Here is a 68,799-nt window from a genome sequence, read left to right as displayed (position 1 = left end):
TTTCTGCCCGATGGGGATACCCTTCTCTCTCCTCTCCTCTCCCTTCTCCATCTCTTGGCCATCATTTCATAAGGGATGGCCAACACACCCTTGAGCAGGTTAAGAGCATTAAAGACATCCATGGAGAAGAGCAGAGCTGGGGACTATGAGCTACTACATTGCAGGCACAACCAGGCTGTCCGTCAGCCACTGTTTTCTGGGGTTCAGAACCCCAAGATTCACCTTCCAGGCTTGCTCCTTCCTCTCACAGGGATCTATTGACTGATGTTGGGTGTAAGACCTGGGCTAGGTGGATATTTAGCAGGCCTTGGTATGGCACATGCTCACCATTCTCTATTGACTTCCATCAGCTCCTCCTTTGTTCCATCAGTAACGAATCTTTTCCTCCATCCATCCTCCTCCCTCACCTTTTTGATCTGCTGCTTGGTGGTGAACACCACAGCCCACCTTCCCCAGCTTCCCCACCTTTCCCACCACAAAGATCCTTCCTTCGGGCTCCCCTTGCCCTTGCTGGTGACACCACAAGGACACATTTCCGACTGCTTTTTCCTTCTTTGCCCTAAGTGCTATCAAATTGTCCTTTCTCTACCCGAAAGCACCCCAGGAGACAGAACTGTGAGGCTTTGACCATCTGTTTGTGGAGTGGGTCCCGATCTCAGCAGCACACTGGGGAAGGAGGTTGTGTTTAAGGTGATGGGCAATGACAGCAGAGAAAACCCCAGAGCAGGAGCTTGGGTAGAAGCAGCAAAACACAATGGCAAATTATAAATATTTGGGATTTTTTTGGAAAGAATAAAATGAAACCAAACTATCTTTACTTGGGCAGAGGTGGAAAAACACAGAGTGGTTTGGATTGGAAGGGCCCTTAGAGATCATCTGGTTCAAGCTCCCCTGACACCTTCCAGTAGACCAGGGTGCTCAAAGCCCCATCCAAGCATCTCTTGGAAGCTTGGCTTTAACTCTACAGCTTTTATTCCATGTTATGCATTTACATCACTTAACTTCAAAGGCAAAACTAATACAGAAGCTTATAATGTCATTGATTCCCCAGCCTGATGCCTCTCTCTATTATCTTACTGGGAAGGCAAGCTGCCTTCTGCACCCTGCGGACGTGTCCATGGGCCAGATTTATCTCGGGGAGAAGTGGTTACTTCTCAAGAGAAATACAGAACAGAAAGATCCAGGCGAGGGAATCACTTGTTTCGAACCACCGTGCTGGTTCCACATACCTTGGTCCCCCCACCCCAGGCCTCCCCCAGGAGCTGCAGCACCCAGCTCACGGGGACCTGCTCTGCACAAAAATGGGGAAATGCTGATTTTGGTGGGAACCTCACCAGGAGCCTCAAGAAGTTTCGGGTCCCAGGGTGGGTTTGCACAGTGTTTTCCTAAGGTGCAGGGCTAAACAGGGAATGGGTGTGGGAAGAGACCAGGGTTGAATAAGGAGAAGGGCACCCTTGGTTTAACCAGTGCAGGTGACGTCGCTGTCATGGAGAGACCAAGGCTTCTGGACATGGCCTCTGCAGCGTGGCATGGATGGAGGCCTAGCTCCAGTGCACCAAGGCATCTGATTTCAAGGAAACGTGTTTTCTTTATGGTCTCAGTGAGCAAATAGGTTATTGCTCAATTACAGCTCCAGCTTCTGAGCTGGAGCTCAGCACCACACTAAGAGGTAGATGCAATCCCCAATCACAGCCAGGTGCAAGCACTACATTCAGATCAGCTGGAGACCAGAACTGCTGTTGAAGGGACATCACTGACCTCTCCATCCAGATCTGCTCCACACACCTCTCTCTGTCCAAAGCATAGACTCAGAGAATGGTTTGGGTTGGAAAGGACCTTAAGATCATCCAGTTCCAACCCCCTGCCTCACACTAGTGCAGGTTGCTCCAAGCCCTGTCCAACCTGGCCTTGAACACTGCCAGGAATGGAGCATTTACCACTTCTTTGGGCACCCTGTTCGTGCCTCAGCACCCTCACAGTAAAGAACTTTTTCCTTATATCTGACTTGAATCTCCTTTGTTTAAGTTTAAACCCATGACCTGGCCCTAGGTCCTGCAAACATCTGCATGGCACAGCCACCTCCTCCAGCACTCAGCTTGCAAACAGAAGTCCCATCCACATGCTTTGCTCTCCAGTGTTACGGAGGCTGTCTCTGCCATCTGCCCTCCCTCAGCCTTGAGTTACAAACTATGGAGGATTTATGGCAGCTGAGCTCACAGTTTGGCTCAGCAGGACCCCAGTCAGCAGCAGAGCACAGCTGGATTCACAGCAGCAGCTCCCACACCCAGCCATTGTCTCCATCACTTCTTGGCTCACTGCAGTGGAGATGCAGGAGATGAATCACAGAACTCCCTTTGAAGAGCATCAGAAGAAGAACCACAGACTGCAGCACACTGGAGGTTGATACTATTGAAATCCATAGCCTGCTTACTCCATCATTCATACTCAGAATCATTCATTGTAAGGCGCTGGCACAAGGTGCCCAGAGAATCTGTGGCTGCCCCATCCCTGGCAGTGTTCAAGGCCAGGTTGGACACAGGGGCTTGGAGCAAGCTGCTCTAGTGGAAGGGGTCCCTGCACATGGCAGGGGTTGGAACTGGATGAGCTTTAAGGTCCCTTCCAGCCCAAACCAGTCTGGGATTCTGTGATTTGTGGTTCTCTGTAAAACATCCAGCACAGGTAGAGGAAGATTTACATAAGCCACATGAATTGCACTCCCAAAAAAGCTGAATCAACTTTTCGGAGCACCCAGCTACTCTCACACAATGGGGATGGGAAAAAAAGGAGGAAAGGGAATGATCCTCCCCCTTGGATTGAGTTGTTAATTGCCGCATTACAAAACTCTCTTCGTGCATCAGCCTGAAATGCCCTTTTGCTTCTTCCCATCTTCTTCCCATCAATAGAACTTCCCATCACTTCTAGGGCTGGGTCAAAGCTCTTCCATGTTACCCTTCCAAGGAGCAACAAAGGCCCAGATTACCTGGTACACACAAACTGTTTGACTCTATTTTACGGTTCCAGACACTTTGATGCATCAGGGTGTTAGTGTTATTACAAGAAACCACACACACTAAAACCAGGCTCAGAGCAGGACACACCATCTAGGTGCATGCAAACTGGAGGGGAAGGGAGGGCATTTCAGCCTGGACCTCCGTTTCACAGGCTTGGTCTCATAATAAACCCAAAGCTCTGACAAACCAACACAAGCATCACTGAATTTCTTCTCTTCTCTTCTCTGTGTATTTTTGCAGCTGTGGCTTGGGTGGAGCCTGTTTTCATGACCTTGTGCCTTCTGCTATGGCAAAGACTCTCAGGAGGAAGGGGCCCTCTGTCAAAATGGATGCAAGGAAATAAGTGGCTGTCACGCCTGCTGGAGCTTGGGATCTCCTTTTCCTCTGCGTGAGACCTTTCTGCAGCCAAGTTTAGCTTGAGGAAACACAAGCTGGCTGCCTCCCCCGGCTCAGACCCTGCAGCTTCAGCATCCTCATCCTCAGGTCTTCCCACTGCCCTTTCTCTTTTTGGACAGTCCTGATGGAGCTGGGATGCCCAGAGCTGCTCCCATTGCCTGCTCAGGTCTGGCTTTGAGTGCTGTGGTTTGACACATGAACCAAGTCATGGCCATGTAGGCGGCCATCCAAAGCAAGTGTGAATTGGAAGTGCCACATAACCGCTCATTGAGCACTCACACAACGGTGCACATCCCTTGAGGTCCACCAAAGACAGCTCCGGGTGTGTTATCCTTCCACTCTTCCATCACATGGCACCCCAGAGGTATCCTTGGTGATAAGACCACCAAAGGGGACACAAACACTTTGGAGATAAGCCCCCATACCTCTCTCTTGCCTTCCCAAAGGCAAGGGAGAAGATGTACCATCGGTGGTGACCATACGAAGGAGGTTGCTTCCCATATTACAACACGCTCACAGGAAGAGCCCAGAGATGCTCACCATGGACAGGCTGCTGTGCTGAAACGGGGCATTGAGCAATCAGTGCTGGAAACCCTGGTGTCTAGAAATAAAAAGCGACTGTTTGTTTTCTAACGCCTATGGGGGCCAAGCAGCAGCAGGTTGGAGGAAGCAGCTGTAGCTGGTGCATGTTGTATTCCCGAGCAGTTCAACTGTGAGCTGCGACCTGTGGTCATCTCTGGGTGCAGAGCACTTGGCCCCCAGAGATGGATGGAGGTATCTGCAAAGCCTCTCTGCTTTTCCAGGTTGAAATGGGCTAGATCTTAGTAGTTTTAGCTGGACCAGTCTTTACCTTCCTTCTCCCCAGCCCAGCAAGCCCATTCTCTATGCACATTTGTCACCAGGGAACTCCTCACACTGTGCTTCAAGCATGTAGGAGGAAAGGGTAGGAGCTGGTTGTATTCACAGACACTGAATTCTGCTCCTGAAGCCACACTCAGTGATCCTTTTTGTATTTGTTGAAGGGCATGTCATGGAAAACTACTGAAGCACATTATGAACACTAATAACACGGAGGGGTATAACCAGGCTTATTTTCTCCCAAGGACAATGCTTCATGCCTTGAGTCATGACAAATCTCAGAAGGCTGGCTTTGAACCCAAATAACACCCCAAGTCAGTGAAGAAAACATCAGGTGGGGGCTGGAGTGCTTATCAAGTCTTTTGCAGCACCCAGAAATCAAAGCGTTCCATGAACACCAAGGAGTAGATGTCTTTATGCTGGAAGACCTTAGAGACAATCAATAGAAAATAGAGACAATCAATAGAATATAGAGACAATCAATAGAAAATAGAGGATCAACAGAAAATTCACCCTTGCTGTCTGCCCTGGTCCATCCTTCTCTGATGGCTGATACAAGGATTGGGTAAGCACACTCCTCCTTCCCAAACACACTTGAGGAGAACAGTGTATCTCTTGCAAGTAAAGGTCACTCTTCCTCCATGGAAGCCTCCTTCCCATGAGAAACTTCTGCTCTGCCCTTCTGTTTCTGAAGGTAGGAGTTTATTATGGGCATATCCCAAAAGGCACCTTCCCATGTCCACTGGGATTGCAGCCCTCTCCAGAGGTGCAGCACGACCTGGTACCTGTTTTGGCCTCCACAGGAAGCAAGGAAGTATCTCTATATTAGGCAGGAGTTTCATGGTATTGCTGCTCCAACTCAAATACATGCTCCTACAGGTGTAGGAAACCACATTTGGGCAAGCAGCATGCATTCCAAGGAGGACAGCCTTTTATCTTCTCATTCCTGATACCCAGGATAATTAAGTGTAGAGGATGCAGCCTGTGCCACAGATGCAGTGTGCATCCCCAGGATTTGGAGGCAGGACCCTCAGATGCAGACACAGGACACCGTTAGTTCGTGACAACAGATAAGTCATTGATGAAGAAGCGCCAACACCAGGCACAAGGTTTCACTTCAGTGAAGTGATAGAGAAGAACCCAAGTGAACAGAAACCAACGAAAGTATTTGAGTCCCAGTCACCCAAAACCACTGAGACTTGACACAGATGCGCTTCGCAGCTCACCCAGGGCCAGGCGAGGTGCAGAGGTGGGGTGAGGATGCTCCCGGAGACCACCAGCACCAGATTCCCAGCCAAGGTGATGGGATCAGCAGTGTACTGCTTGCCTGGCCAAGGAAAAGCATGAGGGGTGGAGGAATTCCTCCTGGCTTTGACGAAGTCTGGGCCAGAGCATCCCTCTGTGCCATCTGGCACAGTTGCCTCAAACCTGCTCCTATCTGATGGAGTACCTGGTCCTTTGTGAGTAAGCATCAGCCTTGAAGGCTTCTCCCGCACTGGAAATGCAGCTTGGGACAGGTAATACCCAACACTGCAAGTCCTACCCGAGCCCTGAGCAAACAAGGGGACCCCTGCCCACAGTAATGCACCCCAACGTGTTATCCTTCCTGCATCCCACCTCTGCCACGTGATGCTGTGCCACAGTTTCCTTCCCATTCCCTCTACACCCACTAGTTGCCTCCTCTTGGACATGGCTTGGAAGCTGTTTGGGATGGGAATGGTGCTGCTGGTTTTGTGGAGCGAGGCACAGAAGGGACCCAGTCTGAGCTCTGGTGGTAGCACTAAAAACAAGCAGTGCAGCCGCATCCAACAGAAGGCACCTCTGCTCCCTGCTGCTTCTCCGTGGTCTTGGGGTGGAAATTGAAAAAGCCCTGAGGATGCAGCACGTGGCTCCAGGCAGCTCAGGATGGTGGTTTCTGAGGAAGGACTCGCACCAGCACATGTAGGGAAACCACAAGTGGCATTTATGGTGTCCCAGCCTGAGCCCGTCATGCGCTTCACAACAGGGCACACGTTATTCCAGCACAGACCATAGCAGGTCCTTGCTGCCAACTCACCCATGGTGGGGCGAGTCTTCCTCATGCTCTGAGGGAGCAACAAGGCCTGGGACAGGATTAAACCCCATGGGGACACTGTGGTGGTCCTCAGGAGCAGAGAAAGGCTGGGAGGGAACGGTGATGGTGCACCTACAAGGTGCCATCTCCATCTCTGTGACCAAGCATCCCATTAGTGTCCTGGTGCATCCTCAGAAATCTTGGTCCACACCATCTCCACTCACAAGCATCAAAGCCACAGGCTGTAATGCCAGAAAGGGATGTGCATAGGGGAAGAGGCAGGACTAAAAGCATCCCACCAACACGGTTGGGGCACAGAGCACATATTAGCCATAGAGAAGGCTGCTCATTGTATAAATACCTTGGAATGCAGGGCCCCCCTTAACCCTAAAATATAACCCCAAAATTCCAGCTGGGTCTCCCATCTCAGAGCACCTTTAAGTTGCTCTATGTGTGTCTCGCTGTGCACCTACTGTTCCTTGGGACTGTAACCTCAGGGGCTTGCCCTGGAGGGATTCAGGAGGGTCAGCTTCAAGTCCCACAAGAGCTGAGCACTTAATTCTTTCAGGGAGTCTTCATTGGGAAGACCAAGCTGCTCATCCAAACCACTTGTAAATCCTGCACATAGAACAGCCTCCTGGCAGAAGTGAGCTGTCGTCAACTCACCCCAAGTCCAGGTGTGTAAGTCACCTTAAACATGCCCTCCCCACACACTCATGCTTGGAAAGGTCTCACCCAAGCAAGGAAGACAGCTCTGCATCCATGATGCTCCAGCTGCTTGGATCTACAGGGATCCCCTTCGCAAGTGCCTACATCACCCAGGTACGTTGGGTACCAGGGTCACATCATGAGGACTAGTACTTCCCAGTCTGCTCCCGTTAGCAGGGCTGACTTAGAGCAGGTGGCACAGCCTGCTATGGAGATGGAGCCAGAGGTCATGTTTGTCCTTCAGAGTGGGCAAGAGACGGATCAAACGTGGTCCTCCCACCCCTTCCAGAGCCTCTTGATGCATTGCCCCAAACACAGCCCTGACATGAAGGCAGGCGAGGGTGCAGATGCTCTGCCTTCCCCGCTGCACCACTGACCTCATTCTACAGTGGTGTGACTCCCTTTTTGCTCTTGGCTCTGAACAAACACCACCATCCCCACTAAACAAGGCCCTGTGAGAAAGCTGGATGGAAAGGACAGTGGGGAAATGCTCAAGCAGGCAATAATGGGAGGAGGATCATAAATAACTGCCCCCACCCCATGACCCAGCTCAGTGCTGTGGAAGATGAGCAGGGATCTACCTTCACACCCCCTAGAATTAAGGCTCTACAAATGACACCCTTTTCTTCCTCCATTGCATTACAGCATTTTGGCTCCATCCCAGAGATGGAGCGAGAGGGAGGTGACAGCAGCTTAACACAGACCCCACTGCAGTGAAGACCAGGGCAGGAGCAAGTTGGAGATACCAGACTCCCATCAGGTTTGAGCTCCCACTCGTCACAACCAAGAACCACATTGCAAGAGAAATACAAAACATAGCACTTTAATTGAAAGGGGGATAAAAAAATACAAAAGAGTCAATAAACCTCAGGCATAAAATAAATAGGCAGCTTAGTAGCACGCACACATGTGCAGTCCTGGTTTGTGTCAGCTGCATGAACATGCTTTCTGTCAACCCACAAAGCATGTTAATGAGGATTTACACATGGATGCCACTGCCTGGTCATAGTTGGGAGAGACCAACACATGCGTTTGGGAGGGTGAAGTTAAACTATTCAACTACGCTGTGATCTTGAAAATAAAAGATATTTAATATTTATATAAACTCTGTCTCTGGTTAGGAAAAATTAAGATTTCTAAACTCTTATATTCAACATTCACATATATAATCTGTGCATTTCCAAATTTCAAAACACTTCAGTATTACATATAGCAAAACTAGAGGGATTTGAGACGGCCCTGCTTGGAAGGCATACCCTGGCTTCCATCAGCAGGAGTCTTTGGGGGGGGGAAGCTGATTTACAGAAAGAATTTCCTATATTGGAGCATCTTAATTTCCTATATTGGAGCCTTCTGAAGAGTTATCCCCTAATAAATTTCCTATATTGGAGCCTTCTGAAGAGTTATCCCCTAATAAATTGCTACTCTCAGAAAGCCCTGAGCTGCAAACCACTAGAGCAGGGCGTTATAGCTGTTGAGCTTTGGATCTGCTTGACTGGCCATGAACAAAGACAACACAAAGCCAGACACTCCCTCCTCCCTCTGCCATTAGCTACAGACAATGGGACTACCCTACTGGGTACAAGTCATTTCTATCAGCGAAGGTCATGTTGGCAGGATGGATGCTGAGCACCCAACCTACAGCAATTTTTACTGTTGTATCTATAGACTCTGGACTGGAAACAGCAGACAACAAAAGCCAACTTTCCAGAAAGGGAATTCAGGCACTAAGAGGACCAAACTGGGTCTAGATCACCCCAAACCACCACGCTATCACTGCAGAGAAGGAGGCTCAGACAGCAATCTGCTGGTTTTCCCTGAAGAGCGGCCACTGGTGCGTTGCACAGATGTCCTGGAAGATCCTGTACACTTGGTCATGCTGCGTCTCATCAGCTATGGGGAGCATGGGGCTGCTGCTGCAGGTCTTCCCAGCCTCCTCCACCACCTGCCTGACACACAGCTGCTCCACCTGCACAGGAAGAAGTCATGAAGACTACAAAAAGAGTCATGGAGACACTGAATGAAGAGGAACCTCTTTGGGCATCTCCCACTGATGGCATCCACCCGCATCAATCCAAGCAGTAGGGAAAAGGGTGGGAGAGACACAGCAGAGCCATTGTGCCACCAGACATGGGTGGCCAGGTCCAGCCAGGCTAACAGGTCCAACTGCCCAAGCCACCTTGGCACAAATACCTCTAGAACAGCAACTCCTCTCCCAGCAGAGCTACAGGGAGGTAGGAGACAGCACATGGAAAGCGCTGGTGCAGACACACAAAGCAAAGGGGGTGACCAGGGCAGAAAGATGTGCAGGAGGCAAAGGACCAGTCTCTGAACTTGTGAAATCAGGACCTCACAGACTTGGTGGGTCTGTTTGCTCAAGGGCAGATGCAGCTCCCTCCCTGTGTCCTCCTGCCATATCCCTGCTTCCACAGCCTAGTTAGCCCAAGGGGGTCTCACACTGGGTGCAGGCTTCAGAAACACCCTGGTTATTGCCCTAAGGCTTTGAGATCCCAGAATTGTTCCAGCTCCTCCAGGGAGGATTATCTGGCCAGAGCCATGGGGACTGCACCTCTCATCCCATCTCCTCCTTCACCCTCCTGAAGGTTTCCCAACCCCACTGCTGTCCACCATGGTTGTTCACCACATTTATTGGCTGTTCAGCTTGAAGCTTTCACTTAACCATTCCAGGGATTTATTCCACCATTTCCTAAATGGAAGGGCACTGGTCCCAGTGTCAAAAGGCACAAATAGAAGGAAGAGAACAGATTTCTAGGACTTTAAAGAAAGCTTTTTCCATTTGAGAGCTTTTTTTGCAAACGTGATCTACCCAGATCAAGCAGTCTCTGACAAGCAACAGCCTAAAGCACCTCTCAGGAGGCTGTGGATAAGCAGATACCCATGCCATGCCACCCCATCAATTCAGGCACCCAAATGACCATGGTTCTGGGGGATGAAGCTAGAGCCCTACTTGAGAGGGGAAAAAAAAGGGAATATGGTCCAGACAAGGTGGGAAATCCAGCATCACTGCTCCAAAGGGCAGCCCTCCATACCTGCACAAGGATGAGCTTACACCGCAATGGCACTGCATCTGGGAACTCCTCTCCGAAGCACAGCATGACTCTGCTCTCTGGGAAGCGGCCCTCGTTGTTGTAATACTGCTGCAGCTCTGCAAGGAGAGAACAGTTGGAAGCTGCCTGCCAGCCTTTGCTATGTGGGTCTGGGACCAAGCACCCTGCCATAAAGGAAAGCTGTGGGCTCAAGAGAAGCTGCTTTGTTGTGCAAAGCCTCCAATTGGGATGCATTCGCCAAGTGATGCAAAACATCAGGTTATTCCTCCCGAGATCTGGTAGCATCAGCTACTCATGCAGAACACTTGGGTAACCCATCAGTGACGGGCAGGGACGACTTCAAAGTGCTCTAAGGCAAAAGGGCTCTACCCTTCCAACCCCACCGAGGGGATAAAGATGGGAATGCTCCTACAAACCTCTAAAGAACATGCTGGTATCAAATATCTTCACCACCTCATCCCGGTCCAGCTTGTTGGGCCTGTCCTTGTAGACCATGGTGTTCCCACTCCAGAAGACCCTGCCCTGGCAGAGCCTCTTGATGAAGATGCCCTTCTTGTTGCTCTGCAGCAGGACCCCCTTCTCCAAGTGCCCAAAGAGCTTCTTGGTGATCTGCTTCTGGCGGTCATTCTGGATGGCATCAGCAGAGGGGAACCGCACGTGCTCCAGGCCATCCGGGGCATAGAGCTTCTCCCCATAGCTGGAGGGCTGGCTGAGCGAGAGCCGGCAGCCCTCGCTGCACGTGGTGATGCGCCCCACCAGCCTCCCGCTGTAGAAGAAGCTGATCACCATTGGGGAATAGCCTGGGGAATGATGGGGATGGGAAACACCATCAGCGGAAGACAAACCCTGCCTGCTCTTCACTGCAATGCACAAACCCTGCGAGAGCAGCACAATTTCAGGGGACAGAGTCTCACTTGATGGAGAAGATCTCCATCATGGAATCAACCAGGCTGGAAAAGACCTTTAAGATCAAGTCCAACCGTTCCCCAGCACTGCCAAGGCCACCACTAACCCATGGCACTGAGGGCCTCGGCTACATGGTTTGGGAACACTTCCAGGGACAGCGATTCCATCACTTCCCTGGGAAGCCTGTTCCGATCCTGATGACCTTGTTAGAGGACTTCTCCATCACCCAGGCTGGTAGCAGTGCTGATCAAGCAAGAGCTCCTGATACCAAACCCCTTCCTCTTGCCTTTGCTTCACACTTCCCTTACTGTGGGCAGATCTCTCCACGCCAAAGACATGGTTGATCCCAGGGCAACTCCCCGTGCCAGCGCCATGGCCACAGGACACAAAACAGGATGTGACCCTACTCTGCATGCAAAGCCTGTGCATACTCAGGAGGGTGCAGCACCCCCAAAGCAAAGCCTCCCCCAAAAAGGCAGGGAGCAGTCAACTTCTGCCACAACACACATGAGGCCGAACCCCAAAGAGGCATCTGATGGCCACAGTCTAGAGCCAGGCTGAGGACCTGCCTTACCTGAATGATGCTGCTCATAGCTGGAGTATCCATTCATCAGTGGTAATGCTGTGGGTAAAGAGAAAGCCAAACTAAGCCTACATGCCCAGCTCCCAAATCCCAGTCCCCTTCTCTCCCCCAGCCTCCTGGTTTTCTGTGCCAGGCACATCAGACTTCCCAGCTCCCACACAGGAGACACCAATAAACACTTCCAGGTAGACTTAATCTTGTGCAGTACCTGATTGATTGCCTGGTACCAAGCACAGTGCTCTTAATTAGTACTTTAAGCATTAATAAGAAAGATAAAATACAACCATTGTCCATTACACATCATCTCCTGCCTCAGCCATAAATCTCAGTCCCATCAGACATCATATAACAGCTACTTACCAGGGCTGGGCTGCTGCATCCACCAGTCAGGTATTGGGGGGTTTCTGCAGGTCTCCTGGGGTGGTGAGGGGCTTCTCTTGATGACTCCCAGGTATTCATCTACACAGGGGGACTGTGAGACAGCAGGCACTGAGATCAGAGCAGCTTCAATACCTCAGGCAGCCACTGACCTACACTGAAACACTTGCAGTGCTCAGAGAGGGTCCAAATGGCAACGCCAAGAGGATGCCAACAAATTTGGTTAGAAATATCAAGTTTGGCCTTCCCAAGGCTGTACACTCAAATAACACCCTCCAGGGCTACTGAGCAGAAGCAGCCCAATGCAACATGGCCAAGAATGGGATCAGAGTGCCAAATCAGCCTCCATCCCCCATCAAAGGTCTCACTGGCCCAGATGCAAATAAAGCACGAGGTGCTCATCACAACCATGTGCTGCCTCACATGAATGAGCTGCAATACCCAGTGCTGCTCTCCCCAGTGCTCGGCAGCCTGAACTTTAGGAAGGCAACAAACACTATTAGGCCATTGGACACAAGCCCACCTCCAGCAAGTGACCCACAGTGAAGGCTTACCTCTTTCATGAGATCATCGATTGCAGAGGAATTGCAGTCCATCTCCCTGACATCATTCAGGCTGCTCCCATTGACAATGCCTGCTTTGCCTGGAATGGGAGGCTAGGATGCAGTGAGGACACACACACCCCCCCCACACGCAGCTACAGCTTGTGTCACCACTGGGCTTCAGAAACCCTTCACCCCATAGAAGTTATGAAACTGAGAACCACAGGACAGCAGAGCCACATAACAGCACCTCAGGGAGCTCACAGCCCATTCCAGAGCTGCGTTTGCAAAACCCAGCTTGCAGCTCATTGCCCCATTGCACAGTGACCAACAGCGAGGCAAATCGAGTCTGGCCAGCAGCAGAGACAGAGCTAGAGCAGAGGAGAGGGATGGGGTTTTTCTGAGCACCCCAGAGACTGGGCCTGCTGCTTCTCCTTTTTGAACCAAGCACAGTCATGCTGCTGGTAGGAACCTGCAGTGCCATTTGCATAGCAGCAGCACGTCCCCCATGTGAATGTGGCTGAAGGGGACTGACAAGCTAAAGGCAGATTTCCTGACAGCAACACTTCTTAAGTATTTTACACTTAAAAGGAAAAGCACACACACACCCACAACCACAACGAGATATACTTAGTGTGACCTGTGCTGCACCAGACAGCACAGCAGCAACTGCTCTCTGCTGCTAATCACTGCTGCCAAGAGAAGGGATTTACTGCAGCTCCTGGACATCCACCTAGGGCAGGCATTGGGAAGACAAAAGGATGGGGCTCAAGTACCCTCATCAAGGGGGTGATGACGTTGGATTTGCCTCTGCACCATCTTTACCGGATGGATGCTCACAGCAGTGGGGTTGAACTAGATGATCCTAAGGTCCTTTCCAACCCTAACTATTTATGATTCTGTGATGCTGCAGTTATCCCTGATTTCCTAAGCAGCTGTTTAGGGGGATAGAAAAAAGCCTGCCCTTCCTTGCTACCACAGTGACACAGGGGACATGTGCAAAGCAGGACCAGCAAAGCATCATAGCACAAGAGCAGAGACTGGCCAAGAAGAAGCAGATGGCTCAGATATAGATCAGCAGCAGGAGTCTGTGTGAGTGCTGCTCACAGCACCAACGAGGGTCAGTCATTTATCAGGGCACTCACTTTTCTGTTCCTCCTCTGGCACGATCCTGTAGACCTTGTAGGGCTCAGAGATGTCAAGCTGGGACCTGTCTGTCACCTCCTCAAAGTCAGGGCTCTTGTTCAAAGCGCAGCGCAGCCGCGTCTTCCACGTAGCCGGTTCCGCTTTGTCACCTTCTTTGAACTTGCCTTTGAAAACAGCCCAGGCCTAAAACAAAGCAACCACCACCACAGAATAACCCTCCATGCGAGCTCCTAGACTGCAGACACGTGCACACACAGGGACAAGCATCTGGGTGCGGAGCAGCACCACCTGCCCCAGTGATGCTCGCAGGTGCGCAAAGGGCTGCAGCACCCAGGCTTTAGAAAGCAGAAGTCAAGATCATCAAATGTGGCCTCATCTCAAACCTACAGGTCAGGAGATGCTGGGGATTTGAGGAATCACTGTGGAAGTAGTGATAACACTGATAAGACCTCAGTTAAAATCAAAATAAACCTAATTTTCCAGCTTCTGGCTAATAAAAGAGAGCTGCTTTCTTTGTAAGATCAGAACATGCTCTTGGTGGGAGAATACATTTTATCATTGAAAGGAGATTGAAAAATTGGGGTTTTTCTACACATATTTACTTTTAATACATATTTCTATATTTTCAAATAGCTGAATTCAATGCCATTCTCATAACTCAGTGCTCCTGAACCAACCACTAACTAGTGGTCACTGCCTTGAAAGTGAACTTGCTCACCAGTACAGATATTTGGAAGTGGGGGCAGAGGAAGGCAATTCCTGACCTTTTTGGTTCAGGATGGAATTTTCCAGTTTTTCCCCAAAAGTGGAAATACCCCCCTCCACCTTCAGTGACATCCAAGACTTCCTTCCCTCCTGCAAAGTCCTTTTTGTAAATCCAGCCTTTTATCAGTAATAGCCTGGTAAGAAGTTTAGAGCAGGTTAAAAGGAGCACATCCAGCTCCTCCTCATGTCAAACCTAAAAGTGGTACCAACATTTGGCAAAATGGAATAGATACCCCCCAAAAGAGCCTGGGAGACCAATTGTGGGGTGAAGCATCTCTTCCAAAGGTTAGATATGCAAAAGCTATAGACAGCATGGACATCTTGCACCAGCAGCACTATCAGCATGGGGAAGAACAGCACTATAGAGGTCAGGAACTGTTGATAAAACACATTAACCATCTGGCCTTACCTTGAAAATAGAAGCATCTACCTCCTGGTTGTAGTCTTGCTTCCCAGCATGTTTCCATGGGATGCGGAACATGGTTTTCTCCTCATTCTCCCAGATAAGCCCAGGATAGAGCTCGCTGTCGATCTGCTCAATGAGCCACTGCCGCAGCCGCCGGCCGCCGTTGCGGTCGCACATCCTGCATGGAATGAGAGATCCAAGCCCCGTTAGCTCCCCAGGATTGTCCCAGCACAGCTGGGGTACAAGGGATTGTGTTGTGCTCATGTCCCATGTCTGCACAATAAAACATCCCCCTGCTTCTTTCATAATGAAAGAAAAAAATCAAGGCAATTTACTCTTGAGTTATTACATCTTCCTCCCGCTCTATAATCAAAGCTCTGCTCACAAAAACAGGGTGATGGTGCTCTTCTGCAGCAATAAAAGGAGTAAGTTACATAGGAAGCAGGTGGAAAGGGTCTAAAGCACCCATTTCTGCTGTCAACTGAGCAAGTGACTCTGGGCAGGTCATCCCAGGGCAGCCACCCATTAGCATCTGCAGGAGACAGGGATGGGGCCACACTACCGACCCTCTCCAACAGAGGATGGATGCCAAGATGCGGGATGAAGTCACACCCCTATTGTTGGGGACCTCTGGTCATTTTGAGCCAAAATCACTGAGTAACTTCATGGAGGAGCCATGGGAAAGCTTCTCCTGCCCAACTGAAGGCAAAGCACCAGGGATCAGCCTTCCTGGCATCCTCCATCACCACTATGGTAAGACCTATACAGACTTCGGGAGCTGGTGGCCTGGCAGGAGGGCTCAGCAGCCCCAGGACCAGCTTCGAGGCTCAAAGCCCTGCTCCAAGTTTTATAGGACTGCCTTTCCCCAATTTCCTTTTCTTTACTGCCCCACAGGAAGGTTTTGGGGGTGAAAACAAGAACATTTCCAGTACAGCCCATACTGGTGGTCCCTGCTTTGCTCACAGCAGCTCAGTGCCACCAACTTCTGTCCCTTCCCCATTGCCCTACAGCCATCAACAGCACACCCTGGTTTTGGGGATGGTGAGAGCTAATACCATCAGCCAACAATGCCGGATCCCAGATGCCCCTCCAAAGCTGGATACCCCAGAGCACATGTCACAGATGGGAGCAGACAACCTCTGTGCATGCTCTGGATTTATACCAAGATGAAGAGCCTCAGAAACACCAGTTGAAATGAGACTCTCTTCTAGACCTGCAAGCTTTCTAAACAGCTTGTTCCCATCATCACTGGCAGAAGCTAGATCTCCATTCCCCTCCATGGAAGGTTGCCCAAGCCCTCCAGGCTGGCCCCAGTGACAGAAATCAGCACACACAACACAGGCAAAGAGCCCTCCATGCAGCATGCAGGGCACCAGCCCCACACCAGGACAATCAGACAGAATATAGGGCTGGCAGAGGCAGCACTGCACCATGAGGCCCATGGGGATGGGTTCATCCCAACTGGGTTGGGATGGAAGGGACCTTAAAGCCCATCCAGCTCCAACCCCTGCCATGGGGAGGGACCCCTTCCACTAGGGCAGCTTGCTCCAAGCCCCTGTGTCCAACCTGACCTTGAACACTGCCAGGGATGGGGCAGCCACAGCTTCTCTGGGCACCCTGTGCCAGCGCCTCAGCACCCTCACAGGGAAGAGCTTCTGCCTAAGAGCTCATCTCAGTCTCCCCTCTAGCAGGTTCAAGCCATTCCCCTTGGCCTGTCCCTACATCCCTTGTCCCAAGCCCCTCTCCAGGTTTCCTGCAGCCCCTTTAGGCACTGGAGCTGCTCTCAGGTCTCCCCTTCAGGAGCCTTCTCTTCTCCAGCTGCCCCAGCCCAGCTCTCTCAGCCTGGCTCCAGAGCAGAGCTGCTCCAGCCCTCACAGCACCCCTACTGCCTCCCATGGCCCCGCACCCGGTACCCAGCACCCCAGTCCTCACCCTCTCCACGCCGCCGCACCGACGCCTCGCCCCCCTCTACCGCCCTTTTATAGGCCGACCGGAGGGGGGCGTGCTCGCCACACCCACACCGCCAGCAGCCCAGCCAATAGCCAGCCTTACACCCCTCTCTCCCGCCCCCACCCTACCCAATGGGGAGGGGCCTCCGCCTTCCGCTGTCCAATGGGAAGTCGCCGCCTGGGCATGCGCGGCTGGCTCCGCGTTCTCCGAAGCGCGAGCCCTTCCGAGAAATCAGCCGCTTTGGAGGGGGCGTGGTCTAGAGGGGGCGTGCCACGGAGGGGCGGGGTTTGTGATGGGGCGTGGTCAGCGAAGGGGTGGGGCCTCCACGTGTGCGTCGGGGGTCCATCGTGTCCTGCTTGTCCCCCGCTGAGCGCACGGTGCCCGGGGTCGGGCCGGCTCCGCAGGCTCCCGTTGATCCCTGCCCAGTCTCAGACCAGTTCCAGACCAGTCTCCCCAGTCCCAGACTGGTCCTTCACCAGTCTGCCATCGATCCAGTGCTAGACCAGTTTCCCCAGTCCCAGAGTTCCCAACCAGTCCATCCCAGCCCCGAGCTGGTTCATCCCCAGTCCGAGATCGTTCCATCCCCAGTCCAAGTTCAGTCCATCCCCAGTCACAGACCAGTCTCCCAGTGCCCAATCAATCCATCCCCAGTCCCCAACTGGTTCATCTGCAGTCCTAGACCTGTCTCCCCAGTCCTAGATCAGACTATCCTCAATCCCAGACCAGTCTCCCCAGTCCCTGGTTGATTTACCCCCAGTCTCAGAGCAGTCTCCCCAGGCCCTGATCAGTCTATATCCCAGAAATTCCCAGTTCCCTCCTGGATCAGCCCCAGCTCCTGGATCAGCTCCAGGTCCAGATCAATCCTTCCCTCACTGCTCCAGCTGGGATCAGAGCCCTGGCAGAGCACGGCAGCCCCAGGCCATCCCCATCATAACTATCTGGGGCTGCTGGATGTGATGGAGAATAAAGGATCCTCTGCAGCCTGACCTCAGAGGGGTTTTTTTTTGGGATTACCAGATTACACACACATTTCTTGGAAGAAAACCATAATTACTCCCATGTGGGTAATAGAGAGAAATGGGAAATGTATGGAGCTGCGCAGCTGCTACGATAAAAATAATGATCTAAGGTACACAACCTTTACTGTCATTCCTGACAAATAACATCTGTAATAACCCTTGTTTTTAAACACTCAACTGATCCTAATCAGATCCCCCACACCCCCATAAGATTTGAGGGGAGCCAAAAACTTCTCTTGCAATCAGACATGGTTGGGAGGGTTATTTTGGGTTTTTTTTTTACTGAGAAACAAGTTCAGCTTTGCAGGGGGAGCTGCATCTCTGCCCCCCATGGCACCAGTTCTATGCGGGACAGAGACACCCCCAGTTAAAAAAGGTTTATTTTGTAGAAGTCATGAGAAATTCAGGATATTTCCAAGGGGAATTGTATAATCCAGCTTCTCCATTGACTAAACGGGACCCTGCTGCCAGCGGGGTGATTTCATCGCCTTTGCCTTCATTCTGGCTTCACAGCTTCATGGGCAGCCTGGAAAGGCAAAATCTCACCTCTGAGGGGTAAGGGGAGTCCCAGTGGGAGGAGAATAAAACAACAACGCCCTTAAAACGGGGGTTTTGGCCGCTCCTGGTGCCGGCCGGCTGGAACGGAGCAGGATGGCAAAGGGAAAAGCGAAACACGCCCTGGGGCAAGCGGCAGAGCCGGGAATTTCTTGTAAACCACTTCCCTGTGTGTGAGCAGCACCATGGGAAGCTCATTTACACTTGAACAGAGCGGTTTCCCCTGCAGCAGAGGCACTTGGCAAAGAGAAGTCAGTGGGGTTTACCTCCTTCGGGGCTTGCCTTCCAGTGCCGAAAGCCCTAAAGCCAACACAGGTGGCACCGATGTAGGCCACAGTGTAAAAATACATATATTTCCCTGGGACACCCTCAAAACTCAGGGGACATTGGGTTTAGGAGATGCTGTTTGGGCAATAGGTGCTGCTGTGATGAGGGCACGGGTGATGCTGCATCTTACGGGGAGCATCCCTTGTGATTCCCCAAATCAGGGCGTTTTCCCAGGGGTAACAGCTGCTTTGGGGCTGCAGTTCCTCTGGGAATGTTTGAGCCCTGGATGGCCAGTGGTGGGATGGGAAGGGTGAGGTGACAGAACAGCAGCGCTGCATGGAGGTTATCACACCTACTGCAAATCTAACCCCTGCTTATCACAGATCTCCAATGACTTCCTATTTACACCAGAAACCAACTTTCTTCTCTTTTCCTCTTTTTTTATTTCTTCTCCTATGTGCAAGTTCTATTTTTTTCTGTTTCCTAAAATGATAACAGAGGCATTAAATCCAATATTGACCCAGTTTGCTCAACTTCCCTTCTGTCCACTCCACCAACAGCATTTATGCATTTATGGTCCTTGATCGCATTAATTGCTTTGCTTTCCCATGTGTGCTGCAGGCACAATCCACTGTGTTCTTCCATGCAGAACTGCAGCCAAAGGGACCCTTTCTCAACCTAAAAAGACAGGGAACAGCATTCACAGTCCTTTTTTTCCTGGAATCCTATGTTATGGCTAAACACTGAGTCCTTAAAACGTTTAATTTTGCTGGTGGTTCTCATCAAGAAAATAGGAAACAGGACATAGCAGCATGGCCATGTCAGTCCATCTCCCCATTCCCACCAAAAGCACCACAAATCAAAGCCAACTATCCTTATGGATTTAATCACTCTCCCCTTTATTAGGAGCTTGTCAAGTCTCCCCTGGCACTCTCATACTTAAGTACCCAGAAATTGAGGGAATTTCTGGAAATACTTTGCATGCTTTTTTTTTTTTTCCTCAGAATAGATATTTTTGAGAAGCCAAGCAAGGTATTTATAGCAAAAGGCAAAGAAGAGTTAAAGGTTTAAATATAGAAGGGCTGCATCTATGGATTAGGACCTTCCTTGTAGGGTGGATATGAAGACCTTGGCAAAGGAAGCCCACACTTTGGAAAATGATGGGTTTGGGATGAAAAAGGGACAAAGTCACCGTCTTCCAATATTAAACAGGCAGTTAGATAGGGACAGCGTTAAATTGGGCTGAGGGTCAACTGAGTCCAACGGAGCAACCGGCTTCTTTTGCAACCAGGGACATTCAGATTGGGCAGCAGGGGAAGCCCAAACCTGCTCTGGCTGCAGGGATGGAGGCGGTGGGGACTGAAGGCCTCCAGCACAGCTGGATTTCCCCCTTCACTGGGTAAAGAAAGATGCCAGATGGACATGTGTCAAGGATAGGCTGGACCAGGAGGGACATCAGCAGCACAAAGAGCCTCCAGCCCCTTATCCCCATCCCCTGGGTGACAACCAGGGCTCATCAGCACTTCCACATCCCAGCACTCATCCCTCCGAGGGCTGCATCAGCTTCCAGCTCCTCTGCAAAGCAGGGTACAAGGTGACCACCTATTCTATGACTCTATGATGCTATTACATCTCCCCATCTCATCCCACCGTGGCTTTCCAAGGTCTGCATTGGCATCCCTGTTCGCAGCCAAAGGAGCCCTGGGTACCATGCTGCTGGAGAGAGAGATGGGGTTTGCTGCTGCTCTGGGTGATGGGAAAGGGGCTGCGATCCACTGGGAATAGGGAAACAGATCAGATCAAGACACTGCCATTAATTTACTGCCTTGCCATGGGGAACACACAGAGCTGGCAGCCAATGGGATGGTCTGTGAGTCCTGACCCCCCTTGCTCCAACCCTCGAACCACAGCTGAGGTTGGTGCTGGCTGCTTTCTGCCCTAGGCATGAACCCCCAGAGGCACTTGGCAAAGGGAAGACCTGGTTTTCCAAGCCCCGGGGCCAACGTCTGCCTCTGAGCAGCCAGAAGCTTATCTGTTCATCCATCTGCTTCTGCTGGTGCCACCTGCATGGTAGGGGAGCGGGTAGGTGGGAGCTGGAGAGTGGAGCCAGGAGCAATCCCTGCTCCCCAGCTGCTGCTCCTTCTGCCTCTCCTCCTGCTGGGCCAGCAAGCTCTGCAGCTCCTCCTGGTCCTTAAATGGGTTCCTGCCATAGTCACGATGGATCCAAGCACGATACTGCCAGGAAAAAAGGCAAGAGAGGTTGTTAGAGCCATTGGGGGATGAGACACCCCCAGGCTGAGAGATGGGGCTTGCAACAGCAATGCCCACAGCATCCCTGTGAGGCCGGGACATCCCCAGCCACAACCAGCAAGCAGAAAGGCCCCAGTTTCTTAGGAGCTCACACACCACAACCACATCGTATGAGAGATGCAACAGTTCCCCCCTCAATGAGTGCTTCCCGCATCCCCAGCCCGGCACAGGCAGACCCGGGAAGCTGGCAGCATCCTCACGCCAGCTGCAGCTTTATTTACTTTACATTGCCAAGAAGCTGCTGCTGTTCCCTTGTGTGCCTGAATTCCTGTAAGGAAAGCTTACAGGAACAGCCTCCAGAAGCTGGACTCGCTGCTACAAGCTGCACGGCCAAGTCAGCTCCTGCATGTAGAGGCAGGTTTGTTTGCAAAGCACCTTGTTCCCTGCATTGGTTGAGGGGTACCTCCTGTCCTCCCTTTATCCCTGCATCCAGCTGTAAAGGCTGCAGGAGCATCTCAGTGCCTGGGGATGAGCTGGCGGCAGGATGACATCCAGAGGTGGGTGGGAAGTGAGAGATGGTCCATGGAAATGCTTCCTGCTTCCAAGGGGAATCCAATGGGCTCAGACTGCATCACATGGGAACATGGGCAGGAAGGGGCAGCTCTGCTGGACCCCACCAAGGCTTTGCCATCTTCCTAAGGAGCTGGAAACCAGCTGCTCCAGTGAGCAGGAGTTACTGGGATGAGTGGTAGCAATATATCCAGAAAAGCCCTTAAGGATGGAGGACATGGAGTCGGGAATGTGAAACCTGTGGATGCAAAGGGTCAAGAGAGGGAGCCAGGGTAGCACTGGGACAGGCACAGGGGAACCAGAGGGAGGGGGCAAGCAGCACCCCCAGAGTGAGAGGTCCCTGCAGTGGTTCCAGCTTCCCGGGGTGCCACGGCAGCAACCCATGGCCAGGAGCCATGGAGCTCATGGCAAAGGTGAAGGATGCAGGAAAATGGGATGGCCGGTTCAGCCCCATCCTGCCAGCACTGCTGCAGGCACGGGGACCATGAGCTGAGACTGACCCTGGTGGCATCCGCAGCTCCTGCAGCCAGGGGAAGTCAGCTCAGACAGAGGGGATTTCCACCAGGAATGTCGGGATTTCCTAAATCCACTCCCTCAGATAGTGGGATTCACCACTGCTGCTACACACTTGCCTCCTGCAAGGAGACAGACCCCTTGTTTGGGGTGGACCCTGAGAGCCAGACCTGATTTCTTTGGGAAGTGAGTCCCAAAGGATTTGGGACAGGATTTGAAACATTCCTCCTGTGGAAACCATCCAGAGGGATGAAGCTCCATGGGCAGACCAGCCTGGCCACCAAAGCTCAGCACCCACCAGGACTCAGCACACATCATGTGTCCAGTGGGAGCTGGCTCCCACCATCCAGCAAAAGGAGGGAAGGATCCATTAGGAGAATGGGGAAAACACCCTGCTGCTGCTGCCAGGCATTTCCCTTTAAAGTGAGAGCAAGAACTGGTTACAGCCCATTTCCTCCAGTGCTGACCACTTACCTGCTGCCTTCCTCTTCTCTCTGGAGCCAGGAGCATCCATCCCATGTGGGACAGCACCAGGGTGGGAAGGCAGCCTGGCCATGGTGTGCCAGCACCACAGGGGACAGGCCTGTCAACCAAATGCCCATCTGCACCCTCTCTCACATTCATGCTGTCTTCTCTGTGCTCACTTACTTCCTTTTCTGACCTTACCCATCATGGTGCTGCTGCTCTTGGTCTCTTCCTTCCTTCTTTATCCATTCTGATAAGCACCATTTGCCAGCTTGAAACCACAACTGCATGCTCCATGCACACTTTCCGGCCAGTCCCAGAGAGCATCTTCCCCATTTCTACTTCCCAGGGTCCCATTTGAGGTCCCTGCTCCACATCAAGGAACCTGAGACACTGAGGGATGCTTGTCCAGAGCCCTATGGAGCAGGGTCCCATGAGGATCAACCTGTTCCTCACGGGTTTTAACCACAAGAAATGAGGCTTTTCCTCCTGAGCAGCCTGCCTAGCCCTTATCCATGGCTGCTCCCATGCACTGTGTTTCCAAATTGATGCCTGATGGGATGGCAGCTGGGCTAAATGGGGAAATCCAGCCTCTTCTCTACCCTCATCAAGATCTGAAGCTCTGGTCATGATACCCTTGCTCTTGCATCCTACCTACACACAGAAAACAATCTCAAAGCCACAGGAACAAGGTGCAACCTTCCACAGCCAACACAAGCAAGCCAAATGCTGCTTGGCATGAAGAAAGGGGCAGGACCCATATGGTATCAGGTCCTATGGGCTCCTGGCCATACAAGTGAATACCTACAGCATCCACCACCCCATAGGACCCTCGGCTCATCTTCCTCTTGCAAAGGGAGAGGATGCAGGGATGTGCTGGGAGCAGTTGGAGCATCCATCCTGGCTGTTCTCCTTCTCCAAATGCAGCTGAGGGTGAGCAGCACTCCCTGCTCCAGCATCCAGCAGCAGCCCCCTTCCAGGGCCTTCGCAGCTTCCCTCCCACTGCTGGGACCACAGGGAATTCACGGTGTTCCAAGGAAAAGGCAGCTCTTCCTAAACCCCATCTGAGTGCCTCGACCCCTGGCTCTGCCTTTGGTGTCCTCAGGGAAACGCTTGCAAAGCTCCGGGCAAAACCTCGAGGAGATGAAAAAGCAGCATCCAAGGGAAAGGAAGGGGAATGTGGTGCCTGCTGAGCCCAGCCTGGCCTTTGGGGAGCAAGAGACAGCAAACCCCACACCGCAGCCTATGCTGGGACACAGCCAGAGCGTGGGAAGGGCTGGGGACCGGATGGGGGAAGCCCCATAGGGAATCTCCAGCGCCGTGGGTGTTTTGTAATCCCTTGGACCATTCTCTGCCCTCCTCCATGGGTGTTTTTGCAAGGCAGCAATAACGGGTCATGGCTGTGTCCTGCACGTGACAGCGCCAAGGGAATGGGTGACATTTGTGACCATGTCACATGCTGTCCCTGCTTATAGCCTGGGGGACAGAAACCTCCTTGACCCACTCAAAGTGGTCAGTGGGACCATGGGGACACTGCGTGATGCTCATGGCTGCTGTGGATGGGGTGGGCTTTGACTTCAGTGATGGGATCAAGTCTAGGGTTGATGTGGGCTGTGAGATGTCAGGCTGTGGGTTAATCTGTCCTTGCAGAAGTCCATCAGATGCAGTTTTGGACCCTGGTCCTCCGCAGAGCCTGAGAGTGGATGGAGAAGCAGGATCCAGTGTGGGAGATCTGCTTTTGAGTGCCTTTCCCTTTGCTTTCAATGGCTTTCTGGGTCAACAGTGCATCCCTGAGCCCTGCAATTAGTGCTGTTGTGATTAAACAAGCCACTGTCACCCCCAGCTGCCAGTATCAGGCTCAGCCCAGCTACATCATCCCGCCCTCACACTGGATGGGGATGCACTCAACCAGGGCTCTTGCTCTCCTTAACCCTGCTGCTCCTCATCATTTGATTGAGCAAAGATGACTTCTCCATCAACACTTGTCACTTGTCTGCCTCTAAAAGCAGTGGATTTGGTGTATGGGAAGCCCAAGCACACCAAGCACATCCCAAAGCTGTTCACAAGAGCATCCCTCCCTCTCCTTTCCCCCTTTTCCACCTCTCACTGTGCTGCATTCCAGGCAACCAGCCCAGCACCCTTGCCGTGGTTCCCAGGGAACATTCTGCTCACCCATCCCTCCTGCTGCATCCTAACCGAGCCCTCAAGAAAAGCACTGGGGGTTAAAGAGCTTTTCTAAGTGCATTCACACAATGTCAAGGCACTCCCTTATTTTTAAGGGTTTTTTTGTTGTTTTTGTATGCAAAACCCCAAAATCCCCAGGTAATAAATAGCACACACAAAGGCCAGCTCAGGCAAACAGCTGGCCCTGCATAGAGCTGCATGCAAAAGAGCCATCCCTGCTTGCAAACCTTGCAGACACGAGTATAAGGGGACATTGCAGACACACACATAAGGGGACATGGATGCGGGATGTACCTCCTGCAGCAAGGTCTCCTCGTACTCCTGCAGCTGCTGCTGGAAGCCGAAGTTGGGGCTCACAAAGGACCTCACGGCCCTGGTAGCGGCCAGGCAGCGCTCCCAGCCCAGCTCGGTCACCGTCATGAGATAAGCCACCAGGACAGTGGTGCTGCGGGATACCCCAGCCAGGCTGGCACGGAGAGAGGGAGCAGTGTCAGGGAGAGGTGTTCCCATCATAGCGATTAACACACGTCATTTGGGATGCATAGGGATGCACGCAACATAGGGCTGCATCTCCCTATGGACGCCCCTTCTCAGTGGGATGCTAGCAGGGCTATGGTGGGGGTAAGGAGCTGCATGAACATAGAGTGCTGCTGGAGGCTGTGAGTAGATGGATTCCCCCATCCCGCCTCTTTGGATGCTCTGGTTTTCTGTGCATGGAGCATACATCGCTCCCTACAACTACCTGAAAGGAGGTTGCAGTGAGGAGGGGTTGATCTCTTCTCCCAGATGAGTGATAGGACAAGAGGAAACGGGCTCAAGCTGTGCCAGGGGAGGTTTAGATTGGATATTAACTCTCTTATCTAACAACTCTCCAATCTAATCTGAATTGAATCTAAGCCAAACTTTTCTACCAACTCATCTTGTTGCTGCTATCCAAGTACCATAGTGGAGATGGCATTCTCACTGTGAAAGTAAGCATGGCTTGCTGTCTCCTTGTTAAATATAGGCTGTAGCTGTGAAAGGCAGCTGACATAGGAATAATCTCTTCACAGGGAGGGTGATCAGGCACTGGAACAGGCATCCTAGGGCACTGGTGGTGTCACCATACTGGAAGTGTTCACATACATGTACATGAGGGCCTCAGTGCCATGGGTTAGTGGTGGCCTTGGCAGTGCTGGCGTAAAGGTTGGACTTGATGACCTTAAAGGTCTTGTCTCACCCGGCTGATTCCATGATTCTGTGATCCCCATGGATCTCAGCAGCAGAAACCTTCCCCTATCACCCTCCCACTGTTCCTTCTCATCTTCCTCCCCACCACAGGTGACACTTGATGCCGAGGACCCTTTCTGGGACCCCATTCCCACCTCCCAGAGGACCGATGCCAAGGGAATGCGATGGGGTTCCGGCAGCTCTCACCAATGGACGAGGCAGGCGCCCCCACTGAGCCGGCATTCATGGATGAACCGGATGCACTCCCTAAAATGCTGCAGCCTGCAAGGAGAGAGACAGGAGGTGAGGATGGGAGGCTCCAAACCACCCCAGCCGCAGCCGTCGAGTGTTCCCCACAACAGGGCTATGGGATGGGAGCAGGGATCCTCCCTCTGCCAAGCAAAGGCAAAGAGGATAATGGTCATCTGCAAGGAAGGAAGTGACCTGAGAGGCTTTCCGGGGCATTTCCTGCCTCCTGAGGGCTTGGGAACAGCAGGATGCTGTCAGCCAAGGCAGGGGAGGGAGACAGCCTCCAGGGAATGCCGTCACCTTATGCCCAAGGGACATGCACATTCCCATGTCAGAGGCTGCCCTGAGCCATTGGCTCACCCCCAATTCCCAAATGATGCCAAAAACACCCAGTACCCTCCAAGGTGAAGATGCTGGTAGGGAAGAAGGCAGGAAAAGTTGGCTCCCAGGGTGCACTGCCTGCAGATCCCAGAATAGTGCAACTCGTTTTTCCTTCTCACCCAAAGAGCACATCCAGCCCCTTCCCACCCATTCCAGGGATGTAGGATTTAGGGCTGCCCGCCACAGACAGCTGCCTACATCCCTGAAAGCACAACCAGCACCCCAGCAAGGCAGAAGCAGCACATTAACCCAAACCAGAGAGTTTCACAGCAAAACAGGGCAGGGAGCCAGGGCTTTCTGCTGCAAAACCCTATGGTGCTCCTCTGCTTCTGACCTGGATGCTTGGCCCTATGGGCAGCACCCATCTCTTTGAAGGTATGGAGACATAGAGAACAGGATAAACAACTCCACATGTGTTGATGAGACAGAGATGGGTGCTTGTGGGAGGGTTATGCAGGGTCTGGTGAGATGCATCCCTCCTGCTCATCACTGGATGGGTTGCTGGACACTGCTGCCAACCCTTCCCAAAGGCAGCGAGCATCTCCAAGAGCCCACACAGAGTTAGGTACTCATCTCCTCAGTGTGTGTTTGCCATAACCTACTCACCCTCGCAGCTGCACTGAGCCCTGTGCCAGTTTTGAGGCAGAAAACCTGATTCTGAGTAACTTGGGCAGCAGTGACTGTCCAGCCCCATAGTCCCAGCTTTATGGGGAGGAGAAGAGGGTCCTTTTGGTGCCTAGCTGGGAGTGCAGGAGCAATCAGCGCTCTGCCACAGCTCTGGACTTCCTCTGGCTCCTCATGACAGGGTGGGTGTCCTCCTGCACAGCCTTCCTGATTTCTCAGAAGCCAAGGCATGAGCTAGCACAGAGCCCAGGGCTCGTTCCCAATGGGGCTCAGAGACAAGGCAGAACCCTCCTAAACCTCCTCCATCCCCGCTAGCCCATCAAAGGGTAAGCTCTTCCCCCTGTTCTACACCTTCAGAAACCAACCAAGGAGGTATTCAGTAACAGGAGGGGGCTCTGCTGGGATGGAAGTCTCCAAAGCTGTGGTCATACTTACAAATATGGAGCTTTTCAGACCTGGATGTTGTCAGTCTATTGCTAATCATGGCCTCCTTAACCACTACAGCAAATGCAGCATCACCATCTGGGTGCCTTTCCCTGCCTAAAGCTTATCCCAGAGCATTTCAGCTTATCCTGACCTGCAGAACATTCCCCAGGGCTGCTGCATGTGGTGCCTACACAGATCCAGGCTCTCCGGATCCCAGTCCTGCATCCTTGGCTTGGACCAACAGGGATGCACAGTGCTTGCACAGATGTGATGCTCTCACCTCCAGCTCCCTCTGCCACCCTCCAGCCCACTCCATGCAAGCAGCATCACTCTCCCACCCCATCCTGGAGGGAGGTGAGCACTTCATCCACCCCATCCATCCTCACCCACCCCACAGGGGCTTTTCCCCCTCCAGGCATAGAAAAGCTCTCTCCATGCTTTCCCAGCCTCAAAGCATGGAATTGGGGCGTGAAGCCAGCAGTGCTGAGAGCCGCAGAGATCCGGAGTCACAAGCATCTCCTCTGCAGGACACAAAGTTCACCAGGATTGTGAAATTCAAGGCATAAACTGGCAAGCAGAAAATAGTTCCTTGAATAAGTCTTCCTTCCGGCAGCCACTCTTTTTTTTCCCCTTCTCCCTTTTTTTCTCTTTCCCTTTTGGTAGATATGCCTCAAACGCAATGAAATGGGAGAAAAAAATAACACCTAAAAAACCCCATTTCTTGCTGAGGCAGGGTTTTCTTGTAAAGCTCCTCTTTCCGCTCAGCGGGAGCATGAGCCAGCAGAATCCCATCCCGGCACAAGGCTGCTCAGAAGGATGTTGGAAAACTGGTATTTCCACAATGGGGCTCTGTCCAGTCACTTTGCATTAAGATTTGATGCTTTTTAGTTATTGAAGAGGAAAAAAAAATGCCCATTTTCTGGTTGAAGTGCGTGGTTTATGGATGCTAAAGCAGCATCACAGTGCTGCAACCCCCTGTGCCATCACACCCCAGCACCACATCCCATGAAAGCCTGGGGCTTCCTTGCAGCACTTCCCACCAGCTTCATTCTCAGAACATTAGGAGTATCTGTGCTTTGCAGCGTGGGTGAAAAGGATGGTTTAAACAAATATTTTACTTCTCTTTCCAAGGAAAATGTATGGAAGAACACCACAAATCACTGTCTTTCTAATGCTCCAATTCTTAACCTGCCCAGTAGAAAAAATCCCAGATTTCATGGAAAATAGAATGCAAACACACACAGAAACACATTTTAAGCCCTACAAATGCTATTTAACCTGAGAATGAACCACTGCTTCTGTCAAGCTCTGCAACAATACAAAGCTTTTACAGCACAAATTGAACCTTCATCCTGCAGAATCTGAGCTTTTATTGATCAAAAAAGGTCAATACTGAGGAAAAAGGACGGCAAATGACTTACAGGTTTTGACTGGAAGAATCTGAGGCCGAGATACAGAGATAGGTCATGTCCTGCAATATAAAAATGGTTGAAGTAATAGGATAAGTAATAAAATACTTGCAAGAAACACAAAAAAGCCTTAATTTCTCTCTTTTTCCTCTCCCCATATGACCCTTAGGTGAGGAGGAAGCCACAGTGAGGTGTTGGATACCACCACCCTGCTCCCTATGGACAGAGAGAAACACATCCAACCCACCCCAGGGTCTTACCCCCCATTTCATCCCATAGGAGAATCCAGGCCATGGGAAACTGCTACAGGAGCCCCTCAAATCTGAGCCACCCCTCTCCTGGGGCCCCAACCAGCGAGCCCCATGAGAAAGACGTGTATGAACAAGCACTGACGAAGCCCCTCTCATCAATGAGTTATTTCCTGCCAGCCCTTTCTAATACACAATAAATCATCCTGCCGCATGTTGGCGTAGGTCAGATTACTTTCCTTTCCTTAAAACATCGCTTCCTCGAGCCTCCCTGTTCCGAGCTAAAATTAGATCCTTTTCATCTGAGGTTCTTTTTTTTTCCTCTTTTTGTGTTTTTTATTCCCTTTTCTCAGCAAAATAGATGGAAATCCTGACAGACAGAGCCAAAACAGCCGAGCACAGGGATTGCCCCATCTCCAGTGGCATCATAGATTGGTTTGGGTTGCAAAGGAGCTTAAGATCATCCAGTTCCAACCCCCTGCCGTGGGCATAGCTATGGAGAGGTCCCCCTTAGGCTGACCAATCCCATGGGATACCCTCGAGCCCAGGGTAAATTGGGAGGCTGGAAAACCAGGATTATATAAGTAGGGAAGGGGCAGCACGGGATGGGCAAGGGGATATCTCAGTGCTGGAAAGACCCATGCTGTAAGCACAAGCACGGGCAGGAATTCCCATGCATCACATATCCGTCCTATCCACCCTCCCTAGCCCAGTCCCGTGCTCATTCCTGCCACCCTGCAGCCTCTCATGGGATGGGGACAAGGTGGCACTTGCCAGCTCCTCATGGGATGCCAGCGGGCTGCTCCCTGCCTGGAAAAACACTTGGAAAGGCCAGGATAAGGGGAGAAATAGAGCCAGTGTGCTCCTCATCCATGCCTCAGCCAAACTGCGGCTCCTCAGCACACAGGGGATGGTGGATGCAGGCAGGAGCTTGGCAGGTAGAAGGGAACCACGTGTCAGGCAAGGGCATGAGGACCAACAAGCAAACAGCAGCAGGTTTTGTGGGATGATGGATCCCCAAAACGTGGAAATCCACCAATCCTGGCTGTGGATTCCCAAAACCTGGAAATTCATCAATCCTGGCCATGGATCCCCAAAACCTAGGAATCCATCAATTCTGACCATGGATCCCCAAAACCTAGGAATCCATCAATTCTGACCATGGATCCCCAAAACCTAGGAATCCATCAGTTCTGACCATGGATCCCCAAAACCTAGGAATCCATCAATTCTGACCATGGATCCCCAAAACCTAGGAATCCATCAATTCTGACCATGGATCCCCAAAACCTAGGAATCCATCAATTCTGACCATGGATCCCCAAAACCTAGGAATCCATCAATTCTGACCATGGATCCCCAAAACCTAGGAATCCATCAATTCTGACCATGGATCCTCAAAACCTAGGAATCCATCAATTCTGACCATGGATCCTCAAAACCTAGGAATCCATCAATTCTGACCATGGATCCCCAAAACCTAGGAATCCATCAATTCTGACCATGGATCCCCAAAACCTAGGAATCCATCAATTCTGACCATGGATCCCCAAAACCTAGGAATCCATCAATTCTGACCATGGATCCTCAAAACCTAGGAATCCATCAATTCTGACCATGGATCCCCCAAACCTAGGAATCCATCAGTTCTGCTTGTGGATCGCCAAAACCTGGGAATCCACCAATCCTGGCTGTAGATTCCCAAAACCTGGAAATCCATCAATCCTGACCATGGATCCTCAAAACCTGAAAATCCGCCAATTCTGGCCGTGGATCTCCAAAACCTGGAAATCCATCAGTTCTGTCTGTAGATTCCCAAAACCTGGAAATCCACCAATCCTGGACATGGGTTCCCGAAACCATGCCTGGTACTAACCAAACCTCCCCGCAGCAAGAAGAGCGACCACATAGTCCAAGCCACTGCACCAACCAGTACAGCAGCCAAACCAATCCCACTCTTCCCTGTGCCCCGATCCCTTAACAACTGCCGGGCTCCCAGTGGCTTCCCCTTCCCCATGGTGCCCCCATCCTGCCTTGGGGAGCGGGGCCACTCGTGGGAACAGTGCTGGGGTTTGCGGTTGCGGAGCCGGGGCAGTGATTGACACATTGCTCAACCCACCATGCCTTTCCGGTTCCCCTTTCCTCCCGCCTTGCTCCGTGTTGTAAGTCACCGTGTGGTTTGTTACCCATCTGGCCGTGCCCTGAGCACCGCCAGCACCAGCTGCTGCCCCTTCCCCAGCCTCGAGCCGTTTCTCTGCACCCATTTCATGCAGCCTTCTTCCTCCTCTCTGTGCCCCACTGCACCTTACCCAATGCCTTAGGGAGGAAAGGGCTCAAGCTGATGTTTTGATGGAGCTACCTATCCATTGTGGTCCCAAAGGCTGAGGGGGATCTGCAGTCCCCTTCAACCCCTGCAACGTCTGAGGATGATGGATCCCCGCAGTCACTTTTACCCTCTGCAGTATCCCAGGATCATAAAACCATAGAACAGTTTGGGTTGGAAAGGACCTTAAGATCATCCAGTTCCAACCCCCCTGCCATGGGCAGGGACACCTCACACTAAAGCATGGCACCCAAGGCTCTGTCCAGCCTGGCCTTGAACACTGCCAGGGATGGAGCATTCACATCTTCCCTGGGCAACCCATTCCAGTGCCTCACCACCCTCACAGTAAAGAACTTCCTCCTTATATCCAGTCTAAACTTCCCCTGTTCAAGTTTGAACCCATCACCCCTTGTCCTATCACTACAGTCCCTACTGAAGAGTCCCTCCCCAGCATCCCTATAGGCCCCCTTCAGATACTGGAAGGCTGCTATCAGGTCTCCACGCAGCCTTCTCTTCTCCAGGCTGAACAGCCCCAACTTTCTCAGCCTGTCTTCATACAGGAGGTGCTCCAGTCCCCTGATCACCCTCGTGGCCTCCTCTGGACTTGTTCCAACAGTTCCATGTCCTTTTTATGTTGAGGACACCAGAACTGCACACAATGCTCCAGGTGAGGTCTCACGAGAGCAGAGTAGAGGGGCAGGATCACCTCCTTCGACCTGCTAGTCACGCTCCTTTTGATGCAGCCCTGGATACAGTTGGCTTTCTGGGCTGCAAGTGCACACTGAAGCCTGATCATGTTCAGTTTCTCATCAACCAACACCCCCAAGTCCTTCTGCTGCTCTGAATCACATCTCTGCCTAACCTGTAGCTGTACCAGTCCCCTTCATCCTCTGCAGCATCCCAGGATGATGGATCCCAACAGACCATTCATCCTCTGCAGCACCCCAGGATGATGGATCCCAACAGTCCCCTTTACCCTCTGCAGCACCCCAGGATGATGGATCCCAACAGTCCCCTTTACCCTCTGCAGCACCCCAGGATGATGGATCCCAACAGCCCCCTTCACCCTCTGCAGCACCCCAGGATGATGGATCCCAACAGACCCATTCATCCTCTGCAGCATCCTTTGCACCTCTGGCACCAACCCTCCCACCTCAGTTTCCCCACCCGTATCCCGAGGGCTCTGCAGAGCTCCGGGCTCAGCGAGGTTTGAGTGGGGACACAAGGACCGGGACCCTTGTTCGGGGGTGCGGCTGGGCTGCTCCGGTCCTGCTGTGCCCCCCCGCTCCTCCCCGTCGGGGCCATTGACGGCCCCGGTGCCGCCATCCGCGGGCCGCCGCCGCCCTCTCGCGGTGCTCCCGGCCCCTCCAGCCCTGCGGCCCCTAAAACCCAAAGAGAGAGGGGCAGTGCCCCCCAAAACACCTGGGTCCCCACCCCAAAACCCAAGGCTGAGCCCCTTTGGGTGCAATTCAGCATCAGTGCAAATCAGCGCAAGTCAGTGCAAATCAGTGCAAACCACTGCAAGTCACTGCAAGTCCAGCACTGCTTCTCTGCCCCATGCCAGGAGAACACTGCGTGTGTCCCAATTACACCCTCCCAGTCCCTAACGCCTCTGGAATGGCCCCACAGGCCCCCCAACCGGAGCACTGACCTCCAGCACTGGCTTGGCACTATTGTGGATGGAGAGGATGTGTGTCACCCCGTTCCTCCGCAGGCTCTCATGGTCCTCAGAGTCTGGAAGTGGGAGAAGCACATGAGTTATCTGGGAGATCTGACGGACCAAGCACCCACCAGCACCCCACATCCATCATCCCAAGCCCCTTTGTCCCCCATTCCCACTGCTTTTCACTCTCAGGGGAAGGAGACCAAGCATCACGATGCCCCTCCTTCAAAGCAAAATTCCCCTTGGATGAACTGGATATTCAGCAGACTCCCCCCAAAACCAGATATTATGCTCTTGGAAAAGGCTGTTGTGTCCTCACTGTTGGAGAAAACACAAGCTTCCTGCTCCCTGCAGGGCCCAGCAAGAAAGCCAGGCGTTGTCCCACAGTAAATATTGTCTCAGCAAACACAGGGGAGGTTTCCAACGATGCCGGGGTTTCCCAGTACTCCAGCACTCCCTATGGATATCCATTTCCTGAGCTAGAGTGGCACAGGACCACTTGTGATTGGGATGGGGCTATCTGGGGGATTAGTATCTCTGGATAACGCTGAGGTCCTCAACAGGGAGCAGGCAGAGAGAGCACAGAGGGATTCCTCCAGCCCCATGGATCTCACAGCAACACAGAGGTGGGAACACAGGGAAACACAGGGAAAAGCACTCACCACGGATGTTCCCAAGATAAAGGCCTTTGACAACCTGGGAGGTGACAGAAAGGAGAGAGATTTAATGCAGTGCCAGGCACAGATTGCATCAGACATGGTGGGAGCATCGAACTGCATGCGTGGTACCAGCAGGACCAGAGCACCTGGCACCAACCCCCCCCAGGCAATGATAAACCAAGCACCTAATTAATGAATCACCTTCATTAATGAACAGCAAAGCTGATGCCCACTGAAACCACCATTCCAAACCTCTTTAGGAGCACAGAGCTCAGGAAACCTCAGCACATCAATGGAAGGGGCTCGCACAGGGTCCTGTTTTCCCATCAGAAAAGGGCTGAATCAAACAGCTCAGCCCATCCCAGCTCCTCCTTCAAGGTGGGGGTCCAGCAGGGACCCCCCCTCCCTATCTCCTGCAGGCAAACCAGCCCCGCTGCAGCTGGGATTTATTTATCTATTCTATAGCAACCACCTCTTGCAAACAGTTTCAAAGGTTGCCTCTGTCAGCGACGGATAAATAGGCAAAGGCACAGGCTATTTATAACACCTCTCTGGGCAGGATGCTGCAGTAAGTGCCATCAAGTATGTGGAGCTGGGCAATGACTCACTGCTGCAGCGTTATGGAGGAGAAAAAGGGGCAGCTCAGAGTATTTTTGGGCTGTAAGAGCCCACCAGAGCCATTTACCGAGGCATAGAAAGGAAGAGCTGACCTGTTTGCACCCATCTGGCAGAAGACCCTTGGTTTGAGAGGCTGTAGGAATGGCACTGGGTCACATCCAGCCACCCTCTAATTCAGCTGAACCCCAGCCCATCCATGGGGTGCAAACAGCAAATGCCTGTCACCCAGCATGGCACAAGCTGTTGCCAATAGAAGGGGGACACTGAACCCTTTAGCTCATCAAATCAAAGCAGCACAAACATGTCTGCACCAACCCATCCCCTGGCAAAGGCAGCCTGGGCTCCCCAAGTGGGGTCAGTGGCACCAGAGGGGCTGTAAAAGCCACTCTGTAGGTGAGGCTGCATGCACAGGGCATGAAATGCCAGTGTTAAACCACACCAGAGCCATGCAGAGAGAGTTTGCCCTGATCTGGTCTCACTGTTGTTGTCTCAGGGTCTAATTTTAAACTGAATAACGCACATACCGAACGGTTATTTAAGGACAGCAGCAGAAATCAATCCCCTCTGTCAGCCCTGGAGCTCAGCTGAGGAGCAAGCAGCAGCAAAACATCGCATTCCCCTTTGCTGTGTGTAGCTGCTGGGCACAAACGTGTCCCAGGGGTGGCAGGGGGAGGAAATTCCCCTGCAGGGACCCCATCAGCCCGGGGGATGCTAATGCAACCGCCTTACCACCCAAGGGACAAGCGTATAAAGCTGTACCAGTCTGGTACAGCTACAGCTGTACCGGTCCCCTTCATCCTCTGCAGCATCCCAGGATGGTGGATCCCAACAGTTCCCTTCACCCTCTGCAGCACCCCAGGATGATGGATCCCAACAGTCCCCTTCATCCCCTGCAGCATCCTTTGCACCTCCAGCACCCACAGGCACCCAGCAATCACCGTTTGCTTTCTTAGTTGCCTAAGTGCTTGGAGCTTCAAATGGGAATGAGAAAGGGAATATCCAAAGGGCTTTATTTAGAGCATAATGGATGACATGGTCTAAATGGAAGGTGGGCAGGGGGTTGGAACTGGATGAGCTTTAAGGTCTTTTCCAACCCAAACCATTCTATGATCATGGTGGCTCTGAACAAGCATCCCCCTGTGCTGCAGAAGGTCCTGCCTAAGGACAAGCTGGCCACCGTCCCGCTGGCCCCCAGTACCTTGGTCATTCCACTCCCCATGGTTTTCCTGTCCCCAGGATCAGGATTCAGGTGGCTCCTCAGTATCCAAGGCTATCTGCAAACAAACACCCCAAAATCACAGTCAGGACAGTGAGATCCATCACCTCCCAACAGTGCATCCCTCTGCCAAGAGCAGGAGGAAGGGGAACATGTGCCAGGAGAGGAGCATGCAGAGCCCTGGCAAACTCGGCTCACTCACAGGCCATAGGCTGCTCCAGCAGGTCCCTGCGCCGTGCTCTAGGGTGAAAGGGTTGGAGGAGAGTGGCTGCTGCCAGGCAGGGGAGGAGGAAATAAGGATCCAGGGCCATGGTGAGGCTCAGGTTTCTATCCTGGGCTCCATGAGGCTTTCACAACCCTTTAGGGAGAGTGAATGGGAGGTTGTTCCCGGCAGGAATAACTCCCTTGTCACAGAGATGCTTCTGGGCATCATTCTGGCATGCTACAGGCTGGTACAAGACCTGCACTCCATGGGATATCTCTCCCATTCATGCTAATTCATCCCAGCCACAGGAATGAGAGCAGAATGCAGAATAGGGAACTTACCTCAGAAATCAGAGCGTGGCACAAATAACCGGCAGCTAATGGAGCACTGGGGATAAATCCATCTCCCCCTCCCTGCAGGAATGGAGCTAAGAGGAGCTGTAAAGCAGCACTGCTATTCCAGCACATGCTTCAGAACATCCATTTCCAAAGCAGATCTGCCTAGCAGCTTGCTGGCCCCTTCCCAGCTCAGCGCCAGCAGCCTGCCAGAGGCACCAGCTATATGAAGAGCAGAGGAAAGCAAACCACAAGTGTAGCAAAAACCCCGCAGCCATCACCAGGCTGTGATTGTGTCATCCTTGTTACATCCTCCTCAGCGCCCCAGAGATAAGCACTTCACCTAAGGGATGTTTCAGATGTAGGAAAGGGAGCTCATGGCTTAATTCCCATCAAATCATCTCATCTTAAAAACCTCCATCTCTCTGGAAGGGAAAAGCTGGCCAGTCGCAGCACAGCAGGTCACCACATGCAGCTGAGGCCACCCCAGGGTTTCCACCTCAGCTGCTAAACATGCACATGGATTTAAAACCAATGCAGGAAGACAGCAAACTGAAGCTGAAGCTTGCTTTAGTCTTCAGAGGGGTGTTTTTAAGCTGACGGCAGAAGTTTGCCTTCAGAAAGACTAGCCAAAGGGAGAAAGTCAGCAGCTACAGACAGCAAAGCAAAGGCACCACCTTTCTTAGCTCAGGCCCTGGAAATACTAAGCCATGAACCAGAATGTGTCCAACCCACTGTTTAATAAAATTCCATATGCTCCCACTAAACACAGATATTTTCCCTCCCCACTCTGCAGTGATCCCCTCCAAGCACCATCACCTCACACATAAGGCAAGGTGTGGGGTCTAAACCTATTCTTGGCTTAACTAGATGTAGTAATTCCATCTCTTCCTCACATTCCCTTCACAAGGACAGGCAGACGGAGCAGAGCTGCCATCCACCACACCCCCTGCTCTCTTCGACTTGGCCTTTTCGAGCACTGACATGCTATTTTTGGAGTGGTTACGGGATGCAGAGTCTCTGCCGTGGCTGGGATCTGCTTACCTTACATGTAGCTCTGACCTCTGCACAGCAGGATGGCTGGCTGTACCCCAGAGACATTCCCTTGAACACACACCATCTATGATGAGATTACCCAGGAAAGCTCTGCCCCTCAGATTCCCATCACACCACACACATCCATACACCAATAAAAGGACACCTTCAAGTTCACCAGACATTTATTAGCCTCTATGTAGGTGGAGAGGTTGTTCCAGTACACAACAACGAGGTCACACATAGGTGATGGAATCATTTCATATTCAAGCAGAACAGGCTGTACTGAGTTGCCTTATTTCTTCCACTCGTTCTTCTCAAAATCCCACTGGGAAGAGATGCCTTCCACGGGATTAACCCTCATGTCCAACATTCTCTTCGTCTGCGCCGACACCCACTCATCGGAGAAGGTGTGCGGAATAGGGCCGTACACTGCAATTCAAAGGCAGGTGGAATCACATTACAATACGAAGCTGGGAACTGAAGTTTCACTAATGAAAAGCTTTTTCCCCCCAAAGCCACAGGTGCCGATCTCCCACACACCATCATCTCTTCAAACCTGCATTCCTTACATCCGAGTCCTGAAGCACTCGGCTCAGGTGGGATTCTCACATCGATTCCCTAGCTGTTTCCGTTCATCTCTAAAGGCTTGTACCAAGACAACAACCCTCTACTTTCACTGCAAGTAGATGAAGCCTCAGGACACAGAACAGCTCATTTAACTGCATGCTCTGCCTTGCGGCAGCTGGAAGGCTCCCCTGGGGGAGCAACGTTGGCTGGGAATGAAGCCAAATGTGGCAGAAACCCAAATGTTTACTACCAAAGCAGCAAGAAGCTTTTGCAACAGCAGGTTTCAGAGAAGGGAAGCTCTGGGATCAGCGGTATCACCGCTCTTTCCCCTCCTTTTCCTCCCACCAAAGCTCTCTCCACCACCTTCACCTCCCAGTGAGTGAGCTTCTTGAATACTCACACTACACCCCTGCTGATCTCCATAAAGAAGATCCAGAACTGAGTTTTCAGAGACTAACAAACAGCAAGTGCCAGGAGGGCACCACCATGGCTGATGTATACACCACAGACTCCCTGGAGTGGCTCACAGCAAATCTCTCATTTCCCATCACTGTTTTCCCCATCAAATATCAACTGATCTTGCTCTTCATTTAAGAGTTAACACCGTACGGTGTTTACTTACTGAAGTGTTTCTGCCAAATGAGGATCAAACCAGTTAAACCGAGAAAGAACAGCACTCCACCAACAACAGTCTTCCATTCGTTTGTTCCTTTCTTCATTTCTGCATAGGTCTCATTAAATTTGATACGATACACTGCAAAAAAAATACAAGTTAAAAGCATCAAACTATTCCTTTCCCTTCTGCTGTGACTTGCAGCCCACATGCCATGCTCCAGAAGGAGGTTACCAAAGCTTAAAGCCAAATCACTTCAACATCGAAAGTGATGTTAAAGAGCTTCTGAATTAGCTGGACTCTCCTGCACCAAAACCAAGGCCCTCGTGCCATGGCGTTGCTTCACCATCACCATATGACTCGCCCCCAGCAGGTTGATGTTTACCTCTATTTTAGAGGTTACTGTAAAGCTGCATTATCAGTCCAAAAAAGGAGGAGGAACAGAGCTCTTCTTCCTCCCCTCCAACTCCCAGCAGTTACTGCAACCAAACCTTCTGAGCACGAATCACTTCAACAGGAGCACTTGTATCTCAGAAGGTTCCTCTCACCTTTGTCAGCAAGGTCCAAATGAATTTGACATTCAGAACATCACACTTGGAGCGTACTTATGCATATTACAGACATTCCCAAAGGAGTTTTAAGCCTTCTACCTTTGACAGGAGCAGACACAGAATGTTCTCAAAGCGGGTTCTCACTGGCATACCATGATGTTAGTTTGAAAAGACAATTCAGTTTTATTTGCAAGTCAAAACACCTGCCTGGCACTTTAATCAGCCAAAATCTGGCAATGCTGAGGTCAGTGGTCATTAACATTCCAATCCCCAGGTTCATTTTTACTCAGCTGGACTAACTACTGCATATTGTTGTAGCGAGGAGATCTGGCTTGTTGAAAGTAGACAGGAATCAAGAAATATAATTATTATTTCCTAGAAAAAGAAGAAATTGCTGGACTTGACCTCAGGTACGTAACAGACACAACAGCAGGAATGTGTGACTTTGAAACAGCACCAAGGATCGCAGGAAGACCAAGCACTGACCTCTGCATGTGTAAGCACAAGCAGCTCCACTGGAATTAACAAAGCTCCTCATGGCAGAGCCATCAGGAGGCCCAGGGGTTAGTGGCTGCCCTACCAGGTGTCAGTAATTAACACACAACAGGTTAGATCACTCTATTGGTAGATGTAAGGTGACTTAAAGCCCCCATTACTCACGTTCAACTTTCTCATCAGCAGACAGAGCAGTCCAAGATGCCTTCTCCTTCTCTTTCAGAGCCTGCTGCTGAGCAGAGAGATCCCTCACAAAGGCCACTTCAGGCAGGGGAATATCACGGCGGTCAACATAGGCTGGGAGGCTGAAATCATCCGCTTTGACAACACCAGCTGCACAGGGGAACAGAAGAGACACACAGCTTCTGACTCCTGCACAAGCATCTCTTACTGCTTACAATACAAAAAAAAACCCAACAGCTCAGTCAAAAAAGTGATGTCAGCTAAAGAATCCAGGAAGGAGAAGACTTCCAGGTGAAGCATTTAAAATGGGTGCTATTTTAAGAGTGAAAGAATAAAGCAGAAGGGGAATATATAAAAAGGTTATACCCTAAATCACCTTATTAATCATAGAATCACAGACTTGTTTGGGTTGTAAGGAATATTAAAGCTCATCCAGTTCCAACCCTGTCCTCAGTTCAGCAACAGAAGTCATTTTTCTCCTTCTTAGTAGCTGGTGCAGTGGTGTGTTTTGGCTTTAGCCTGAGAACACCACTGATAACACCAATGTTTTAGTTGTTGCTATGTAATGCTTACCCAGATCAAGGACTTTTCAGTCTCATGCTCTGCCAGCGAGGAGGGGCACAAGAAGCTGGGAGGAAGCAGAGCCAGGGCACCTGACCCAAAATAACCAAAGGGGTATTCCATGCCACAGCATGTCATGCCCAGTATGGAAACTGGAGAGAGTCACCTGGGAGGCCCAGATCACTGCTCGGGTCAGGCTGGGTATCGATCAGCGGGTGGTGAGCAATTGTGTTGTGCATCCCCTGTGTTTGTTTTCCTTTTCCCCTTTCAGTTTTATATTCTCTGCCCTTGATATTACCTTTATCATTATTATTATTGGTGGTAGCAGTAGCTGTTTGTGTTATACCGTAGTTACTAGACTGTTCTTATCTCAGCCTGTGGGAGTTACACTCTTTCAATTCTCCTCCCTCTCCCTCCGGGAGTGAGGGGAGCAAGCAGCTGTGTGGCTGTGAGTTACCAGTTGGGCTTAAATCACGACAAACCACTTGGGCCACAGGGAGGGACCCCTTCCACTAGAGCAGCTTGCTCCAAGCCCGTGTCCAACCTGGCCTTGAACACTGCCAGGGATGAGGCAGCTGCGGCTTCTCTGGGCACCCTGTGCCAGCGCCTCAGCACCCTCACAGGGAAGAGCTTCTGCCTAAGAGCTCATCTCAGTCTCCCCTCTGGCAGGTTAAAGCCATTCCCCTTGGCCTGTCCCTACATCCCTTCTCCCAAGACACTCTCCAGATTTTCTCCCTTCCGGCACTGGTTGCTGCTCTAACATCTCCCCAGAGCCTTCTCCAGGCTGAACCAGCCCAGTCTCTCAGCCTGTTTCCATCTTCCATCCTGGTTTTTGCCTAGCCCTCAACCTTGCCTGCACCTCCACAATGCCATCTGCTGGCACAGCCTGCTCAGCTCTACTGCCACCAGCCCCACCATCCCTCCTCTATCTCAACAAAAAGCAGCAGCTTTTTGTGTTCTTCCTCTAAACTGCTCCTCCCATTACCCTCACTAAAATACCAAAGCAGTATTCGGTATTTATACAATACCGCCTACCATGTCCATGAGCTCTCAAGCAGATGGAGGTGGAAATGGCTCTCTTCCCAATAAGGTTGAATGCCCTGGAAGCCAACATCCTGTCAGCACAAAACAGCAGTAGGTAAGTCAAGGTGAGGCAAAGACATCAAATGCACAAAGGTGAAATAACGCCGTTTTCCACGAGACTATAAAATAGCCAGACCAGAGGCTTCCTGTCCTTCCAGTACTCGGTTTTCAGGGTCATTCCCTTACCTAAGTGACTGGGATTAAACCTTCCTCTCCCTGTTCCAGTGCCAGCCCTTGTTTAAGTCGGCCCCTCTAAACGCTTTCACCCGGTAACAAATCGTTACTTGGCACAACCCAGGAGCTCGAAACGAGAATCTACACGCACCTCGCATTCACTAAACGCATCCCGCATCCGTTAAACGGCTCAGCACCGCCCAACGTTGGCGCGCCCGCACAAGGACACACGCCCCGCTAACGGTGTATGCCGCAGACCGGCACCGGCGCTGCAGGACACGGTTCTATCACTCCCCCACAACCCCCCAACGCTATCACGATAACGCCCGACACAACGCGACAGCAGAGACACACCGACGCGGGGCCGCGCTGAGGGGCCTTCAAGCGGGGGAGGAGACCGCAGCGCGCAGCGCTCCCCCCATACCCCCCATCCAACCACAACCCCCCCGGGGCGAGGGGGAGCCGCGGCGCGTCCCCGCTGTGCCCCAGTCCCCCCCCTTGTCCCCGGTGTCCCCCCCGTTAGCCCCGGGGCCCGTCGCGGCCCGACGACCTGACACCGTCCTCTACGCCGCGCTGCGACGGAAGAGCCGCCGAACCGGAAGCGCGGCCCCTTCCGAGGGGCTGATGGGATAGCGGCGGACTGTCTGCCTCGCTTTTACGACAGTGCTCGGCGGTGTTTGGCGACGCTTTGCGGCAAGCGAGAGAGCTGAGGGGAGGTGGCGGAGCCGGTGTCGGTACCGGGGCCGGTGTCGCGGCAGGATGAAGCTGACCACGCAGGCCTACTGTAAGATGGTGCTGCACAGCGCCAAGTACCCGCACTGCGCCGTGAACGGGCTGCTGGTGGCCGAGCGGCCCTCGGGAGCCCCGCGCCGAGAGCAGGCCGGGCCCCCTTCGCTCTTCGTGGACTGCATCCCTCTCTTCCACGGCACCCTGGCGCTGGCGCCCATGTTGGAGGTGGCACTCACGCTGGTAAGGGGCCAAGCTTGGGGGCTGTGGGGTGGTGGACACGGGAGGGATGGCTGCCAGGGCCTGGCTGAGCTTGGGGTGAGGAGAGGCTGGTGTTGAGGTGCCTGGGGTGGTTCTGGTATAGGGAGCAGAGTTTGCCTAAAGTGGGGAAACCCCGAGGCCTGTCCACTGGGGAAATAGCAGTTACAGAGCCCTTTAGTTTTGTCTAATTTCCTTTTAAGTGCAGGGAAGCTGCTATTTATATTGGTGTTATTATTCCCTGAGTAACTCCCAGAGGACATTCCCTTGTTCTACAGCAGAAAGAGCGTATCCCAGTTTACCTTTAAGGCATCTCAAAGCAGTGTCAGCTGGTTAGAAAAGGGTACTCTTTGATTGGAAAAGGGCACTCTGAGTACAGACACAAGTATCTCTTGCATCTGAGTAGCTCCTGTTGTCAGTGACATGGACAGTGGGATTGAGGACACCCTCAGCAAGTTTAACAACACCAAGCTGCGTGGTGCAGTCAGGACACTGGAGGGAAGGGATGCCATCCAGAGGGACCTGGACAGGCTCGAGAGGTGGGCCAATGCCAACCTCATGTGAAGTTCAATAAGACCAAGTGCAAGGTCCTACACCTGGGTCATGGTGATCCCAAGTACAAATACAGATGCAGAGTGGGTTGTGAGCCTCCCTGAGGAGAAGGGCTTGAGGGTGTTGGTTGATTAGAAGCTCAGCATGAGCCAACAGTGTGCACTTACAGCCCAAAAAGCCAGCTGTCTGCTGGGCTGCACCCCCAGAGCGTGAGCAGCAGCTGAGGAAGGGGTTTCTCCCCCTCTGCTGCCCTCTGAGGAGACACTGCCTGCAGCCCTGATCCAGATCTAGGGCAACAGCACAAGAGGGACGTGGAGCTGTTGGAGTGAGGCCAGAGGAGGCCATGGAGATGCTGCAAGGATTGGAACACCTCTGCTCTGGAGCCAGGCTGAGAGAGCTGGTCTCGGTCAGCCTGGAGAAGAGAAGGTTCCTGAAGGGGAGACCTTAGAGCAGCTCCAGTGCTTAAAAAGAGGAGAAACCTGGAGAGGGGCTTTGGACAAAGGCCTGTAGGGGCAGGCCAAGGGGAATGGCTTGAACCTGCCTGTGGGGAGACCGAGATGAGCTCTTAGGCAGAAGCTCTTCCCTGTGAGGGTACTGAGGCGCTGGTACAGGGTGTCCAGAGAAGCTGTGGCTGCCCCATCCCTGGCAGTGTTCAAGGCCAGGTTGGACACAGGGGCTTGGAGCAAGCTGCTCTAGTGGAAGGGGTCCCTGCCCAGGCAGGGGTTGGAACTGGATGAGCTTTAAGGTCCCTTCCGACCCAAACCATTCAACAATAAGTATGTATTTCTTAATTCATTTTGTTGTACTTTCCCCATTTATGGAAGCTATTAGCCTAATTAGGAAGAAAGAATAATGTCTCTTCATACTGCAGGTCTTGTTTGTGTGTGAAATCTCACTTAGTATCTTGCCAGCTTGCTGTCAGTCCATTAACCATGGGGTAGCTAGGGGCAGCCAAGCACTCCTGGTTTGTATCCCGCACCTTGCCCACTGCTGTGAAAGGGCCTTACAGTGAGTCATCATGGGATAATCCATTTCCCCCCTCTCACATCGTACAAGCAGGATGAGAGTGATGTCAGGAATGCAGGACCAGCACTTTCCCATCTCAACTCCCTGTTCAGGCAGAGCAGGAGCCACCCTGCACTGGGCCACAGCTCCATTCCACCAGGCATCTTGGGAGAGTCCTCAAACCAGAAGGAATGGAATGGGGAGCAAAACATGCTTGGATATATTGTAATAGGGAGTCGGCGTGGATTGGGGCAAATCTGGAGGCAAAGAAGTGCTTTGGCACCTTCACTGTAGGCATAAAGTGAGATCTGGGTGTGATTTGAGCTCTGGACTTTTCTATCCATTTTGAGACTTGTCATTCTTATCCGGAGAAAATCTGTCCCTTTTTTATACCTTGAAAAGTAACTAATTCCTGATCCTTCTAGACTTCTTGTCCTGAATGTTCCCCTCAGTTTAATAGATAGCCTAATGAAGAAAACATATTTGCTCATAAATAATTTCCAGTTTTCTGTAGTTGAGATGGTGCCATGGGAATGTAGAGATCATTCCAAAGCCTGGAAATGACGATGTGCAGCCAGAGGCGTAGGAACAGGAGCTGAGCCCAAGCCCTGGCCTGTGCCCTTGTGAAGCACACAATATTTGTCAGTCTTAAACACATTTACACCAGTGTAACAGTGTAGGAGTAACACTGTGAATGTAATCATTTCCTGCTTATGGTTTTCCTCATGGTACAGCCTGGGAAAATGTAATAATCCTGTTTAGAATTGCTTTAATGTAGGCAGGGCTTGACTTTACCTTTTGGAACAGCAGTAATTTGTTTTTCCTGTGGGAATGAGTGGAAGTTGCTAGTGAAGTATAAAATAACATGCATAATAAAGTATGTGTAGGATTTGTCTTTAAATAGAGATGTTTTTCTGTGGTTAGTTGCAGTGAATTTTCATGAATTTTAGGCTTTTGGTGTAGTTTTCTAGTGTGAATCTTGCTCCAGGATCAGATTATTAGGAAATAAATCCTCTTTCTTGAAATATCTGAAGTATCTTACCATATCTACAGTAAGCAGATCGTTATGGAACCAAAGAAACGCTAGTGGCTTATACATTTGCTCTTGGGTTTTAATACAAAAAGCCGAAGATGGGAAACCCCTGGCATTTCCCACATTAATTAGGACTTGCAGAGGGCTTTGCAATCACATTTGATGACTCCTGTGATGCTTGGCAGCTTTAAAACTCTCTGCTCAACAAGAGCCTGGGGCCTTTTGCTCCCGTTCTTTGTTTAAACAGAGGCAAAGGTGTCAGTAAATACTGGCTCGGCAGCTAAGAGAATTGGGTTTTATTGTTGTAGGGTTGAAGAGGAGAGTGTTCTGTACCACATAACACATGGTTACTGAATAAATCGGTGAGATTAGCATTGAAACTGAGAGTTTGTAACAAAGCACTTCTGTTTCTAAAGGATTTTACAGATTTGGCAGGTTTTGATGTGATCTGTCTCTCTTCAGTTCAATTACTGCTGTTTCTTGGTCAGCCTGTGGTCTGTGTGAGGGTTTTATAGAACCAGCTCCTCGAGCTGCACCTCCTCATCTCACCTGAATTATCCCAGAACATTAAATGGGAGCAGTAGTCTCCAGATTTAGCCCGAAAATATGCTTGTCCACGTGGTAACTCCTAAAAATTGTGAGGAGCAGTTAGGTACAAGGAATCCACAAAATTAGATGTTGTTAAACACGCAGCAGCACCTGATGGTTTGTAGCTCTGAAGAAGAGAGCAGAAGCGTGTGCATTTAATTTGCACTTTGGCTCATCAGTTTGAAATCCCTTTTGAAAACGGAGTCATTAAAGAAAAAGTGAATTAAGTTTCACATGGGGGGGGGGGGGTAGTTGTTTTTGTGCTTTTGAATTTCTCAGCTAATTGATGTGGGTTTGCAGCCATATTCTTCTCAAAAAGAGCACAAACAGCACCACACTGAGCAGCACTTCCCGTGGCCAGCTTCCCAGTGCTTGGACCCATGGTCAGAAGGGTCGTAGGTTACAGCCTTTCCCCTCCCGGGGCTCTCCAGGCCCTCCTACACACGCTTTAGTGGCTGCAGGAAACCCAGGGGCAGGCTGCTTTTGACACATGCCGTATGGAAGCGAGATACAGTTTATCTCCCGCTGGCTTGTCCTTGGCAGGGCTGGGCATGACTAAAAATATCAGGGGTAATTGCTGCTGAGGCTACATGTGGCGGCAGGGCTGTGGTTAGAGAGTGTTTGGAAAGTGCATGTGGAAACTGCTTGAATTCCAAAAAGATGGGTTTTTCCTGAGTTATTTTTTTAACAGAGGCAGTTTTTAATTGCCACTCAGGGAACAGAGAGTTTAAAAATCGTCCTCTCTTTCATTGTTTTAAGTCATTTTTCAGTACACAACAAAAATTGATTTAGAACTAAGGTTTTTAATTTTTAAATTGATTGACTTCTTTTTTTTTTATTATTAATTTCAGTGTCTTCGCTTCTGGCTTTAATGCCAAGCTTTCAAGCCACTGACAATTAAAACCATAGTCCTAAACCCTCAAAATGGGTTTGTAATTGAAACAGCAGATGGCCTTCAGGTATAGGAGGGCTACACAGCTCCTCTTTTATCACGTAAATCCATGTCATCCCTTTGTAGGGGCAGGATTATTTCACATGGCTTTGTTTGTTTATGCAGTCTAATACTATAATTACTGCTAAAAATGAGGTTGATTTGACTTACAGGATGCGACAGGTCAGCATCAGTTATTTTTGGACTCCATTTTAATATAGCTGTGGAGGTTTTCTTGATGCATGCTCTCTAGGGACTGCAAAAGAAAATTCTAGGTGCTTTCTCCACTTCTGTCTTTCAGGGCTTTGTATTATGCTGACTTGATATCCTCAATTATAAGGAGAAACATCATATATATAAGTATTTTAAAGAAAGACGGACTCAGCAGGAAGAATTCAGATCCAGCAAGAACCAGAAAGAGCAGCAGCGTGTGCATGCTGAGCCTGCACTTAATAAAGCCCCAAAACTACATAAAGTTTTGTACTTGTGTAAATCAAAAGTTACATCAGTCGTGTGCAAAGAAGTGCTTACATTTAGCAGGTGTTAAATAAGGAGGAACTCTCAAAGAAAAACAGTTTTACCACAAAAGCCTTTTTTGTAATGGGGTGGGTTGAAAAAATGGGACAAACTTTTTCTGCCTCACACCTTTCACTTCAAGCTTTGTTTTCTAATGAAGGTAAAAAAGGTTACATTCACCCTAGAAGTACTACATTATTATACTACATAATACTGCATAGAAATAAAGTCAACAATCTCTTTTTGAATGACAGAACAGTCACACATCCACATGGTGAATGTTTTCTAGAGTCTACTGAATAAACAGCAACCAAGGGCAATAGGTAAGACCAAGACTCCTTTCCCAGGCAGCATTGCAGAAGTTAATAGTCCTGTCATTAAAATTTAGGCCAGGCTTTGACTGAGGTAACTTCTTGCTCTTTTGCTCCATTTAGTTAATGTTTTCCACAATTCTCTTAAATGTTCGGCTTGATTTCTCTGTTCTAGTTAAATTAGCCAAACTGTGTGAGTCTACACATAAATACATATAAATATGTATATATTTAAAGAAGCAATTGGCAAAGATACCATAATGCTTCAATTACTATTCCATTTGCAGGGCAAACATGAGATTTCCTTAGTTCTGTGGGGGGTTTCTTCTTTATTTTTCCTGGTCTTACTTGTTCCAATTACTTTTTCAGATTGACTCTTGGTGCAAAGAGAATAGCTACGTGATAGCTGGATATTACCAGGCAAACGAACGCGTGAAAGATGCCAGGTGTGTTGGTGCAATATTTCCTTCTGTTTGCTCTTTTATGTTGTACTTTGTACTCTGCCAGCAAAAATCATCGACATAAATCATGCGTGTTGATTAACTTTGACAACTGTCATCTGCTTTCACATTGTCTTCTTGGAGCCTGGTGGGTATGGCCTTTGTTCAGGTGCAGAAACCCCAGTCTTTCCAGAACCACTCCTCTTCAGTGGATACTAAAAAAGGCCAGTCTTTGAATGACTGCCAGCCAGTTTAATTGCAGTTGTCAGGGAAATAGCCAAATTTTGCAGGCATGTTTGCTTGTTCAGTACAGATCTTGTAGACTCGACTGACTCCAAGTATCTTTGAAAGTCTTTCAGAAGTGACCTAATTCTTGTTAAACTAATAGTCTGCAAGTTTTATTGAAGCATTTTCTTACATGGTGACAGGACGCTCTCAAAATGGAAGGTGATGTCAGTCACACAGCAGTATCTCTTTTCACTTATTTTCCCCACAATTAGTCATTTTTTTTTTCCCTCTTAAGTAATGCAGATTACTCAATAAGCAATAAAGGGGCCTTTCTGTGGAGCCACAACAGTTTTGGATATGTGTGTCCAATATTGTCCCCTCTGTCTATTAGACAAATCCAGTTTCAGGACTAATGAGAGGACATCACACTTGCATTTAAAATAAATATGAACAGCTTGTTTAAAGTGTTATGCTATGTTGTTAATGTATATCCTTCAGTCTCAAGTATGTTATTTAAGTAATCCTTGTGACTGCTAAGGTGTCTAACAGGGATAAGAGCATTATTTATCCTTTCCTTACAAGGGAAATAATTCTGCTAGGGGCATTTTTAAGGAGAAGGTACAGTTTGCCTGTTCTATTTGAGGTTTGAAAGAATATCATAGGCTTGGTTGGGGTTTTCTTTGAATTCTGATTTCATTTCTGAAGATAACTGGCACCACATAGAGATTGACATTCTTTGAAATGGGATAAAGGTTTTTCTTTAAAAGATTATCTGATTTTGGTAGAGGAGCTGGGCAGCGCGTGGGTTCAAATGCAGACTGGGGAGCAAACTTGGTTTCTTTTTTAAATACCTCTCTGGACAAAGGTGCCTGCAGTCTTTGGTCTGGTGGAAGAAAGTAGGGGGCCACAAAACATTGATTCAGTGAGCGTTTTGCCATTCCAAACCCCATTGCCTAAGTGTAGCTGAGATCCAGATCAGGTGCTGAAGAGGGGAGCTGGGGCTTTCTTGGCTTTCTGACTTCACTCAAGTGTAGCATTAGCTTAATATCTGGTTCCTGTTTGTAAGCACACAGTGTAATTTTCACATCTTTTTAAGCATATTTCCTGCTGGTTTCAGCTGAAATGTCTTGCTTCACCTAACACAGTTGCTTCTATCTTCTGTTGCAGCCCAAACCAGGTTGCAGAAAAGGTGGCCTCCAGAATTGCAGAGGGCTTTAATGATACAGCACTCATAATGGTAAATTATTTCAATCCCTCCCACCTCTTTCTGTGTGGTTAATGTTATGACTGTGGTGTTGGACTAACCATTTATACACTAGTCTCTGAGTCCTTTAATAGTGAAGTAACTAATTTTCTCTTTTCCTCCAAATGCTCTGGGGAGGAGATGCAGTGACCTGTAGCCGGTGCAGTTCTTAGTATGTCTACAAAGAAACTATGGTTACCTTACTGCCACCTAAAAGGAAGTGGAGGCTTTCTCTGCTTGCAAGGCTAGAGTGAAGACAGTGTGTTCATTAATTCGGACCCCCTTCTGTGACTTAAACTCTTGCTTAACTCTTGTAAGACTCGGAATGCTTTGCCTCCTTGCTGCAGTGACAAAAGGTTTTGGCAGTTTAAGTTTGAAATTCAGCTCATTTGAAGGCAGCAGATCAGATGGGTTAGTGTAAGGTGCTCTGTTAGTAAAAACTGACTGGGTTTTATTTCATCTCTTTACTTGAGATCTTGAGGAGGAGACTAAAGTGGTGTTTTACTGTGCGCAACAGGTCGATAACACCAAGTTTACGATGGAGTGTGTAGAGCCTGCCATTCACGTATATGAGCTTCACGAGAACAAGTGGAGGTGCAAGGACCCGCATGTGTGAGTAAACTTCAGAGTTTATTTGTGTTTGGGTAGTAAGGAAGAGCAGGTTGCCCGGTTAAGGGCAAAGCATTGATTGTAGTTGAGAGACACTAAGGGCGGTGGGTGTAGCTGACAGTGATTTTTAAAGCTGTTTTTGCTGTAGTGACAGAGAACTGGCTTCTGCAGCCAGGCAGAATGACCTAACTGCAGAGAGCGTGGCTTAATTTCCAGAGTGGAGATTTTCCTGGTGATTACTATTTATTCCTGGTTATTTTACATCCTAGTGATTTTTGTGAAGATTGGACCGAAGCCCAGAGAATCGCTGCATCTCTCTTGGACAGCAAGTCCTACGAGACACTGGTAGATTTCGATAATCACCTGGATGATATCCGGAATGACTGGACAAACCCAGAGATCAACAAAGCTGTCCTTCACCTGTGCTAGAGGGGTTTCTACTGACTAACTTACAGGCATTCCCACTCTGTACTGAAGAGAGAAAAATGCTATTTTTAAATGTAAATAGAATAATACTCAGTACCCTGTGTGGAAACCTGATTAAAAAGCAGTGGCATGTCACATTGCAGGGTGATGTGTCCATAAGCTGTTAAATCCTTTTTGCAAGATTCCTTGAAGAACTGCAAACTGTCAGTTACTGCTGTCCTTATGGATGCCTTCCCAGTTGTAGTGAATGTTGCTATTCCTTCAAAACCAAAACTACTACTGCTTGTCCCTACTGTTCATAATACAGAGTTTTGACTAAGCTTTTCTAATCTGTAGAGAGGTTACTTTTCAATGATTTATAGAAATACCTTCCAAGGAAAATTAGTCCTGTCCTCAGATGGGAAAATTTAAGGTCAGATATGTAAGGTTAACGGTTGGAAATGTAGTTCTTTTTGACACAGTAAAATGCAAAATGCTGAGGACAACATGCCATGCTCATGTGTTAACTGTTTTGCAGTGGTTTAGCATGGCACAGCTACTACCAAGAATGTGTTAAAGCAGCATTCCCAAACACTATGGTGATTCCTGCTCTCCGTGGGCATACAGCCACAGATATTGCTTGAATATGTTAAACCCAAGGTAGAAACCAAATGTTAACCTAGTGATGCGTAAAAAGGACTGGAAGTGCACTAATGAGTTCTGAACCAGTTTGAATCTACAAAAGAAGAGTGAAATACCTTATTAATTGTATGCAGTCGTGTTAGGGTTTATAAGCAGATCTCATTTTCAGATGGTTCATTTGTTGTCCATTTAAGTAGGTCTAAATTGTGTCCCTCCGAGTTGAAGGCAAGTGATCTAAATACATTGAATTAAGGAGCCTAGATACAGTCTCGTTCAGCTTCTGCCTGTCTCTCTAATTAATGCTTGTTTTATACAAAAAAGTTTAATGAAGCTTTATATCAGACTGGCACACTTCCTGTTGCCTTACTGTTCATCGTTGTTTGTCAAACTAGTTAAACGTAAGCCCAACCTGCATCAGTTTCTCTGGGTTTCCTTCTCTTCCTACCCAAAAGTGGAAGATCCAAATGATCTGCCTGTCTCCAAGTTCCTGCCTCTTCCTTGGTGTTCTGATTTTGAAACGTGAGGGGTGGGATTGTCAAAACCTCTTGGTCTACTTCTGCTTCTACTTAAATAAGCACAAGTTTTACTCTTGGTCTTAGTGAGAGGTAAGGTGTAAGGATAAAATCCTGTTCTGAAGCAGTGAATAGAATCAGGATGCTTCCATCTAGGTCCTGCTGTGGTGTTCCCTGCAGTTCTGATTCCATAAAACTGGGAGGTGAGATGTGAGGTTCGGCTCCATATCCAGTGAGGAAGTGAAGAGTTGAACAGTTGGGTTTGTCTCCCTAAGGTGTGTTAACAAAAGGGACTGGCAGTTAGTCAGCAGCTTTTCCTAAGCTTAAGTCAGATATGGTTGTGGGAAGGGAAAATGTTTTCACCTGTTGAACAAGAACATATATCTAGCTCACAAACAGTGAGATAAACACATTCCAGTGGCTATTTTCACTGCACGTCCATGGCTGTATGAAAAGATACCCTGGGAACAAGAATGCTCTGAAATGTATGTTTGGCTCTGGCTCTGCAGGCAGAGGACTGTTGGCTTACTTTGTACAAACACCTCCTGAAATCTAACCTATTGTTCCAGAGGTAGATGTTATCTTAGGGAGATGCAGTACATTAGTTATGGGAGATTGTCAGTCAGCACTGCTATATAACCTGTTATGTCTCCTGAGCCACAGGAATTGTATTTCTTTGTAACTCCATGTCATATTCTGTCTTTGATCATATATATGCTAATACAGTTTAAATCTTGCCTTTCTCCCCCGAAATGTATATCATCACTCTGTAACCTGATGGAAACACTCCCTGTGACTAACAATGAGACATGTTTCTGGAAGAGGAGCAGTTTTTAGTGCTTTGTCTTTTCCCTTTCTTTATCTTCTGCTTGCTTTTCAATGAGGTCCTTTGAGTGTTTTGCCACCAGTAGAAGCCCAGGCTGGCTTTAAGTAAAAAGGACAAGCTCTGCAATGCTCAGATCTTATCTCACCTGTCCTATTTGCATTGAAGGCAGGACAAAAGGCAGCAGTTTCATAAAGCCAGGCAGCCCGCAGCCACCATGGCTCTTGTGAAAGAATGAGGAAGCTGCAGGCTGTGTTCCCCTTTCCTGCTGATGTACCAAACCTACCTGCAGGAGCAAATGCTGGTTTCCTGGCTGCCCGATCAATTGGATTCATCAGAGCTCAAGGTAACTCCCTTTAAACCTTCGGGGGGGGGGAAGAAATCTTAGGGCCGGCATCTGTGTCTCCATTGCTGGAGCCCTTGTGATACCTGGGAAGACAGCACAGGGAATGGGTGTCCTACGCTTTTTTGTTTGTTTGTTAGCAATTAATGACATGAAGCATTAATTGTTTTTTCCCCCTTATTCACCAAGATTTGGAAATTTGGCATTTGCCTACCCAGACATTTAAATCCCAGCATTTTACCTCATCCGCAGGACTTCAAGCACTTGGAAATGCAAAATGTGGGATTCTTTTCTTTCCACTCTCAACCCTAATATTTCAAAACAGTGATAAAGAGACCCCACAAGTATCTGAAAATACCAGTTCAAAGTGCTTGGGTTCGAGTGGGAGGACGCACTACTCTTTGCTGGGCTCACATGAGTGCTTGCCTCGAATCCTTTAGTCACAAGGGGGAGGACAAAGAGCCTTGAGTTTACATTGCTCAAACATCCATTCTGTTTGAAATCGAGGACCAGAATGACCTGAGACCCAGCAAGCCCCAGGTAACCTGTGGCACTTCCAACAGTGCCAGAAACTCCATATACCCATCCAGCTTGAGAAACACGGAAGGGAACAGTTTGGGAGGGGCTGTAGGCTGTAGGGGTTGTTTTCACCGAGAAGTGGGACGACCCTAAAATTGTTTGGAGAATTAGGGCTAGATGCACAGGGGAAGTGGTTTCTGCTCCTAGCTTATGGAGCATCCTGAATGGGAAGAGCAGATGGGTGGCAAGAGCCAAGGGGTGTCTATTCCGCTGTTCTTAGGGGTGCTCACAAGCAAGGTACCTGTTCCCAGGGAATGCACTGGTATAATTTTCTCTCTGAGCTCGTTGATGTGTGTATGAATGAAGATTTTAGGGGGTTTTCCTGCATTCAGGAAGTGAAGCAGTGTGCTGCTGGGGTTTTCCTCCGTTGTCCCTCCCATCTGCCAGCTGAGCTGTTCACAGGATGTTCCCTAGTCTTTGTCAGTGTGAAACAAGCAAAGACCTACCACTTAACCTCCTCCAGCTCATTAGAGCTCATGGGAGGATGGAACTGGATGATATTAAGGTCCTTTCCAACCCAAACCATTCTGTGGTTCTGTGTGGGTGTGGGAAGCAGACGAGCAGGATGAAGGAGCCACCACCTCTTCACCCAGCACAGCTGGAGCAGGGGGCAGACAGATGTGCAGAGCCCATCTCCAGCACTGTGATGTGCCCTGTGAGACAGCCCCCTGCCCCCAAGAATTCCTCACTGAAGTGGAGGAGTGGTGACAGTGACAGATGCAGGAAGTAATCCCGGGTCTCTCTGCTCCCTGGCTCGAGGCCTAATCGCTGCACTCCAGTGCTGCTGCTATTTGTAAAACGTCTCAAGATGCTCCTCGGTGGAGGGCATTGCTGATAGGAAAGAGCACGTGAATGCTAATGGAGGAGGCTGTTAATGGGGTGGACTTGCGGTTGACTGCAGCTTGGAAACTGGCCTCAAGGGGAAATGTGCTCAGCGTGCATTTGTGAGCTCTGCTTCTCCATTGTGTTTTAATTCAGCTCCTGGAACGCAGCTCGGTTGCCCACTGTGTCCGGTAGGAGCTGGGGTGTGTTGAGCTGACCAGGCTGCTTCCTTCCCATCCATCCCAGTCTCTGTTATTCCCATCTTGAGTTAAACATCTCCACACATCACACTCCTGCGCCGCAAACTCCTCTTTTGCTTCACCAGTCGCCCTGCAACCAGTTCTCCCGCATCAGGAAGCGACCTCACTGAGCCCAAGTATCTGCTGAAGTCTTGATCGATCTATTCTCCTCCTTCCTGTCGCTTTTAGACCACATTTTCACCCAGCCTCCTCATCCCAAAGTGCACCCTGGCTGCATATATCCCTTTGGGTTTCAGCTGGGCAGCAGACACGGATCCGGAGAGGACGGAGTCAGTTTGCTGTTCCCATAAAGGGACCGGTGAAAGCGGTCCGTGATCCAGGCAGCCTGCTGGAGCCATGCTGAGGGAGACAGGGAATGCTGCTCTTAAGAACACCCGGTAGGTGGGCTGGGGGTAACGGGTAGCTCCGTGAGTGCTTCCAGGCAGCGCCGCACCGGCTGCAGCGTGGCGGCACTTTAGCTGGATGCGGGCAGGATCGGTGCCAGGCATGTCCTGCTCTGCGCAGCATCAGCCCACGAGGGCCAAGAGAAACAGCGCATCCCTTCCTAGAAATGCGCTCTGGAGCTTAAAAGATGCACCTAATTGAAAAACTGTACTGGGGTTGTACCAGGGGATAAAAGGGGAAAGCTGGGCTGAGATTAACCTGGAGCTCAGCGAGCTGAGAAGCACAGAAGCCACGGCCAGGTCCCTAAGCCAATTCCCAGCCACAGCCTCCCAGATCCATGCCGGGCAGGGAGGTGGTTTTCTCTGGATGCAGGTCTGGCAGGAGAGCCCGGCACACTCCGGTTTTGTGCTTCAGGTATGTGCTCCCTTCCTGCTTCGCTTCCTACTCCCTGTCACAGCAGCTCTTGCCTCGCTCGTGGGGCTGCTGACACAGCCCGATGGATTCTCTTTGGGGGTGTTTTCCAGCACAGTTCCTGCTGGTTTTCGCTCTCCCGGTCCTGCCAAGAGCCTGTGCTTGGGAAATGCTGGAGCTGCTCCAGTTTCCCCACAGCCTGCATCTTCAGCTGCTTCCTCGTGACATCCTCCTCCCTTCCCACGCCTGGCAGCCCCTCCGGGTACCACTTGCCTGTCCTGGATGGCAGTGGAGCTCCGTGCAGGGTTGGGAGGGAGTTCCTTTGCCTCTCCCAGCACCCACTGCCTTGTTGTCACCTCTGGTTTCCACAAGGCCTATCAGTGGCCCTGCAGCCCCCTTTTCAGGGTGATTTCTAAGCCAGGATGGGACTGGAAAACACCCAGTGCAGAAGTGGGGAGCAGTGGCCTCATTGTGCTGTGAGCACGCAGCCAGGCTGACGTGTCACCTGCGTGAGCAGACCCTGGGACTCTGTGACCCAGAAAGCCTCTTCCCCTCCCTCCTTTCTAACACAAGCCCAGCTGGTGTGTGCAGGAGCAGCTCCTTTGGAGGCAGCCAACAGAGCAGCTCCGGTGCTCTCCAGCCAAAGCTTGTCTTGAGGCCAGTGTTTGCAAAACACATCCCTTTCCCTGTGGTTCTGCTGGTGTCTGGGAAGCCGTGAGCTCACTCTTCCCCTTTCAGTGAAGTCGCGAGCTGCCCTCCATCCTCACCCCATCACCACTGCTTCAGCCTCATACACCAGGGCAGGAAGGGACTTGAGGGCTGGGAAGCACTGACCCTGGGAGAACTGGGAGCCAGTCACCAAAGGACAGTGCGGGGCTGGAGGGACAAGCCTTGCCCAGAGTGAAGGTGGCTCCCTACTGACCCTCCAAGGAAGCTTTATGAACCCATCCTCTTCCTCCTTGTGGCCAGCTGGCTCTTGGTGGTGTTTGGCCAGTGACCCCAATGTGATGCTCAGCAATCCCCTGGTAAGGATGTGAATCAGAGGCAGGGCTGTCTACCATAGAAAGGGGATGTCTGACACATTGTGATGTGCCTGTACTTGTGGCTCAGATCTGCCTGGTGTTGGTCGACTGCTAGCAAACAGGGCTCCATAGTGGGGGGGTCCTGGGCCACAGCTTGTCACCTTGAGGTGTCCAAACCTCATGTTATGTACATGCCCAAGGGTGTCTTTGCTTCCCAGCCCATGGAGAGGACAGGAAGGGGTGTGTGATGCTGTGCTTGTGCCTATCCCTGTCACCACACCGTGTTGCAGCCCGCAGAGCTAACCACAGTTATTTTAGCGGGCTGATGTTTGTGTTTACCTCCCCTGCTGCAGCAAGACATCTCTTTTGGTTGCTAATGGTTTCAGCAACAACTGCTCCTCCAGGTCAGGCTAATTCCAGCCCTCCTGTGTTTTGGAGCCTTTTGTTCTCACCCAAAAGCAGTAAACAGGTCGGTTTGGAGAGAGGCATCGAAATAGCTCATATGGAGGGGAGATTTCTGCTGCTCAGACTGGGTTTGTGCTGGTGGTGAGGGGTCCCTGGCCCCATGGGATGCTGCATGCTGTTGGGATGGGATTTGGGAAGATCAGGCTTGCCAGGCTCTGTCTTGGACTTTGTCCTTTAGCTGTTTGCAGCAGAACAGGCAAAACAAAGCAACACTTAAACCAATTTGTTTGTTTTCTGGGGCGGAACTGGAGCCTCAGGTTGCAAGCATTTCTGCATCTAGGACCTGGGGCTGCACCCTTTCCCCTGCGCTGTTTGCCCAGCTCTCCACGCTGAAGCTTTGCAATACTCAGTCACTTGGTGAATCAGAGGAGCCAGACGAGGAAGGAAATCAGCCCTTTCCCTCTGTGTGTTTTCCACTGAACATAACAGGACCAGACCAGCAGAAACTAGAGCAAAACCACCCGCTTCCCCTCCCTGCTCCCCTCTATGCCCATCCCAGCAGGGCTTGTTCTCATCCATGATGCTCTGATCTCGCCGGAGACCTCCCAAGCTCCTGGGATCAGTTTGCTGCGATCTCCGGGTGAAGTTCAAAGCTTTCCCCTCGGTTCCTGTGCCCTCAGGCTCTGGGTGTTTAATGCGCGCTGGCATTCCCCGCACGCCGGCGCCCTGGATGTGAACCGCTGCTTTTCAGCTCTGTCTCAGGGCCGGGCCTCGCCTCTTAATTGCGGAGGAGGTGAACATGAAAAAGCCTCTGGCTCCTTTTAATGCAGGCAAAGGCGGCTGCTCCGGAGGCAGAGCCTTTGCCCGGGCATCCTCGCAGCGGGGTGGTACCCAACCCCTTGAGAAGCCCTGATGCTGGTTCCACTGCTGGGCTGGTTTTGGGGATGGAAGGTTGGACAGGAAGGGGGACAGGCACTTTCTGGAAGCTGGAGGAGGTGGGGATGCTCCTGGAGGCTGCAGCATCGCTCCTCTCTTGACATTAGGATCTCAGGGATGCCAGAGCTGGGCACCCTCGCACCAAACTGGCACTTGCCTTTCTAAGCACTTGCCCCTCTGACTCTTTGTAGGGATGCTCAGTGGTCCAGGCAGTTCAGTTGCAGGCAAGAGGCACTCCTGCTCCTCTTTTTCTTGGCACCAGGCTGGATTGTGCAGTGGGGTGAGAGTAAAGCAGCGTTTCCTCATCACCCAAGGGCTTTGCTGGGCTTGGATGGGGCTGGAGCAGGGGATGGATGGGAGGAGCCAGGGCTCTGCTAACCTGATTAACCAGGTTAGAAACCAACCTTACCCCAAGCTGTCTCACTGCAACCTGCTCCTGCCTCACTGGTCCTGAGTGGGAATCCCCCACCCAGCCTCACACTCCTGCATCCCAGAGCAGCCGGATGCTGTGGGAGGTGGGATGCAACGGTGGGCATCGTGCTTCCAGCTCCCAGGACCGGGTAAGTGTCATCCCCTCGGAGCACCATGGCTGGTTTTGGTCCCACTCCTCTTCCCGGGGCATCCCCAATCCCACATGTTGGGTGAGCATCTCGCATCCATGCCTGAGCAGCGCGGCCACCGCTCAGTGATGCTTGTGATGAGTGTCTGGGGGTTTTTGGAGCGTGAACTCATCGGGAAAGCAAATACTCCTTGGCCTGATGCCGACACGGGAGCGATGCTGAAGCCATCAGCCACCAGCAATCCTGCTGGAATGCTGGCGGGGTGGGCTTCTCTATCTAAGCATCTCTCCCAGTGCCGTGGTGCGGATGCAGGGCTAAGAGCCAGTGGCATGGGGAAGGGGCTGCTTTGTCATGCAAGGGCTTAGCTATGGGGTCTGGTCCAAGAGGAGACCCCTTGTGCCATGGGGCTGGGTCTCCCCAGCACAACCCTCCTCCAACCCTGAGCGGATGGGGATGGCTGGTTTTGGTAGTGCCGAAAACTGGAGAATTCACCTCAAAACAGGTTTATTGATACTTGGGCTATAGTTGCAAAGTGGGAGGCCCACGGTGGGGGTCTACTCCCGGCCCTGAGGCAGCTCCTTGGCCAAAGGGGTGCCAAGGCTCAGTGTGGTTGTGGGGAGCTGATAAAGGAAGCAGAATTAAGCCCAGCAATGGCAAGCTCCCACTTCCTCTCGCTGGCTGTGGCTGGGCGACCTCAGGCTGCTTGGAAAGGTGAAGTGAAGCTGTGGTGTAGGTTGGGCAGGGGGAACAGAGGGTTTGCTTGGCTCTATGCGGGCCACAGGGCTTGGAAGAACCGAAATGAGTGGCTGACCCTCATCCCAAGGAGCTTTTCCCAGCAGCTGCGTGCAGGAGGATGAAGATTTCCCATTAAAGGTGTTTTTGCTCAGAATGGGTTTCAACATCACTTTCATGATGTCCCACAATGGGAATTACCCACTTGAAAGCTCTTGGAGCATCAGTGATGTCCAAATAGAGCAGGATGAAGCTCTCATTGTCAGTGCATCCCCAATTGGTGCCCATTGCTCTGGCTGCTCCCCAGGGGATGCAATGCCACAGACCAGCATCCTCTGCACCAGTTACCTTCACAAATAACAACCTGATTCCTTCATTCACCACCTTCTCACCTGCAGATGTTTGCAGCATTGATCCCAGGAGCAGAGAAGCCAGGATAGGACCGGATGGGATCCCCCCCGCCCTGGAAACAGGCTCCTTCTCTGCCCTCCCAAAAAGTTCCTCCCAAAACTCAGTGGCTGAGATTGACTCACTGAGTTGCTGTGACATCACGGGTGGTTTTGCTGCCATGCACCCATGCTTCCTGTTCTACCCAGGCACCTATAGATGTATACATATACATATGCACACACACACAGAGGTGCATGCTTTCAGTGAGCAACCCAGTTCACTCCTACCTCCCAGCATCACTTCCTGTATCTCTCTTGCAGCTCCAGCAGCGAGGACCAGCGGTGGGGCTGGAGAGCTGGGTCCTGCTGAGAGGATGAAAACATGGGGCTCAAGTTATCCTGCCTCAAAGGTAGGTTTGGGAAGATGCTGGGGTCACTCCTGCTCCATGAAGGCATCTGGGGATGGTTATGCAAGGAGGAGCTTTAAGTGGGCAGGACTGGTGTGTTTTAGTGTGCTGCTGGCATTTAAGGAGTCCCATGAGTGACATGATGCTCAGGCATCACCCCGATGTCCCAGTCCACTATCCCAGCCCTGTAACAATATAAAGGCCTGGTCCTGTGCTCCATCCTGCATCTTCTACCCTGGAGCATCCTTGGGCTGATGGCATCCCACAATGGGTTTCCCTAGAGGTGGGAAAAAGGCAGCATGGATGGGATGCTTTGGGTATGGATGCAATGCTCGAGCCTGGAGCATCCTTCATTGCTCCTCTCTCCCCAGGGATATTCCACCCCAGGAGCTTTCTACCCATCTGCTTTTCCCCTAACTTTAATTCTCTTAATGGAGTTAGGCTGGGGATGGCAGAAGTGATGTCTGCAGAGAGAGGGAAGTGGGAGCTTTTAATGATCCCGGCCTCGCTGCGCTGGGTGAGCAGGGTAAAGGCTGGATATTGTATCTCCCATTAGCGCTGCATCCCAGTGCTGACCCCTGAGCCTCTCGTATTAATCATCCTTTGGGTAGTTAGGGAGGGGAGCTAATGAGCATCCCTCTCTAAGGAACAGAGCTGCTTCTTCCCAAGCTCAAACCCCATGTGTGATGCTGGCTGTGGTAGGATGCACTGCCCAAAAATGAGCTCTGCACCCATACACACTCTCCCTGCGTTGAGGATGCTGCCAGTTGAGGTTAAGGGATTTGGGGGTCCCACAGACCCTCCCTCAGCCCAATATGAGGTGACTGAAGAGGGAAAAATGAGGCATCCAGGGAGTCCCTGTCCAAATCCCCAAATCCAGGGCAGAGCCTCAAAACATCCCCCTGTGCCTCCAGGTCCCTCTGGTGAGCTTGGAGTCTGCAGTAAGAGACAAGACACCCCCGTTCTCCAGCTGCCTTATGTAAGGCAGGCCTTTATCCTTAATTAAAAAGAGATTTAAAATATCAGTGTCTGTCCCCTCCGGGCATTTTCCTGCTTGGGAAGAGCTGAAACCTCCCCGGCCGCTGCCTGCACCGCACGGGGCTTCTCTCATGATTAAAAAGGCAGATTAAAGTGATCCTTTACCCAGGGGCAGGAGATCGGGGTGGGGGCTGGCTGCTGTATTCACCTCTATGGGGCACCCCAAAGCCAGGAGGTTTGGTGGGTTCTCTAGTGGCTCGTAAGGGGGTTGAGCCATGGAGATAGGGAGGGAGGTGAGGGAACCGCATCCCCTACACATGATTTTCCCCCTTGGTTGCCCCTTCAGGCTTGAAGATGTGTGTGAGCAGCGGGAATGACAGCGACCAGGCAGGAGCAGCATCTCCAGGAGAGAAGCACTTGCATGTGCCCTCCATCATCGTCACGCCACCAACACCGACGGGGACCATGCTGGCCCGAGAGGCACGGCGGGGCGGGGGGGCACCATCGTGCAGTCAGTGCTGACCGTGAGCATCCTGGGGATACAATCCCCGCTCCACAGGGATGCGCGTTGTCCAGGGCCAGCTCCTTAGGGACACACGGGGCTCCCATCGCATGGGTGAGTTTGGACACCGGTGACTGGGGTTTGTCTCTTCTAAAAGCACAGGGAAGGGGATGGCACCGTGCGGGGCCACCCTGGTGAATAAAGCCCCCGAGGCTCCGCACCCGCAAAACCACCCCTTGTCAGCATCACCCCATGCTGCCGGGCAGCACAAAGGGATACTGCCCCCACTCCGTTGTCCAAGTGGATCGAAGGAACCGATTGCAAATGAGCTCGGACATCGCCCGCATCCCTCCCCGGTGGTCCCGCATCCCGGGAGGGAGCCGGGGGCGCTGGTTCCCGGGGAGCGGCGGCACCGGGAGAGGAGGGAGTGTGAAAGCAGATGGAAATCTCGTTCTTTAATGACAGCAGCAGATGGCAAAAGACACGCGAGTGGAGCCGGTTACAGCGCGCCCGGTGGAGCTGCGGCGCCGCGGGGGCTGCTACGTTAACGGGGGGCGGAGGGACACCACCCCCCCCCCCCCCCCCAAACCCCTTCCTGCAGCCCCCGGTGTGGGGCAGCACCGAGATTTAGCCCCATAGCCCAGCCTGCGGGTACCCCCGTGGTGATCCTCACCCCAAGGGCTGGGGTTGGGCCCATGGGTGTCCTAAGGCTGAGTCTAAGGCAGCTGGGGAGGGGGACGGGGGGGAGCTGGCAGCATTTGGGGAGGGGGGGGGGGGTTCGGTTTCCATGGCGACCTGCAGGGCAGATGGAGGGAAGGATGGGGGGAGGAATGGGTGAAGGGATGGGGGGGGGATGGAGGGATGAATGGGGGGGATAGAGGGGTGTGGATGGATGGTTGAATGGAGGGAGGGAGGGAGGGAGGGATGGAGGAATGGTTAGATACAGGAACGGGGGGGATGGACAATGTGGTGCATGGACAGAGAGCAAGAAGAGGGCTGATTGCTGTTCTAAGGTGTGGGTGAGTGAACAGAGGATGGATGGATGGATGGATGGGTGAGTGGGAGAGGAAGGAATGGAGGCATGGATGGACGGATGAAGGCATAGATGGGCGGGTGCATGGAGGTGGGCATGGAGGGGTGGGTGGGCTGATGACCGGAGGGTGTCTGCACAGGGACACCGGGTCTGATGGAGGCCGGTGGGTGCGCTGGAGGACACCCCCCCCCTCCCTCCCTCCCCGTACCCCACGGTAACCGGCCCCACATGTGTCCCCCCGGGGCGCTGCTCCTCCCGGCCGCCAGGGGGCGGCAGTGGCGGGAGGCGCGCACACGCTCAGAGGATGAGGGCAGGGCCTCTGCAGGCCCCACAGCGCTCTGGCAACAAGTGCTGAGCGCTGATTGGCCGAGCGCCACCCGGGGCGCACCGGGATTGGTCCAACTGCCACCCCCCGCGGGGCCGGAGCTCGGAGCGTGGGCGTACACGGTCTCTGTGTTAGCCAATCGCCGGCCAACTGACGCCTGGGAGAGACCAATCAGCGTGCTCCGAGCTCCGCCAGGCTCCGCCCCTGCAGAAACCGCCAAAGGGGCGGGAGGCGGGAAACGGCATTTCGTGGGCGGGGTTTCACCGGCGCGTAGCCAATAGGGAGGGCGGGCGCGTAAGACAGTCAGGTCCTGGTTCCAGCGCCGGTTCGGTCCCGATCCCGATCCCGATCCCGATCCCGATCCCCATCCCGATCCCCATCCCGATCCCCATCCCGATCCCCATCCCCGTCCCCGCTGCCGCCTCCATGGAGCCGGCCGAGGTGGAGTTCCTGGCCGAGAAGGAGCTGGTGACGATCGTGCCCAACTTCAGCCTTGACCGGATCCATCTCATTGGGGTCTGTGGGGCCTCGGGCAGGGCCGTGGGGCTGGTTGGGGAGGGGGGGATTGGGGGCTGAGGGGCTTGAGGCAGGGTTTGGGGCGATGAGGGACAGGGATTAGGTGTGAGGTAGGGTTTGGGGGGTTGGGACTGAGGGGCAGGAGGTTGGGGACGGGGTTTGGGGTGCTTGGGAGCAGGGAGAGGGGTTGGGGGTCTGCTGTGATGGGATGGAGGGATTGAGGGTTGGGATGAAGGGCAGAGGGGAGGAGGAGAGGGATGATGCGCTGTGCCCATGTCTCTGGTGGGGGGCAGCATCCCCTGAGCCTTGGCTGAGGGCTGGAGGGTCCCTGGCATCCTTGGGTGCTGAGCTGTGGCACTGGGTGCTCAGCCTGAGCCCAGGGGCTGTGTGTCGAGGGTAGTCGTGGCCAAGGCCACGTTATCAGGTGAGTTCTGCCGTGTGCGAGCCCTTAACCGTTGTCTTTGGTTCATCTTCCAGGGAGATCTGGGCCCTTTCAATCCCGGCTTGCCAGTGGAAGTGCCTCTCTGGCTCGCCATCAACCTGAAGCAGAGGCAGAAGTGCCGGGTGATTGCTCCGGAATGGATGGATGTTGGTAAGGATGGGGCGTCGGGGCTGGGCTCCAGTGGGTGCAGTGGAAAGAAGAAGTTCAACGAAAATCTCTGTTTTGCACCATTATAGAATCAAGGGATGGTTTGGGTTGGAAAGGGCCTTAAGATCACCCAGTTCCAACCCCTGCCATGGGCAAGGATGCCTCACACTAGAGCAGGTTACCCCAAGCCCCGTCCATCACTGCCAGGGATGGGGCAGCCCCAGCTTCTCTGGGCACCCTGTGCCAGCACCTCAGCACCCTCACAGGGAAGAACTACTTCCTTATATCCAACCTGAACTTCCCCTGTTTCAGTGGGAAGCTTAATTCCACAAACACAAAGTAAGTCTGAGGGAGGATGATTTCCCACTGCTGGAATTCTTTATATTGACAGGAGATTTAATCTTCCCTCATGTATTTACCTTCTGTTCCTCTGGTGAGGAGGAAGAACAGATTGAATCCCCAGCCCTGACACTTGCATTCCCCAGTGGTGAATGGGTGTTCTGAGCAGCACTTACAGATCTCACAGAGCTTCGGGAACCTCAGATGACCCTGTGTGAGGAGGGAGACCTAAGAGAGCACGCTTGTGTGTTAATCACCAGCTCATTCACTCCATGAAATGATCTTCATCGGAAATGGGAGGTTCTCACTCTTAAAAGTGAGAATGATGACACCTTCCCTTTTGTAGTCCCAAGGGAAACTGAGAAGCAGGAGAAGTAAACACTCAACGGAGCTGCAGGAAGAGGGAGACTTGCATTAAGTGCTCCTGCTGTATTCATTCAGGGGCAGAAACACTCATTACTGACAGTGCCTTGTGGCTGTGGGGAACACCTCCTGAGAGGCTTGGGGATGGGGCTGAGGTAGATCCAGCCTTCCGGCATGGTGTGCGCTACGTGCAGCTTCAACATCCATGTCAGCATCCCTGTGTGCTTCATTCCAGAAGCCTTTTCCTGTCCTCGGAGTCCTGCAGAAACAGCACATGGGGTTTTCTTGATGGGGGTAAAAATGAGCGTCGAAGCTGTGTCAGTGCCTGACCGTTCCTGCTTGCATTGGTAGGGAAACTGGAGGAAATCCGGGACCAGGAGCGCAAAGAGGACACCTTCACTCGGATGCCCAGCCCCTACTACATGGAGCTCACAAAGCTGCTGTTGAACTAGTGAGTGGGAAACGTCTTGTCACGGTTTCCACCCGAGCACACGCTCAGCACAGGCTTTGGTTGGCAGCAGCCCCGGAGGGCGATGGGGAAGTGAGAGTTAATGGGGTTTCATTCCATGATGTGCCAAGATCTCGCTGCAGCAGTTCTCTCCCGTGGTAACTTTGCGCCTCATGGATTTGCTTGTTCCCTGGCCTGATAATTGGGGCTGTGCCGCGCTATTGAGCGGCAGCTGAGCGTAGAGGCCTTGAGGATCAGCAACACGTTCCATGGCTGCAATCTGTTCGGCAGCCTAAAGCCCACAGGCTTTTTGCTTGGCTCTCCTGCAGGAGGAAAGCTCCTCTTTTCCTCAGCCTCAGAAGCAGGAGACTGAGGGCTGTTCAGAGCCTGCACTCCTGCCTGCTGAGGCATTTCACTTGTGAAATGTGCTGGCTCGTATTCGCTCAGCGCGGGCTCTTCTGACTTTAAGCCCTCGATTATGGCAGGGTGGTCATTTAAGCACTGGCTTTTCCTCTGGAGATGACACTCTTGGCACGCAGCTCCTTCACTCACGCTACAATAACCCTGACAGCTCTGCCCGTGCGAATTGAGCTGATCTCTCAAGGTCCTTATGGCGGCGCTGAATTGCCTCGGTGGGAGGATGTGGCACAACTCGTAGAGCCCTTTCAACTTAATACTTTCTGATAGAGCCACAAGAGCACAGAGCTGGGGCTCTAATCACAGCTGAGCCCTTCCAATTCCCTGGCTGCTGGTGACTTTGGCCAGGTTATTGGTCCTCCTTGCACCTCGTACCAGCTGGGCAATTAAAGAGCAGAAGGATTTTAGCGAGAACCAGATGCTGCGTTAGAGCTGAGCATTCCCGGGTAAATAAACCATCCCAGAAATCCCAGCAGCAGAAGCACCAGGCTGGATTTGAGTGTTGACTTGCAGGGTGGTGTGTTTCCCCCCCCACACACCCCATAGCAAACTGTTCTGCTTATGCCTTAGAGGGCTGAAGAGCTGCCAACGTTTCTTACACTGGTGACATAACATACGAGTCCCTCGCCTGTTCTGATGCTTTCCCCCCCTTCCTTTAGTGCCTCAGACAACATCCCCAAGGCCGACGAGATCCGCACGCTGGTGAAGGATACCTGGGACACCCGGATAGCCAAGCTGCGGCTGTCTGCAGACAGCTTCGTCAGGCAGCAGGAGGTTCATGCCAAGGTGCGGCGGGGACGCGCGGCGAAGGCTTTGCCAAGCGCGGTGCTTGGGAGCGTTCCAGATGCCGTGCGATTGTGTGGGCTTGTGACTGATGAGAGCTGCTCCTGGAAACGCTGGTTGGGGCATGTTTTTCCTTTTCCCTGGGCTGTGGGTACGGCAGTTGGGAGCTCAAGCCATATGCTGAAACCTCGCTTTATGGGCTGGTTGCAGCTCCCGGTGCCGTATGGAAACGGCGCTCTTGTACCTCGTGTGCTCGTGTTTGATGGGTTGGGGGGTGGCAGCTGGGAATAACCCAAGTAACCAAAGGCAAAGCATGGGCTGTGGAGCTGCTTTCTCGTTCCTCATCCTCCCTTGTTGTCACAGATACCACTATTCTTCTCTTCTAGCTGGACAACTTAACCTTGATGGAGATCAACACAACCAGTACTTTCCTCACACAAGCCTTAGATCACATGTACAAGCTCCGGACTAACCTTCAGCCTGGCGAGGCTGCCCGTTCCCAGGATTTCTGAGGTACCAGCCAAGCCAGCCCCAAAACCCTACAGGAGAGGGCAGAGGAAGGGAGCAGGCTCCACATCTTGCCCCTGGTCCTTCATCTGGCCAAGCCTCCATCTCCCTGTGCACATCCAAAGCCACCCATCTCCATACAAGCACCTCCTCAGCAGCCTAAGCCCTCTCTTTGCAGGCAGCCTTCCAGCCAGCTGGGAATGGCTCCAGAGCTGCTGATGGAACGGGAGCATCCCTGCACGGGAGCTCCTCACTTCAGAGGTGGGCCTCTTGGGGTGAAGAGATCTGCTTTAATGCAGGTGGTGGCTTGCCAGCGCTACCCTGCTGCTTGCCTAATGGGGCCGGGCGGATCTCTGCGCCCTCAAGAGTAGATGTACTTCATAGAGGGAACTTCTGAGGGCAGCACAGGCCACACACTGGCTTGAAAGCAGTAAATTTCCAGGCGTTGCTTTGCCATGGATCTTTCTCAGAGCCTTGGAAAGGGAAACTGATGTGCGGGCAATGAGAGGTGTCTGCTGGGGAGATCAGCTGGGAAGCAGATCCAGCTGCTCTTTGGAGGAGGACAAAAGAAAAGGGTTTTCCCCTCTCTGTACCAGGCTGTCTTGTAACGTCACATCTGACTTGTTGTTTTAACCTGAAACACTGTGTGTGTGTGTGTGAAAAAAAAAGGAATAAAACCAGTGATTTCACCCGCGTGAATGGCATCATTCTGCACACAGAGCATCCACGGGTTAAACCATGGAAAAACCCACGTCTCTGCTCCTTTGGCTCCAGCCCCATTCCCCCTGCGGCAGACCGACAGGCAAGGGCAGGATCCTCCCTGGCGTCGGGCTGTGTTGATGGCAGATGTAATTATTCCGGACGAAGGGGAAATGCCGGCTCAAACCCAAAGGGTGGCGAGCGCTGCCCTTCCCCGAGCATCTGGGCAGCTCCTGCCTGCCATCTGTGCCCTGCCTGCAGCCAGGGCTGCCAGCAAAGGGCTATGATGACAAGGTGAGGATGCTCGGAGCTTCCCCGTAGTGTGTATGTGAGCGAGGGAGAAAGAATCCTTTTGCTGTTGTTGTGGAAGAGTTTATTTTCTTTGTTTCTTTTGGATGTTTTCAGAAATTACAGCAATATATTCATAAATACCTAATTACTACATTCAACAAATAATATATTACATTACAATTAAGTCAAACAAGTACACTTAGAAACATGTTTAGGGGTTGTTTCTTTTTTTTTTTTTTCCTCCTTTTTTGGGTTTTTGTTTTCTTTCACAGCATCTAAACTGCCCCCAGCGGGCTCTGCCTTGCCTTTCCCTCCTCGCAGCCCTCCTGGGCTCTGGCACATCTGCTTGAGATCAATTCTGCATAGGGTAGGTACAAACACGACCGCTCACCATGGCCCTGGGGGAGTAATACTGAGGAACTGCTCCAAAAAACGTGATTTTTGGGCTGGTAAATGGGGGGGAAAAGCCTCAGTATGGGAGCTGCTACGAATACAGGAGCTGCTGTGAAGTGATACTACAGCCCAGCCAGGCTCCTCCACCGCAGCGCAGTGGAGGAGAGGGATAAATCGCTGATGATTTCCCATCCCTGGCTTCCTCCCCATCACAGCGCAGGGGAAAGGGAAGAAGCGAGTCGAGCAGCAGCGTTATTTTGCTGTGTTAAAATTCATTGTGAAGCCCGGAGTTGGCAGCAGCGAGGCCAGAGGCTGGCGACGCAATCGGGGGTTTAAGAAAGATTAAACTAATTTCTGTCACAAGGGCTTTTTGCTTTTTAATCTCGCACAGCTTTCTTTTATTTGGTGAAGCCAATGGCAGACCAGGGAGCAGGGAGAGGGGAATAAAAGCGGGGGGTGTTTTAATGCTTTCTTTGCGAGTGCAACAAGGGAATTTAAAGCAGAAAGCAGAGGTCACCTTTTCCCGTAGACGTGAGCTTGTCTCGTGGTGAATTAAGAGAAAAATAATAAATAACTATTATTATATCTTACAAAAAAAGCCTCCCTGGGGAGCTGGGGCATGCGATGATGAGCAAGTGGCTGCAAATGGTGACAAGGCTGAACCTGCTGCCCCAGCCTGAGGAGGTTGGTGGTGCCACCAACACCATGGCAAGCCATAAGCCCCTATGGGCAAACCCCATCTCCCCATGGCCAAACTGCCTACTGATTGTCTTGGTGTTCTGGGGGGGATAAAGACACCCCAGTATCACCTATCCCCAACAATCCTCTTGGCGCAATTGATTTGTGTTATTGGTTTGATAAATGGAGCCTGCACCCGGAGCTGTGATACCCACAATGGAGCTATGACCAGAAACAGACCCAGGAAACAAAGAAAATGGGTAAAAAGACAAAGAAGCTAACAAAAAAAGGTAAAAATATCCCCAAAATCAGGTGGGAGAAGGCATTGGAAGGGCTCAGCTCAGATTCCAGAGGGACAGAACCTGCCCCCACTGGAAAAGGTGATTTGTTTTGCCTGCTTTTTAAATGCTTTTAAAACACTTCAGCATCTTTTCTGTCCTGAC

General features: G+C 51.4%; 5 protein-coding genes across 6 annotated transcripts; 2 read left to right on the top strand and 3 right to left on the bottom strand.

The window, feature by feature from the left end:
- Positions 1–8,631: 8,631 nt before the first annotated feature.
- Positions 8,632–15,037, bottom strand: IRF8 (interferon regulatory factor 8). The gene is made up of 8 exons (XM_061477394.1): positions 14,824–15,037; positions 13,649–13,832; positions 12,516–12,604; positions 11,944–12,055; positions 11,575–11,622; positions 10,511–10,894; positions 10,077–10,192; positions 8,632–8,995 (listed from the first exon to the last, which is right to left on the bottom strand). The coding sequence occupies exons 1-8, from the start codon at positions 14,995–14,997 to the stop codon at positions 8,819–8,821; spliced, it is 1,284 nt and encodes a 427-aa protein (XP_061333378.1). The 5' UTR covers positions 14,998–15,037; the 3' UTR covers positions 8,632–8,818.
- A 4,571-nt stretch (positions 15,038–19,608) lies between these two features.
- LOC133281644 (dual specificity protein phosphatase 22-A-like) lies at positions 19,609–33,270 on the bottom strand. Its single transcript, XM_061477401.1, is given in 6 exon segments — positions 19,609–20,846; positions 24,888–25,059; positions 26,010–26,084; positions 28,904–28,953; positions 33,114–33,225; positions 33,227–33,270. Coding segments are annotated over 6 exon segments (660 nt in total). The 3' UTR covers positions 19,609–20,639.
- Positions 33,271–37,360: 4,090 nt separating this feature from the next.
- On the bottom strand, positions 37,361–42,081 carry LOC133281646 (cytochrome c oxidase subunit 4 isoform 1, mitochondrial). The gene is made up of 5 exons (XM_061477403.1): positions 41,974–42,081; positions 41,202–41,281; positions 39,588–39,755; positions 38,386–38,517; positions 37,361–37,625 (listed from the first exon to the last, which is right to left on the bottom strand). Exons 2-5 carry the CDS (start codon positions 41,278–41,280, stop codon positions 37,489–37,491), a joined length of 516 nt encoding a protein of 171 aa, XP_061333387.1. The 5' UTR covers position 41,281; positions 41,974–42,081; the 3' UTR covers positions 37,361–37,488.
- Positions 42,082–42,182: 101 nt separating this feature from the next.
- Positions 42,183–51,259, top strand: EMC8 (ER membrane protein complex subunit 8). The gene is made up of 5 exons (XM_061477402.1): positions 42,183–42,392; positions 47,713–47,789; positions 49,179–49,248; positions 49,772–49,866; positions 50,133–51,259. The coding sequence occupies exons 1-5, from the start codon at positions 42,183–42,185 to the stop codon at positions 50,290–50,292; spliced, it is 612 nt and encodes a 203-aa protein (XP_061333386.1). The 3' UTR covers positions 50,293–51,259.
- An 8,056-nt stretch (positions 51,260–59,315) lies between these two features.
- GINS2 (GINS complex subunit 2) lies at positions 59,316–66,910 on the top strand. Of its 2 annotated transcripts, XM_061477398.1 has the most exons (7): positions 59,316–59,498; positions 60,820–61,089; positions 63,327–63,441; positions 64,492–64,591; positions 65,665–65,791; positions 66,175–66,301; positions 66,474–66,910. In XM_061477398.1, exons 2-6 carry the CDS (start codon positions 60,847–60,849, stop codon positions 66,298–66,300), a joined length of 711 nt encoding a protein of 236 aa, XP_061333382.1. In that variant the 5' UTR covers positions 59,316–59,498; positions 60,820–60,846; the 3' UTR covers position 66,301; positions 66,474–66,910. The 2 variants fall into 2 exon arrangements, with proteins under 2 accessions (XP_061333382.1, XP_061333383.1); XM_061477399.1 differs by lacking the exons at positions 59,316–59,498; positions 60,820–61,089 and adding an exon at positions 62,733–62,849 and having other exon boundaries at positions 66,175–66,908.
- The last annotated feature ends 1,889 nt before the right edge of the window (positions 66,911–68,799 follow it).

The sequence above is a fragment of the Pezoporus flaviventris genome, unplaced genomic scaffold (assembly GCF_033815535.1).
Source record: "Pezoporus flaviventris isolate CSIRO_AGI_PZ_B2104156 unplaced genomic scaffold, CSIRO_AGI_Pfla_v1 ptg000105l, whole genome shotgun sequence".
NCBI lineage: Eukaryota > Metazoa > Chordata > Aves > Psittaciformes > Psittacidae > Pezoporus > Pezoporus flaviventris.
This window is presented reverse-complemented; position numbering and strand designations above follow the sequence as displayed.

Excerpts from the sequence above, each read along its gene's own strand:
- IRF8 (XM_061477394.1), bottom strand. The coding sequence starts at position 14,997 with ATGTGCGACCGCAACGGCGGCCGGCGGCTGCGGCAGTGGCTCATTGAG. Across the intron at positions 12,056-12,515 it reads TCGATGATCTCATGAAAGAG|TCCCCCTGTGTAGATGAATA; the intron begins GTAAGCCTTCAC and ends GCTGTCTCACAG. Across the intron at positions 10,193-10,510 it reads TACCAGCATGTTCTTTAGAG|AGCTGCAGCAGTATTACAAC; the intron begins GTTTGTAGGAGC and ends CTCTCCTTGCAG.
- LOC133281646 (XM_061477403.1), bottom strand. The coding sequence starts at position 41,280 with ATGTTGGCTTCCAGGGCATTCAACCTTATTGGGAAGAGAGCCATTTCC. Across the intron at positions 39,756-41,201 it reads CTTGAGAGCTCATGGACATG|CTGGTGTTGTCAAAGCGGAT; the intron begins GTAGGCGGTATT and ends TCCCCTGTGCAG. Across the intron at positions 37,626-38,385 it reads CATTTGGCAGAAACACTTCA|TGTACGGCCCTATTCCGCAC; the intron begins GTAAGTAAACAC and ends TTTGAATTGCAG.
- EMC8 (XM_061477402.1), top strand. The coding sequence starts at position 42,183 with ATGAAGCTGACCACGCAGGCCTACTGTAAGATGGTGCTGCACAGCGCC. Across the intron at positions 42,393-47,712 it reads TGGAGGTGGCACTCACGCTG|ATTGACTCTTGGTGCAAAGA; the intron begins GTAAGGGGCCAA and ends TTACTTTTTCAG. Across the intron at positions 49,249-49,771 it reads ATGATACAGCACTCATAATG|GTCGATAACACCAAGTTTAC; the intron begins GTAAATTATTTC and ends TGTGCGCAACAG.
- GINS2 (XM_061477398.1), top strand. The coding sequence starts at position 60,847 with ATGACAGCGACCAGGCAGGAGCAGCATCTCCAGGAGAGAAGCACTTGC. Across the intron at positions 63,442-64,491 it reads TCCGGAATGGATGGATGTTG|GGAAACTGGAGGAAATCCGG; the intron begins GTAAGGATGGGG and ends TTGCATTGGTAG. Across the intron at positions 64,592-65,664 it reads ACAAAGCTGCTGTTGAACTA|TGCCTCAGACAACATCCCCA; the intron begins GTGAGTGGGAAA and ends CCCTTCCTTTAG.